Source organism: Protomyctophum bolini (genome assembly GCF_963924005.1).
Source record: "Protomyctophum bolini genome assembly, chromosome: 14".
NCBI lineage: Eukaryota > Metazoa > Chordata > Actinopteri > Myctophiformes > Myctophidae > Protomyctophum > Protomyctophum bolini.
In genome coordinates, this window is record NC_137875.1 from 38,274,021 (window position 1) to 38,334,968 (window position 60,948).

The following is a 60,948-nucleotide window of genomic DNA, read 5'->3' on the forward strand; positions in this document are numbered from 1 at the left end:
GAAGAGCCACTGCGCTGTTTTAACTAAGCGTTATGTAATAATAAGAAATAGCAGATGTACAAGCTTTTGAAAATCGTGAGAATGTGGTGCAAATCTTTGAATATGTATTCTTTCAGAGCGAATGTTTTTAAGTCAAATCTTTGCTTCTAGGGAGGTCCCTGGAACAACATATTTTGAGATGCAGGTCGGCGGCCAAATACATATCATTTACATATAATACACCAAATTTTGGTGTCCAAAATGCTCAAAGTTACAGCCCAGCTGCACAGAGTTTCCTCGTCATAACACCACGCGCTTCAACATTGGAGAGCCTCCCTGGGGCCTTGTGGAAACCCCGTTTGACTTAAAACGTATTAAAAACGTGGTTTAAATGTGAACATAACTCGTGAATGGGAGGGGAAGCTACAGTGAATTAACTCGTGTTCAGGAATCAAAGTGTTAAAGATTCTGCCATAAGCCAACCCAGAAGTGCATTCAAGAACACGGTTTGCCGCAATCGATTGCAAATAAACACTATTTTCTTTGTTGTTCAGCTGATATATATCATTCATAACCTACTCTGGACTCTGCAGTGGGGATTTGCATTTTCCACCACATTGCCTTACCACTTGCTACCGTTTGCAAATGTTTCATCTGCAAAACATAAACGGAGACATTTTCCAAAATGCTCGCGAGCATACAAGTATGCAAATGTTGCGCAGTAGCTTGTTGAACACACCTCACAACATATTTCACAATTTGCTGCTGTGTGGGGCGTGTTATGTACGTGTAAGTATGCATGCCTGGGCAGCTCCATGACACCCATCCCTATGAAGATGTAGAGTTAAACCAGTGACATTTCGATAGGACGGCAGCCCGCAGATAGGAAAACGGATAGCAAACAGGCTTGCTTCTAGGACATGGCTTAAAAAAAAAAAACACAGACTAAACCTTATAACAGAGATGCTTATTGACACCACAGGCTTTCAGAGTGGGGGGAAGTTTACCCCAGAGTGGCCACTAGGGGGCGTCATTGGAAAGGAGAGTAAATTGAAAAGGGGAGAGTAATCTTTGTTCATACGATTATTATAACACTTTCAACCTTTCATCTCTATTGCATCCCTATAGCATGTCACATTTGTCATTGAGGGGAGCCGCAGCTAAAGGCTATGGCTATTTGGGGGTCCTTGTCATGGAAAGGCTTGGAACGGCTTGGGTAACCCCTGCACAGCCTCTAGAGGCCAAATGCCATGTCTTGTGTCAGATGTGGTCAATCGTTAGCGATGGCAGGTTTCTTACTTCTTGCCTGCTTGCTCTTGTCTCTGCTGCTCCTGAACGCCATCGACCGCTTGGTGGAAGTCAAACACTGGAGGAGGCAGAGAGAGGACACTCACACTCACACACCGCAGAGAAGACAGCGCACAGCCGCACACTCACACACACACACACACACACACACACACATACAAGTGCCTACACTCTCAACAAACCGACACACACACAAAAAAGTCTTGAACCTTGTGGAACTTACCGATATGGGCTCTATCAGAGATGATTAACCTTTTCGCCCAGCCTTCAAGACCTACACACACACACACACACACACACACACACACACACACACACACACACACACGCGTCAAACTCTGTGACAGAAAACTGTCATGTTTTGTTTGATGTCATCTGGTTTTGTCGCAAAACATGTATGCCACCCACCTTTCCCTTTCTTTTCGTTCTTCGCTGCCTCTTCAAACAGGCCTGGGAGATGGATCACTACCCCGTTACCTGAAATCACAAAGTTTTGAGTCTCTGATTATTCAGAAGTATAGTGAAGACGGTTCTATGTTGTGTACAGTAGCTATCTACATTAGTTACCAGTATCGTTTAGAATAATAGATTTTAAAGCACTTTTATTTGTCTATAAGGCACTTCATAGCCTGACACCTTCGTATATTGAGGATTCCATACATTTTTATGTTCCCACTAGAACACTCAGGTCTTCAATCCACTCTTCTATTAAAATGACCCAAAGCTAAACATAAGAACACCGGTGAGGCCGCTTTCTGGGTCTATATGGCCCCAAGTTGTGGAACACCCTACCACTGCACCTTAAAAGGGCGACCTCTCTTTATGTTTTTAAGAGCGAGTTGAAAACAACTTGGCATTTGTTTAGATTTATCTTGTGTTCATATTCAATGTTCTGATTTTCCTTACCATTTTTTTCTTTTTGTATTGCTATTTTTATTTGCTAATTTGTACATATTTTGTCTTGTATTGACTCATACTCATCATAGACTGTAAAAAGAAATATGGACAAAGCGTTCTCCGGGTCCGATATAAACAAACCAGGTGTCTATTATAAACAAACCGGTGGGTGTGTGAGGCTGCTGCCTGCTACGCTACTTATGGCTTCTACAGGGAGAAAAATAAAGATAGCCGACGAAAAACAGAGGACTTAACAGTTCATGGACAGAGGCTTTTGCCTTCACAGCCAATGCAGATTGACAGCTATCAAACAACAACAAAAAAAGTAACGTTTAAAGACATTTCCAGTGAAAGCATGCTAATTTCTGCTAGTTTCGTTGCAACCCGGGAGATAATAAAGTTTGGCAAGCTGCATTATAATGCGTACATTTTCTTTGCGGCTCCAGATAGATTTTGAATTTATTTTTGGTCGGAAATGGCTCTTTCAACATCTTGGGTTGCCGACCCCTGGTCTAGGTGAAGTTGGGCCCAAATACACGGACCTCTATGGAGATATGGGGTTTTTTGGGCCCAATGACAGCACCACAACAGGCCATTATATGAACTTTCAGGAAGTCCTGATTTCCATAGTGGCCTCACAAAATATGTCTGACTGCCCCCCTGATTGACCTGCTTTTTTTTATATATAAAGTGTATTATTATTATTATTATCTACAATACAAGGATTAGATCAATTAGTGTGAACTGTTTTAACGACACCGTCTATTTGTCTGTTCATATGTATCTACGTCTCTGCCAACAAATTGGTCCTCCAGAAGTTGCTTGACTATAAACGTTTCTTTTTTTACATTTTATTTCCTCCACTAAGCAGTAATCAAGGACAACTGAATGAAGGAGAGACTAAAATACAGATGATCAAGGCTAAAGGAGGTGGGGAAAGTGAGTCATTCTCTGATGAATGGTATATTGTGTCAGTTTCCTTCAAAGGCCAAATCAGGTTCAGGGTCAGGTTCATTTATTTGTTTGTCCCCGAGGGGCGATTTGGTTTACAGCAAGGCATAACACAGGCAGGTAACATGAAACACAAAAACACAGTAAAAAGGCCCATAGTACACATGGAACAATAAAACAGGGTGGCAGTTTGAGGTATCGGTGTAACATTCATAACATTTTCAGGACAGTTGTATAAATAATTCATACAAGCGAGTCAGGTGACAAGTTACCTCCTCCTCCTATCGGCATTTAGAGCCTGGATAGCTACAGGCACGAAGGAGAACTTATACCTATTGCTTTTGGCCCCTGGAATATTTAGGCGAAGGCCAAGAGGGAAGCAGCTTGAACTCAGAGCTGAAGGGAGGGGAGTTGTCCGTACAAATGGACTTGGCTTTTCTTAACCCATTTTGACCTGAGATCAGATTCAAAAAATGTCTTCTACATCCTGACAGTTTTCTGAAAAAGCTATGTTTCTATGTCAGTCGTCAAAAATAGCAGACCTAAAAAAATAATAATAGCAGACCTAAGACCTATCCTCATAGAACGCCACCGAGTGGCGCGCTACGAGCTTGTGGGTCTGCTATTTTTGAAATATCGTGAAAATATTTATTTCAGAAAACTGGAGGATTTAGAAGGCCTAAATGGGTTAAAGGTTAAAAAGGAGGAAAACTTTATTCAACCGACATGATTCGACCTATATACGGTCTTCATCAGGTTTCAGTATAACAGCATGACGACAACAGGTGTGAAAGAGTTAACTGTAAAGAGCTTGCTGATTAGCAGCTGGACCCACGGTAATTATAGCCATCAATTAGCTGAGCTGTCATTTTCAGCTCAGCTAGAAGAAAAAAAAACTCCCCATTGGAACACATTGAAGCTCCCCATTGTTACTGATAGACAACAACACTTGGCTACGCTGGTTTTTGATTGGTGACAATCCTCCGGCAAGGGCGCAGCGAGCTGTGTTATGTAAGCTATAATATACGCAATGATATATATACGATGATATATTGTATTAGGCCCGTATCGCACAAGTTTCGGGCACTTTGCATTTAGCCAACAACACCCACAGCATAATATAATCACGATATACCGTGTATTATTAATTACTAGATCATCAAAATATGATCAACATCGCATATCGTTTCCTTTGCTTGATGTTCTGTGTAAAGCGCATTGAATTTAGCCTGGTGAAACCACTCCCCCTGCTGGACAACATTTGCATTCTGCCAGCAGGGAGAGTCTGGGAACTCTCACGCAGAGACGATGTACTAGTCCGGTCCAATTCTGGCCGGAGCGATATGCGGCTGTATGAGGCCCGCTAGAGGCGGCGGGATCAACGCGAGACTTATGACATATTGAAGCGCTGCCACAGCGCAAATGTAAACACAACCTAACAAGACTACAACTCGAAATTATTATGGAGATATCAAATGTTTGTCCCGCTGCTTCCGGGTTCGTCGTTTCCGCCTTGCCCTTAAGGTCTCACTACAAGTAGGAGCAGCGTATGCCCTTATGGTAATATAAATATAGGCATAGGTGTTACATGTTCTCTAAATGGCATGTGTTACAAATTACAATCAATCGTATATGTGCCAAGATAACGGAGAACCACCTGATAAAATGCTGACTCACTATTCAGCTACGCTGTGTTATGTAAGTATATTGGCAACTAAGCTATGCGTCTATAGTCTAATGTGCATGGTGAACTGCAGATGTGAGGATGGCTCGGGGCCAGCGAAAGAAAACAACTTTGACAGAAAGAAACCATTAGCTAATTAAGTTACTGCAGATGAGTGGACCTGTGTACGCTGCAGGCTGACTCCGTCGAGAGTGATGCTTACTCTTATTGTATGGTAGCAATGCCTAAAATGGAGCCTGCCACTTTAGCAACGCTGACATTTTGTCCCAAATCGATTCATCGGGAAGAATGCACGGCAGCATGCAGGTTGACTTCATGAGTACAACCGGCTGAAACCTGCACATACATACAGTACATGTGGCATGTATGTATGTATGAATGAATGCATAACTGGGTGTTGCCTGAGAGTCAATGCATGCACAGATATAATACTTCTGTGGGTGTGGTACACACCGATGAATCCAGTGACCTTGGGGTTGATGATTCCGCTGGGTAGGAGGTGGAAGTCATACTCCACCGAGTCAACCACCACTGTGTGCCCCGCATTGTTACCGCCCTGCACACAGAGAGACAAATAGAGGGACAGGGAGAGAAACAAAAAGAGGGAGTTAATGGGATTTATTTTTATTGGTAATAGGTTTCAACAGTTTGGTACAGTCTGAACATACCATTTATTTATTTTTCATTTTCTCCCTCGCTCCATCCCTCCCCCCACAGTTACCGTCAGAAACATTAAACATTAACATTAAAACAATATAAAAAATAACATTAATAATTGAGTACAGACATACAAAAACAACAACCATTGCATTATTTGACATATGATACAAACAGTAGGATACAAAAATGATAATTGAAGCACAGAGGACAAAAACAATACAAATAACAAAATAAAATAAAACAAAACAACATAAATACAATTATGAGTCGGGTTATTCGAGTTCAAAAGATAGTCACGAGTTATGTCGGAAAAGATTGTGTTGAATCAGGAACGTTGTCATACACCACCCTCTATACACAGTCCGGACAGTTTGTTTAGATTTAACTTGAAAGGCAGGCTTACTGTATGGTGTAGCGGTGCACTCCACCGTGGCCTGCAACGCAACGTCCTCATTTCTGAGCATTTTCTCAGCACAGGACAACCACGGTATCGTGCTCACGCTGTCAATCCTAGGCCTGATATTTGCATCCCACAAAACCATAGAGATTACACCTATATTATGTTTTTCTTTGTTCTATAAAAAAAGGCAATAGAAACATGTAGTGAGTAGTTTGTATGTCACTACCTGTGATTAGTCCAGGTTTACTATTAGCCATCATGGAGAGCATTCTTTTGCACTAAATCTATACCAGTCTGGTGTGGACGGACGGTAGCATGGTCAGTCACACGATGCAAACAACTGCAGTTTTCTGAAAAAGCTATGTTTCTATGTCAGTCGTTCTTAGATTTACAAGCTCGTAGCTTGGAATGTTTCAAGCTATGCGCTTGTAGATCTGCTATTTTTCAATAGCTAAAGCATAACATAATGCCAACACCAAAAGGGGTTCCCGCCCCAAAATGGGATAGTAGTCAGCAAGTCATCATCAGTTGAATCTCCGTGATCACAAAGGCATAATCATTAGGGCAGGTACAGTAATCTCTGACACCTCTCAGTCTCACCCTGCCCACTGTAACCAACTGACACCCACTGGTAGGCATTTACAGGTCTCTGTCCACCAAATAAACCCACTGCATTAAGGACTAAGAACAGTGAACACCACTACGGATGTACAATCTTGTCTTTGAACTTTGACTCGTGACAGTCTGTGTGTTGTTGTTGTGCTAGTTTAAAGTGATATTGATAATTGCCTACTGTAAACATATGGTTGATGTTGCGTTAACCAGTCCTCCTTCCCCCTCCACAAAGCCAGAGTAGGCAATATTCTTTTTTACTGCCTACTGCCCCCTCCCACACATTTGCCATTGCCACTGCTATAGAGCGTCGCAGTCCCTCCCCCTTTCAGAACAACGAGTGGCCCAGGAAATGAATCCCAATGCATTTGTCCCATAGGCATTTCGTGCTTTATTTATTTAAAGACCTTTTAAGCGTCGTACGAAGCCAACTCTTGTCGTAACAAATCATGACAACACACACAATGTTTTGGACCAAACAAATAATTACAAAGAAGAAAAACAACAAAACAAAGGGTTGTAACCTGTCGTTTTTCTCTACTTTCTGATTCTTTGTTTGGCCCGAAATATTGTGTGTGTTGTCATGATTTGTCACGACAAGAGTTGGCTTCGTACGACCGACGCTTAAAAGGTCTTTAAATAAATAAAGCACGAAATGCCTATATATGGGACAAATGCATTGCGATTCATTTCCTGGGCCACTCGTTGTTCTGAAAGGGGTAGGGACTGCGACGCTCTGTTGTACCCTATTGACTCACCTCCCAGTGGGGGGAGGCCCCCGCTGGGAGATGTAGTTATCTCCTGTTCGACACCCCCCCCCCGTCGACAGGTGCCGCCCAAGCCTGTAGGAGTCTCTAGTACAGCGACAAAACTCACGAGAAGGCTTAGCCTGGGCACCCACCATTTCATCTCTGTATATGATCCTGTCTGGAGCGGATGATATCGTTACGTCATGTTGTAGTATTGTTTTGTAGTCGACAGGCAGGAACAACAGGCGTCAACTTTATTGAGGGAAAAGGAAGGTTCCTTCCTTTTCCCTCAATAAAAGCTACAGGCTAGAGCTTTTATTGATAAAGTTGACGCCTGTTGTTCCTGGCCTGTCGACTACAAAACAATACTACAACATGACGTAACGATATCATCCGCTCCAGAGAGGATCATACGGACTTTTGAAACGGAGACCAGGCTATTCCTCCGAGGTGGTGGAAAGCCTGGTGAGGCGAGGTTACCAGAGGCTTAAATCCCTGGAAGTCTGTCAAGACAACTGGGCCAATAGGCAGGCACACACAATTATAGTTTCTGCCTCTCTCGTCTGTACAGGCCGTACAATCTGGAAGTGTAGCATTGATTGGGAAAACATCATGAACGGCTTCATGTTGCACAAGTGGCTCCGGAATCCAGATCAAAACAAGACTTGCAACAGTGGCACTGGGCGGTTGTGAAATAACAGTGTAACAGCGGAAACATTGAGTTGTATACGTAGGACAGGAATGCGTCAACAAGCCCGATGTCCACTGTTCGCTCTGTACTAAAAGTCAAGGATCATGACAATAACACTCTTTATTGTTCCCTTGGAACTTTGGCCCCTGCAATTGAACCCATCCTAAGGGACAGTATAAGGCAGTGAGAACCCATCCTCATCGTTGCCCACACGTATTCAAGCAAGAGCCAGTCAATCAGCTACGATGAATGCCTGGAACACTCTGCATAACTCTGGGCTGTAATTTAACGAATATTATACTGTAAAGTAAAACAAACATGCTGTACGCATAAAATGGAGTGTTATAAACCCATAAGGGATGGGGAAATAAAATAATCAATCAATCAAATGAATCAATAAATCAATAAATCTACTTTTGTTCATCAAATACCATCAAATAGACTTATTTACTCAAAGAGACATGGAGTTAATCATACATCAACATAGCCACCGCGGCAGCCATGTCTTGACATACTGTATCGTTCCTTCATCACAGTGACTTGTGTTAGCAGGCTTATAGGGCTGATAGTGATATTAGTTATATCGTACTTCTGCTTTGGGCCATGCACTGATGCACTCTGTGTACTTTGTGTGAACATTTACTGTATAATTAGCAATGTAAACGTTCACAAGACATTGACATTTGTTTTTGCCACCTCGCCCCGTATATATAAGTCAATACAAGCTATATCATTTGTCTCTGTGTTGTGCAGCCCTACCACCGCAGTAGTGCCTATTGCCTCGGTCACTCACTTTCACCACAATCACTTTGAGGTTCCATTCGGTTCGGATGGCCTGTTTTTTTACTGGAATATTGTTTGAGTGGAGCGACCACTCCAAGGAACAGCAATGCCCGTGTTAACCTATGTGTTAACCTATGTGTGTGGCTGTGAGTACCAGTAGGGGCAAAAGTGGCGCTGTTGTGCCAGAAACAGAGAGAGATAGATAGTGTTGCACTGTTGCCTAGTGCTAATTACAGAGAGAGAGAGAGAGAGGCAGGGGGAGAGGGGAGTTGCACCACTCAGTTCACACAGGTGTGATTTTTGTATTAACATTATGCCGACAACGCAGAATGACCTAATTTAAATCACACGTTAAGTGTTAAAGCACACCACAGGTGTTCTGATTGCTCCTTCAGAACAGAGCTGGTCTGGTGGGTTGTGTGTGCTTGTATTTCTGTCCATGTGCAATGTGAAATCATCCCGGGTTTATAGCCAGGTCAAGTCGACTTTCTCTGGCATGTTCTGAAATGTTCTGCCACAGTGGCTGCATCAGGTTTCCCCACTTCTATTTCATTTCAGTTGATGTCATTAATGTACAATTTGTGGTTCTTTACATTGTATTTCAGACTTTTATGTTTTATACATGAATGTTGAGTACTGGTGGTGTTGTTGTTGTTGTTTGTCCTGTATCTGTCATGTATCTGTTGTCTGTCCTGTCTCATGTACAAAGAGCTTCAATAAAAAATACTTGAATAATAAGGTTTCCCACTTCTGACAACAGGCGAGCGAGCTGTACTGTAGTGGAAGCATTCATTCAACTTGCTGCCCACCTGCTCTGCATCACCCCTCTATAGGTGTCCAGTCAGCCAGCCTGCCTGAGCCTGCCCCCAGTCTTGTGACCACCATGTGCTTCTTTCTTCCACTGTAACCCGTGGCTCGTAAATCAAGCCACGGTGGTGGGTGTCTGTGTCGGTCACTGTGTGTCCTGGCCCGGGGAGGGTTATTCCTGGCCACGACGGTGCTCTGAGGCGACACAAAACGTTGGAGGAGCGAGGGCAGATGCCTCTCCGTTTTAGATACTTTTACTGTGTGTCGATCAAAGAAGCACCACCAACCCCCAGAGGACCCCGTCCCCATGCCTAGTGACCATATACCCTGTCCCCAATGTGGGAGTGGGGACAGCTACACTTGTGTGGAAGCCCTGGATCACCTGCTGCTACAAGTGGCTTCATGAACTATTTAAACCAAAGCAAAACAAGATTCCTTTGCTCTACTACTCTTTGTATGCCATATGTTCTTGTGTAAGGTGTTTGCTTAGTATGTTCAATTTAGTATAGATGAATACACAAAATGTGTCACGACTTTTGGATGCAACAGTTAATCAAAGTAATCAATGTAATCAATTATTATTTAAATAAAACAAAAATATATAAATATAAATAATATTGAATATAATTTAATCAAGACAAAGAGAGAATCAACCAGGTGCTCGATGGAGGTGCGATACGGAAAGTGCTATGGGCTAAGATGGAGTCTGACTCTGATCACGGATCAACTACTCCAAAGAGAGAAATCCTGGCTGAGTTATTCCATTCCTCAGGATACACAACGCAAAGCTACACCATTTACGCTCGCGTGGCCCGGAATAGCAGAGTTACAGAGACAGAAGGCTAGGTATAAGTCAAGAGGCTATGTGCACTGTGTCTCTGAATGTCTATAATCTTCAGAGATGCCTTCATAAAGCTGATACACCGATGATTAAAAATCATGTCGAGTAAAATACCAGCATAGCATGGTCAGAAAGCAAACTCTCTGAGACCTCAATGCCGTCAATTAAATTATGTCCTAAATTTAGACGTCAAGTCCGGGGCAATATTATAAGAGCCATATTGATTTGTCAACAAATCATACAGGGCAAGGAAGTGGTGACATATTTATAGCAGGAGTACGGGGGGATAGCTTAAACGGGGGGATAACAGGGAGTGTATAAAGCCTTTTTAGCCACAAAGGTCACAGGGCACAGTGCAGAGCAGCTGGTTGTGACCCTCTCCAGGGATGGCTACGGGGCATGACCCAAGTTACACTGAAACAACAATGTCCCTCACTATTTGGGAGACTGTATGAAACTGTTACTGCAATGCATACAATGGAGGGCTGGAAACGGACTCGGAGCAATGGACACTATAGAGAGGGTATGCGCAGTGTATACCTGGAAGTTATGCGGGAACGCCCTATACTGAGTGGCAAAAAACTACTTTCTGGCCTTGACAGCCCCATTCGTCCAAACAGAAAAGTCCTGTCTGATTGCATTAAACAATGTTAAACTCGTCAACAGTGCAGCTGTACGAAAAGCTTGAATTAACCTCTTTCTATCAAAGCAAAGTTTTAGTTTCATGAAAATCCACCATAGAAACGTTATGAGCTATACTTTCTGTCAAGAAATGCCCTGCAATTTGTCAGAGTTTGGAAGTGCTTGTTTTCACATCTTGTTGCCTCCGGCATTATGTGACATTTAGAAACAGGTGGTACGGCAGGACGGTTGAGTGATTTCCAACAAGCGCTTCCAAACTCCAACACTCCATGCTGCTCAATGTTTTGCCACTCAGTCTAGATGTCCTGATGGGAAAATCATGCATGTGCATACTCTCCGTTGTGTTCGCGATCGCTCGTGGGAAGCCGGTTGGGGAGGGCGAACTCTTGTCACTGCACTCACTGTCTGGCAACTCCTACAGGTTGGTCTGTGCGCCTTGTTCATCAGGGAGCAGAACTAGGTCAGATAGCGTGTTCCTCCAAATGCACTACGACTACACCCCTCCCGGTGAAACTCCTCAGTGTCAGGTGAAGTGGCGACTGTGGGGTTTATCGTGACAGACAGGGACTGTACACATGGGATGGTAGTGGTGGGAGGGGGGTGGCATAACAACTAAAGTGGGAGTGGAGAAAAAAAGAAGAAAGAAAGCTGTTTCGACTACACTCTTAACACACATGTGTGGTCACTGTGGTGTAGCAGGTACACCACTGACTAAGAGTGTATCTTTCCAAACATGTATTGCCTTGGGCACATTGGGTAACATGTTATGCATTATTGAATTCATGCATGCCGTATAATAGCACACACTCCCTCCATTTATCTCATTAAAGAAGCACGGAACCAAATGCAGTTTAGCCAACGCCCACTGACTAACCAACTCCCAAAGTGCAAGACGAGTGCTATCTCAATAATGCTACTGCCAGCTAGCCTTCACTGCCCCCCCCCCCCCCCCCCCCCTCACTTCGACCTAAAACCTCCACGTGCACTCACGAGTTCTTCGAGAGGTGTTTTCTGTAAGGAACACCCAGTTGGAAGTGCTGGCGAGGCTTGTTTTATAAAAAGATGAACACAATCTCATCCAACGTGCAAGCTATTGCTCCCTCACCCCGTCAAGCCCACCGACTTCCTGCAACACATTATACCCCACCCACCACACACACACACACACACACACACATACCATGACAGAGAAGGGGTGTGTGAGCTGTGCAGCAATGCTGCCAGTAAGTGGTTTATTTTTACATGCCTCCATCCTTGGCGAGGGCCCAGCAGCAGTGACAGCTCCTTGGCCGTAGAGAATCTTTGCTATGTCAACCTGTTGTCAATGCCATGCATAGTGTCAAAGCAAGAGGGAAGACTGCTGAGACTTGTTAAGCTGCAAGAGGTTAAAATCGAAACCAGTAGAGTAAGTAAACTAGCACGGTCTCTCTGGAGCGGGTTTCTCATTCCCCGTTGCCGGGCCTGAACCCATAGAGTTATAGAGACCTGCTATTCATTTCAGTGGAAGTTTGCTCAGTGGAGTCCACTTCCACTTCTTTTTTTTTCCGAATGCGGAAGTGCAAACGGGCGCTCAATGTTAAACTCCAGCGGCACTGCAGGGCTTCCTCGTCGTAGCTCCACAGGTCCGCCCGCAGTCCCCACCTCTGACCAGTAGGGCCGAGTGCTTCAACGTTGGAGAGCCTCACTGAGTCACTGGGGGCTTGCCTGAACCCAAGCAAACCTCAAACGATTTCTAAGATAAGGTTTCATTCATTCATTAGGCAAACTGATATAGCATTTATAAGGCCTTTTCCGTTATTATAGGGCTTGACTATTAATCTCTCAAGATGTTCAATTTGCAATGACGAATGGATTGGGGATCGACTAGCACAGGCGTTTGGCATCGACTGACTGCAATGCCTCCACACTGACACCTACAGTACTCTATAGAAACCAAATGTGGGCAAAGGTGTGTTTGGGGGGGTGTTATGTAGGGAAAGCCAGTCTGAAAAGATGGGTTTTGTTTGAGTGTGCTTTTGAACGAATCGAAGGTGGGTGCAGCTCACTGATGTGAGTTGGGAGTGAGTTCCACAGTGAAGGGCCGGCCCCTGCAAAGGCCCTGTAATGTAAGAAGAGACCTTCCAATCCAGGTTTCAAACACAGGAATGTAAGCAGATATAAAACATCAACATAACTTCTTCCTCGGGCGCTACTTCCAGTAGTTCCGGTTAGACACTCTCAGTAGCAGGTCTCCCAGCGTGGAATTATTTACCATCACCTGTGTGAAGTGAGGGGTGCTCTTATCGTGAACTAGACCGAATGACTATTTGCTCAGACACTATGACGTAATATTCTCCATTTATTGTCAATGGGAATTTAATGTTTCTGTAGGACAAGAATCACACCCGTGTGAAGTGAGGGGTGCTAATATATTAAAGTCTAACTCATGTTGATTAGGTGAGATTAAAATAGGGTGCATTTTGCATCCCAAAACGCAGTTTATAGTTAAGGGACGCAATAAAACAACGACCTCTGCATCCACGGGATAATAATAATAATAATAATATATGTAATATAATATATATTACATACATGTATACATGGGAGCATTACCTTTAATCCTCCCGACACTAAAACACTAAAGATGTGGATTAAAGGACCCAATGCCAGAGTGCAATTGGTTTTCGATGGTGACGTAATGACGATATGTTTTAGTGTCGGGAGGATTAGAGGTAATGCTCCTATGTATACATGTATGTAATCTGGCACCACTGCCGTATCAGGCACAATTAGTCATTACGTAATTTGCTGGGACGGTGCATACGCATCGAAAATGCTGGGACGGTGCATACGGCGCAAAGTAACCACAGTATACCGCTAATCAACTTACAAATTACATATACATATAGATAGAGGCATTTTACGTAATGACGATATGTTTTAGTGTCGGGGGGATTAAAGGTAATGCTCCTATGTATACATGTATGTAATCTGGCACCACTGCCGTATCAGCCAGGCACAAGTAGTAATTACGTCATTTGCTGGGGAATAGTTCTAAATCGATAAATACTGTATTCCTTTTATAGATAGAAACTTGTACCATACTTAATAATACTACTTTTTTACATGCATAAAGTAGGTAGGTAGCAAATAGTTAAACCTAATAATTAAACATTTCAAACATTCCTTCCCAGAGAAACTGAGATTTGACAGTTTGTAGCAGTCGAAAGTACTTGCGCGCTCTGCTTGCGCCCTAGTAGGCGGCCATTTATGGCCTACTAGTGTGCAACAAGCAAGTATGCACTCGACAGAGTGCAGTTCTAGTTTAAAATATATCCATCGACTAGTAAATACGCAAGCTATTTCTTTTTTACGAGGAATGAGGATCATGTCGATCATAGCGGCAGGGCATTCAGCCATTATTAGAAGAGATCTTGCTCTGGAAAATCCGTAGGGACACAGCCAGGGGAAGCATGGCTGTGGGGCTGAGCAGAGCAAGAGGACGTGCCAAGGTATTTCATCAACCCGGTCCCTGGCATGGGCTCAAAGAGGGGGGGGGGACCGATATCTTAGAAGATGTTTAACCCATTTCGACCGAGACCAGATTCTACAAGTATCTTCTAAATCATGTTTCTATATCAGCGTTTCTCAAACTATTTCATGTCAAGGACCCCCAGAATTATCTGTATTTGGCTGCGGAACCCCATCTGAAAATATGTTGTTCCAGGGACCCTCCCAGAAGTAGCAAAGATTTGAGTTAAAAACTCGCTCTGTAACAATATATATTCAAAGATTTCAGGCACATTTTCACGGTTTTTCAAAAATAGCAGACCTATACAAGCTACAAGCACGCCACTCTGTGGCGCGCTATGAGCTTGTAGATCTGCTATTTTTCAATAGCTAAAGCATAACGTAATGCTAACACCAAAAGGGGTTCCCGCCCAAAATGGGTTAAGCTGGGCTGGAAAACATATACGGTACACAAATACACTGTGCATGTTATTTTCAGGCCTCATGACTCTCAATACTATCACTCATGAGTCACTGTCACTGTGTACAGCTTGATGCCAATGAGAGATTAAATATACACAGCTCCATCTCAAATCATTAGCATATTGTGTAAGAGTACATTTTCTTCCGGAATATAATTCAAAAAGGGAAACTTTCATATATTCTCAATTCATTGTGCATAAAGTATTTAAAACCTTTTTTTGTTTTAATGTTGATGATTATGGCATATACTAATAGCTCATGAAAATAAAATAAAAACAGTGAAAACTTGGTTTCAACACAGCCATCTCTCAACTCCATCAGAGTATATTGTGCTTCAGTATGTTGACAAGCTTCACGGAGATGCTAATTTTCCTTTCCAGCTCGATTTGGCACCTTCCCACAGTGCCAAAACTACTAGTAACTTACTACTGACCATGGTATAACTGACCAGCCAAATGGCCTGACCTGAACCCCACAGAGAATCTATAGGTTGTATTGTCAAGAGGAAGGTGTGAGACACAAGACTCAACAATACAAATGCATACACAGCTGTCATCAAAGCAAACCTGGGCTTCCATAACACCTTTTACTTTTAAAGCTGTAAATGGTCAGGCTCCCCAGTATGTCTCTGACATGCTGGCTCCCTATAAGCCTAACACGTTCACTCAGGTCCTCAGACAAAGCCCTCCTTGAGACCCCCACAGCCCATCTTAACACAAAAGGTGGCAGGGCATTTGCAAATCCGGGCTTCCAAATTATGGAACACCCTACCTATTAATTTAAGACTTGCGAAATCTGTGTCATGTTTTAAATCCCTTCTAAAAAAAACCACCTTTACGTTAAGGCTTTTTCTTAATTACCTTTGGCATACCTTGTTCTATTTTGTGTGTATGCTTTCATGTTGTCCTTGCTGTCATTCAATGATATCTTGTTGTAGCTGTGACTACTACTACTACTGACTACTACTAATATTTTGAGATATAGGATTTTTTTTTTCATGAGCTGTATGCTAAGATTAAAACAAAAAAACGTGTTCACAATGAATTGAGAATATATGAAAGTTTCACTTTTTGAATTATATTAGGGGAAGAAATGAACTTTTACACAATATTCTAATTCATTGAGATGGAGCTGTATATAACAGAGTTACCCCAGCAGCACTGACCAGATAACATTTTAATAACCATAAAGCTATTGCAATTCCTAACTTGTGACTCGTGTGTCACATTATAACAATCCTGACCACACAAACTGCTTTGTGTGTTGCTTTTCACTGTTCTCTGAAACAAACCCAAACTTAACATCTCTTTTGGTCACAGATTAAGTCTTTTTATTTTCTAGTTTGTTGGTGTGTGAGAAAACGTACACATAGCTTGTCTTTCGAGGTGCTGTGCAGTGCTGGTAGTGAATGAAAGACATTGTTGGCTTAGTTGTGTGTAACGACCGTTGACAAGGCACACATCGGATTCAGAATGAGTTTTGGGTTACAGTGTGCTGCCAATCATGTAAATTAACATTAGGTAATGTCAACTTATCACATGTTTTACATTACGTCAGCCCCTCCCAACCAGGCTCTGTCTGCAATGATATGATAAGCATGATTATTTATAATGCTTCGTACGATGATGTGCCACAAATAGTAGATGTACAAGCTCATGTAGGGCTCCCACAGTTCACTGGAAGCCTGGGCAAAACCAGTGCACGCAAACCAGCAAAATGTGTTTAACTGGCGAGGCTGTCAAGTTCAACACACAAGGATAAACTCAAGATAAACAACTTGCTTCTGCAACATTTCTCGGATTTTGGCTTCATTGCTTCCTCTGAGCATGTTACACCAAAATTGGTAACATATAACAAATTATGTGCGGGGTCCAAATTCATGCTTTACTGTGTGTGAGCAGAGCACAAAGGTGGGAACTTCTGGGAAGGTGGAGTTTGACTCAGTTTAGTTCAGGTCAAATCATATTACATCATGATTGTATTTTTGCTTTCCTTTTGTCAGGTTACAAAAAGGCTGAAAATTACCATTTGACTAGCCTTGGATCATAGATGTGATCTATGGACTATCATAGATGTAGTTGAAGTTTCAACAAGTCTGACTATTGCTTTCTGACTGGGTTTCGCTTTTACTTGGGTTTCGTAAGTTTGCCTCATTCGTCATTAGTCATTACCACCAGTGCCAACATTGGACTTTTCTAACAGAGTAGATGTAAAATGTCCTGTGTTCTAGTGAATTCGGGGAGTATGATACTTTTATCAGGCTTTACTAACATTGGAAAATGATGGGTAGTGTAAGACCCATCTTTGATAAACCATTAATTATTTAAGTGACATATATGATTGCATGCACTGCCCAGACGCAGCCAAGCCAGGGTCTGGGGGTCCTCCGAAACCTTTTTAACAAAGACGTAAGGACTGTGTTCTGGTGAATTTGGGGTTCTTTGATACCAAATCCAGGAGAAATCCAGGCGAAATGACAATGCCGGTGTCCTGCACTGCAGGATATGTGGTCGAAATGCAGGAGACTCCTGCATTATTCCAGGGGTGTTGACAGCCCTGCTGCTGACTATCGGATGAATTACAATAAGATAAACACAGAGTCGAGATACTATACACTACTGCACATTAACTGTATGTTAATGCCATCCTCGCTAACGCTCACTCGCGTCCCGACAGCGAGCAGGTCAGTAGCAAAGCTCTGTACAGACTGTTACTTGTCACAGTTTTAGACAGGTCGCCAATTTCGGTGTAACTCAACTGCCATCAACAAAACATGTCTTATCTGATTCACCTCCTGGACCACTTCAGTTGCATGGCTGACGTTTTACCTTGAGAACCACACACAGCACGGCAGCAGATTATTATGTTTAAGGACGTGTAAAAGACACAACACAATATATCACGACCTAATGACAGCAGTCTGTGGAGCAAAATGAAGCTAGCAAAGGATTCAAGGTGACATTAGCAAAAGATACATGGCAACATAAATGCGGGATAGGAGCGAATTCACCTCCAGCTCCAGCCTTGCGGCTGGGAGTTGAGCTCAGAATCAGTCCAGTAAAACGGATACCTGCCGGATGTAAAACACGAACAGTAAAACCCGGGACAGCGCGTACTGTAGCCTACTAAGAACCTTACCTGACATCTGCACACCATGTCCGCGTCCTGTGCCAGGAGATCCACGACTTTCCCTTTCCCCTCGTCGCCCCACTGAGCCCCCAGCACCACGGTCACTTTGTTGCCGACGCTCGGCCTGCGGGGTCCGTCATTCTCCGTGGTGCTGCCGTTCTGGGCCCCCGCGGCTCCCTCACACCCACTTTCCGACATGTCTTTACTCTTTACGGTGTCCGTGACTGACTGACTGGCTGCTGCTGCTGCCGCTTGCTGTTCTCTCTCTCTCTCTCTCTCTCTCTCTCTCTCTCTCTCTAGAGCTGTCGGTCTGAGGCTGTGCTCACTGTACACGACTGACACGCCCACTACCGGTATGCGTTCAGTGTGCTGCTACACTGTAAAATTCGACAAGGCCCTGCCTGACTGCAGTCAGTGACAGTGTGCACGAACAGTCGAACTGCATACTGCATAATGCAATAATGTAATGTAACCAAGAGTTACATTATTGTTAAACATCATGAGCATTACTTACCAATTTACAAGAAGTCGTCCACTATTACACTTATTAAGTTATTACACTATTACACTAGTACACTTATTAACCTATTACACTACTACACGGTTGAGGGAACATAGGGCTGAGGGAACATAAGGCTGAGGGAGTAAGGGACACAATTAGAGAGATTAGAAGAATGTAGAAGAATTGTTGTTTTTGAATGATTAACGTTTGCCTGTTCTCTCTCCTATGCTATGGTTATACCACGCTCCTGAATCTCCAAGAGAGAACTTTAAGGTCTGGTCCAGGTTTCAGGTTTGGTCCAGGAGGCACTGAGGCAGACACCCTAAGTTTAAGAGCAGGCTTAAAACTTGCCAGACTGCCAGTGTGCCAAATGCTAATTTTCATTTTATGCTAGATTTAATGGACAATAAAGGTTTCTTTATCTATAACAACAGCACCCTCATCATCCATATGTAAATCCCTGGAACATGTGACGCAGTTTAAACCTAAACACCATGTGTGTAATAATAAAATGCCAAGTGTTTATTAATATTCATACAATACAGTAGAACACGAGTTCACTCAAACACCTCACGAGAACACCTAGTGTTCAAATTCTAAACACCTATATGACTGACTTTGATTGTAAAAACTAAACATGTTTATGTGTTTAAAAAGTGTTACAGGGATTAAACATGTTCTTCTGTTTATAATGTAAACACTGTGACACGTTTAAAAAGTGTTACAAATGATGTGTTTAAAACAGTTTATAACCTAAACGCTTGGGTTTAGTGTGGATCATCATAGCCAGTGTATAGTGCCACGTTTTATTACCTCATTAACAAATTACATAACCTGCCTGGCATTACCCCAGGTGAAGGAGTTCAAGTATCTCGGGGTCTTGTTCACGAGTGAGGGGAGGACGGAGAAGGAGATCAGCCAGAGAATCGGAGCGGCAGGGGCGGTATTGCAGTCGCTGTACCGCACTGTTGTGACGAAAAGAGAGTTGAGCCAGAAGGCAAAGCTCTCCGTCTACCGAGCAATCTTCGTTCCTACTCTCACCGATGGTCATGAAGTGTTCCTACTCTCACCTATGGTCATGAAGTGTTCCTACTCTCACCTATGGTCATGAAGTGTTCCTACTCTCACCGATGGTCATGAAGTGTGGGTCATGACCGAAAGAATAAGGTCGCGAATACAAGCGGCCGAAATGAGTTTTCTTCGACGGGTGGCTGGCATCTCCCTTAGAGATAGGGTGAGAAGTTCAGTCACACGAGAGAGATTCGGAGTAGAACCGCTGCTCCTTCGCCTGGAAAGGAGCCAGCTGAGGTGGTTTCGGCCATCTGGTTAGGATGCCTCTCGGGCGCTTCCCTATAGGGAGGTCCTCGACGCACGTCCCACTGGGAGGAGACCCCGGGGCAGACCAAGGCACAGTTGGAGGAAATACATCGACTCACTGCATGGCCTTGTAACGTCTCGGAATCCCCCAGGAGGAAGTCACTAATGTTGCTCTGGAGAGGGAAGTCTGGAGCACTCTGGTGGAACTGTTGCCCCCACTACCCGACTACAGATAAGCGGTTGAAGATGGATGGATGGATGGATGGATGACCTGCCTGCATGGTGAGACATGTTCAACAACTCTGTTGAAGTAATTAGACTATACATTTTCACTAGTTGGAGATAACACACCATTGGGGAGGTAGGTTGGCGTGGAGGGCAGAGAGTGGCGTGAAGGGCAGGGTCAATGTGTGTTCCTTCGCCTCCTGAACATGTCTTGTTCCAACTCCATTTATTATAACACTTCTCCCAGAGAGAACTCACAAAGTGCATAAAAACAAAAACATAGCATTCAAATTATTAAAAACAACAAAAACACAAAAAGCAAACAAATCAACTATAGACATTCCACATGCTTGTTTAAACAGTAGTGTTGAACCTGAACAGGTTCTTAAACATTGTCCACGGAGGCTGCAGCTCTCAAGACCTGTGGGATGGCATTCCATGACCTCTTTTCGTCCTGCGGGGAACTTCAAACTGTTTTCAGCCCACAGAGGATCGCAAAGGAGGGAGCGGTTATAGGGTTAAATGTCTTCATGCTCAGGGGGGAAAAATGAGCCCGAGCGTGTTTTCAGGCGAATCGATCATTCCGGATATACCGTCTACAGAAATGTGGAAAAGGTGATAACACATTTTTATGTTAAGATGAGTCATCTTTCAGTTTTCACCATATTCTCTATACAATTGAAGTGGGTGAGTGCATCATGTGTCAGTGTGGCATATACACATTTTGGTTGACCACCCATGGTGTGGCCCCTTAAGAGTTTCCATCTAACTGGTGGTGAGTGATGTTTCAGTTGAGTCACATGCACGCAGAGCAAAAGGACACCAGACAGTATCACATGGGCTAGTTCTAATGTTTATTACACACAGAATTGGACATACCGGTATATGACGTGACCAAAGATATGGCAAGAACAGAATGAATTTCAGGGGTATCAATAGATGAAGGTCAAATTTCTTAACACCAAGAGAACAGTGTGTTCTTGCAGGCTTGTGTGTCCAAGCCTGCAGGACAGCAGCTGTAACAGTCTATATACTGAGGAGAAGGCGACGATGAGCTCCACATTCCCCACTTGCCTGAAGGTCTGCCTTAACCAGCAGGTTGCTAGTAACCTTCTGGAGACCACAGTAATCCTCTGCCTGCCTCCCCCAACGCTCTCTCTCTCGCTCTGTCTGTTTGGTGCAGGAAATGCGCAAAATACGTCAGTTTTGTGGGAGCCTGCCCTGCCTGCATTCAGCTTGAAGTTGTGTTGTGTTGTGTCAAACCCAGGACCTTTGGCTTGCCATGCCAGGCAGCCATTTTTTCTGACACTGACGAAGGCCTGCGCTCCGAAACTGAGAGTGCAGATTTTATTCTCTTTCTGCAGATTTAACCGTTTTTGAAGGGAAGACCTCTGCACACTCGACTTACTAATAACAACAGGTGCGTTGGCGACAAAGCAGCAGACTGCAGACACGTAGAGAAGGAGGGAGACCCGCACACTGTCACTTGCTGGTTCAAGAGCTTATTTTATTGTCAAAATGCAACGTTTCGGTCCTTTGACCTTCACATTGAATGTGTTTTAGCATAAATAACCTGATATACATATGCCCATGCAGGTTATTTATGCTATCAGCACAGTAGGAAATGTATGATTGGCATGTTTTAGAAAACATTAATTCCAGGACAGGTCGTAAAATTCCTTTTCCCCTGGATTCCTTGGGTCATGACGCATCTCCCCATATAGGCCACACCCATTTGCGTCATGATAGATTTTCCGCCATTTTGAATTTTCTCCAAAAAACACTTTTTGCTCCTCCTACAGATTGTGTCCAAATCTCACAAAAATCGGTACAGATCTCTGGACCTATCCGATTAAAACACCACAGGCGTAATGTTGTTAGTCCGTATCGTTCGTCCGTAATCCTCGTCCCAAATTAGTGGGAGGGGCCTATTTCACAAATACAGTAAATGCCACAAATCACGTCCAATCCATCCCAAATTTGAATCACATTTTGCGGGTGCGTTACTCAACCCAGAGTCAAAAGCAATTCCATTTTCATTCATAGGGGGCGCCGCAAATGCGAAAAATATAACAATTTGTTGCAAAAGCATGATCTTTGGGGGATAAATCCCCTCCTAATTACTTACACATGATCACAGGTGTGACTTGACATTGGAATTGGCTAGCACAATTACTGGGAGGCTTTTTTTCATCCATAGGGGGCGCCGCAAATGCGAAAAACGTAACCATTTGTAGCCAAAACATGATTATTTGGGGAGAAATCCCTTCCGAAATACATATGATCACAGGGGTGACTGACGGGACATTGTAATTGACTAGCAACATTTGTGGGAGGGGCCTATATAAGTGATTGCGGCAACCACACTTCTAGTTTTATGTTAGTAACAGTATAAATACTACATTACGGTTGTTTATAGTGGAACAAGTGAACGCAACACAATATTTGACTATTTTGTGGTCGGTGGCACTACAATAGGTTTTGTGTTCTGCCCGTGTTTGGATGGATCAGACAGCATGCGTGAACATGTGGTTTGGGCGTGTTGCGTGTGTGCAGTGTGTGTGTGTGTGTGTGTGTGTGTGTGTGTGTGTGTGTGTGTGTGCGTGTGCGTGTCTGTGCATGTGTGTGTGTGTGTGTGTGTGTGTGTGTGTGTGTGTGTGTGTGTGTGTGTGTGTGTGTGTGTGTGTGTGTGTGTGTGTGTGTGTGTGTGCGTGCGTGCGTGTGTGTGTGTGGCTGCGTGCGTCCATTATTCCAGAGTGGATGGCTAAGTATATTATTAATTCAGCGCGAGAGAGAGAGGCAAAGCCTGCAGGGTACTAGACTCATCTGGTCTACCCTCCTGGATGCTAGGCCGTGACAGGTCAGTAAGTCAGTTTGTTTCTCTGGGCTGACATGCTGCTTGTGACTGTTGCTAATGAAGTGGCTTACCATACGTCCTCTTTTGCCCGGACAAGTCCTCTTTTGGGGGGCTGTCCGGGCAGTCCGGGGGGGTTTTATATGAATTCCTTCAAATGTCCGGGGTTAAATAAATAATAATTAAATAAGTAAATAAAAGGGTCCATTTGGTTCCATTTGTACTAGTACACTCTCAGAGTTACAGACCTGCAAGGGTCCATGATTTGGTTCCATTTGTACACTCTCAGATTTACAGACCTGTAAGGGTCCATTTGGGTCCATGTGTTACACTCTCAGAGTTACAGACCTATAATGGGTCCATTTGGAACCCCCTCAAGGAACCATGAGGGTCCCTGTATCACACCTTTGAGAGCCACTGCTTTAAATAAATACATAACTAACTAACTAATCTTGGCAGCTTGTTTACAAATGTTTGTAAACAAATCCCAAATATTTGTAAACAAACCACACGTTTGTAAACAAATCCCAAAATATTTGTAAACAAACAACAAATGTTTGTAAACAAATCACAAATGGCTGTAAACAAATCCCGAATGTTTGTAAACAAGCCTCAATATGTTTGTAAACCAATCCCAAATGTATATAAACAAATCACAAATGTTTGTAAACAAATCTCAAATATTTGTAAACAAACCACACATGTTTGTAAACAAATCCCAAAACGTTTGTAAACAAATCCCAGAATATTTGTAAACAAACAACATATGTTTGTAAACAAATCTCAAAATGTTTGTAAACAAATTACAAATTGTTTGTAAACAAACACCAACATGTATGTAAACAAACCCCAATATGTTTGTAAACAATCCCAAATGTTTGTAAACAAATCCACAATGTAGGTAAACAAATCACACATGTTTGTAGACAAACCCTAAAATGTTTGTAAACAAACCCTGCAATGTTTTGTAAACACATCCTTGAACGTTGGTGGTAATAACGCGTCCAGGACATGCCTCAGACTTCTCCTCAGGAGACTTAGGTCAGATCTGAAGCCATTTTATTTGGCCCGTTGTGAACCCGTTGTGACAGCATGCCTTGCTGACGTCCACGATACCCCATCTGAAGATATTTAAGGCCCTATTTTGAAACAAAAACATTTTTGAATAGTTCAACTAGCCGATTTACAAGCTCACGTGTGGATGTAGATCAGCCCGCTGCCCCCTCAAGCAACCACGAGGGTCCCTGGATCACACCTTTGAGAGCCACTGCTTTAAATAAATACATAACTAATATAGAGCATATTTCATAAAATTTAGGAGCCAAACTTTTTTGACAAATGAATTTAATTCAAACAGAACCGCGCACGCAATACACATGCACATCCACGACATGCATGCGCACGTGCACGCGCATGTGTCCTCTTTTTGGTAATTCGGAATATGGTATGCCCTGAGCAGCTTTGTATACGGTAGCTGTCTGCTGGTTGGTCTGGGGCAGAGGAACCTGGTTCCAGGACTGAACTCGGAAGATTAAAAATCTGACGGGGAGAAAATAGGACGATCAGTCAGATAATTCTATCCATCCATTCCATTCAACGGGTTATTTGGTAGCCTACTTTCTCTTCATTACAAGGAAAGATGATTAAAACTCTGCTCCCATCTTGCACTATAGGACCAAACAATAAAATCCCCAGCTGAGCATTGCTTAAAAATATTTGTTTTTTCAGAATGTCCTTTTCTTATATTGTATTTATTATACAACACTTATTTTCTTTAGTATTTCTAAGGGCTTGTCAATGTGTACATTTCTATATCATATTATAGGCCTATACCGTATTTTATGATCATGCAAATACCATTATCGCTAAACCTCCTGACAGCTGACAGGACAATAAAAACACACCCCATTGTTTAAAAATGCATTGAGAGACCACACACACACTAGTATGAAGAAAATCTTTGAAAATGTGTTTAGTGAAAGCAGACCTGTTCCAGAGGTACAATGTGGTAGGGGAAGCCGGTGGCTTTGAAAACAGCCTGCAAGTGCAAATCAGCTGCGGTCCTCTGTCTCTCCTCTGCAGACAGCCCAAGAGCACCACCCTCTGGAAGTATAATTCATGGTCAGGTGATTATTTGAGGTTGCGCAACATCAGATTTCCAATGGATTGTTTACAGTAGCATTTTAGATTATTTAACAGCATAAACCCTACTACCCTAGCATCCCTAATCCCTATTCTGGAGTAAACATTCACAAAATAGTGAATGTGAATTGTACACAGAAAGTATAACAAGCCCTTTACCTCGTGTAAGCGCCATTTTTAGTCTCCTAATTGTGGCCAATGATGTCCACTGAGGGGTGTGGTCAAGTTCAGGTTGCCATAGTTACAGGGAGGGTATTTAACCCTGTCCCTAATGAATTGCAGGTGTTGTTGATAGGAGGCAAACTGTTTTCTGACTGTGCAGACAGGGACTGTTGCATTCACCACGTTTGACTGTTTGTTACTCATGTTATTTGCCTTCAAAGTATAGGATTTTGTAAGGAAAATAAATATAATTTAATTTCCACTCTACGAACATTCTGCACCTCAGTTCTTTCAGCACACGTCTAAACTTCCTCATCCGCCCCAGCAGCCAGTAGCACCTAATACAGGGATTTAGGCGCTACACCTCGCTTCAGAGGAAACTCAGCATGTCAAAAATGCTGAGTTTACACAAGAAATAATTAACTTCTTATCTTATTTTTCCACAAAATAAGTAATTTTATGAAAAGGTTTCTGAGACTCCTGTTCATTCTGTTCAGTTTTGACTGCATGTTATACCGTCTCTGGTTTTGTGCTCTCGGTTGTCATCTGCTTGTAAAACAAAGTAATCAATGTGGTATATCTTTCCATATTCACGATCTTTGGTAGCTCCCTTTGGAACCTCTATATCTATGCTGCTACGCTTTAGCTCCAAGATGAGGTTCCGAGTCAGGATATCCCGGCACTGGTCCCTGCACAGGTCGAGCTGGGTCGAGCCCGTCCACAAACAGTGGCAAGACAGTATCAAACGGTACTCTTTTCAAAAAGTAAAAGGTATCAGAACCGAGAAACTGTACAGTTGATAAACTTAAGTCAAACAATCGCTTACACAGCGGTTGTTTTTCAGCCAGTACCAGTGCATTTCCCAATGCAATCTTACGGAAGCAGTAGGCTACTGCACATGCGGACGGTGGTTGACTCCACTACATTTTTGAGTGGTGCAACCACTCCAAGGAACAGCGATGTCCGTGTTCACCTGTGCGCCTATGTGTGCGACTATTAGTACCAGTAGGGGCGCTGTCGTGCCAGAAACAGAGAGAGAGAGATAGTGCTGCACTGTTGCCTGCTAATGAGAGAGAGAGAGAGAGAGGAGGGGGGGGGTGGCTGATTTAAGCAGTTGTTTGACGCCGGACTAAAACTGTTAAGTGCCAGACCTAAGTTTATCAACTGTATCTCGGTTCTGACACCTTTCGTTTTCGAAAAGAGTACTGTTTGATACTGTTTCGCCGCTGTTTGTGGACAGGCTAGACCCAGCTAGACCCCATTTGGACCTGTGCAGGGATATCCTGACACGAATCCTCATCTCGGAGCTAAAGCGTAGCTGCGTAGATATAGAGGTTCCAAACAGAGCTATATCTTTGGTATAAGTTCCCACAGCGACATTCCAGGTTAGCTAAATACCCGAACCATGAACACACAATCGCCACCTATCAAACCTCCTAAAGTAAATATAATATCTAAATATAAAGTGGGTGACTTCAGTCAGAGCTATACAGTAAATGTATACTATGTAATGTCAAATTACCATCAATAAAGACAATCCCAGGTATGAACTTCTTGAGCTTCTATGAGCTTCTTTAATGTGTATTGTGTGTATTCCTGAAGCAAGGTGGAACAATAATCTGGAACAAGTGAACACGTCAGGGTATTAAGAGAGCAAAGTTCTGACAACAATCTTCACCATCATAACATTGCCGTGGCTGTTAAACGAGGCCAAGGCCACCTGACGAAGACCCATAAGGGGTCGAAACGTTGTCATCCTTATACCTAATACAATTCCTGTGGGAGCTACAAACAGTGTGCGGACTACTTCTCCTTCTCCTGTAGCCTACATGTCCTTATGGAACCATGAGGGAGAGGGGGAAAAACACCACGAGAGTGACGAGTGATCAGTCAAACATGTGTTCTCTCCGCAGTAAATAAAAAATCTGTCTGTATGCGATCTGACCATTATTATTTTGATTACACTGTCATGCTCGTTTGAGGACAGGTAGAGAGCAGAGCATAGTAGTTCGAGGTAAGGTAACACACCAGTGAATCACTGATATCTGATATGTTTGATGTATGTAATTTCCAGCAGAGCCCCGCCCACGCTTCAACATCACCACGTGTTAAAATACCTGGCTTCTACCGCTGGTGAATAGTGAAGAAAAGTGGGGGGGGAAAGCAGAGCATGGTCTTAAGTGCAGCAGGTAGATATATTTAATTATGAGTGAATAAATAGATGTGCAGCAGAAGCTGTCCCTCAGTCTAGTCTGTTTAGCATGCATGTGATACTCAGAGTAATCTAGTAAGAGTGGCGACACGCTTTGATCTTGCCGCAAAGCCCGGGTGCCATATAGTTCCAAACATTGCTCCTATGGCTGGAACTATCCCATTGAGATAGGATGAGCACTTCCGCATTCCATTGTTACACTTACAATGGGAGTCAACAGAGTGTCATTACTCTCCTACTAGATTACTCTGGTGATACCAGATTGCGCCTCATGTTCATATTCTTCCTATTACTTATGTAAGGATGAGGATGTCTCTTGTTGCTTTGTCTGTTCACAGTTCATTATGCATTATATACTGCATGTCATGCTGTTTACAAGTTTGTCCACCAGGGGATGGTCATGTAACACACTTCTAGGTTTAGCTCATGATCAGTTTAGCTGTCATGTTAGCACTAGCAGTAGTCTCTCAACAGACTGTTGACTGGCAAAGAGGGCGCTGTTTTTCCTTTATTGTTTGACGATGGGTTCTCAGATTGTGTTAGCAGAGACAGTGGTGACCCTGCTGATGTTTAACTTCTACATAAAATAGAACCAGAATCTACTGTACATGCCAGTGCATGCATAGGCTACTAACATTATAACATAGACACAAATAGCCCTGTCTATAGTCCAGAAGACTATATATCTCATTTGGCCAGGGGGACTGAGAACAAAATGCATTTATTATCAGATAGAATGAACACATGTTTTGCATATATTTTCCAGTGGCCCCGGCCTCAGTGCCAGGAACCCCCTTGAAGATGATGGAGAGGTATTATGATTATTTATGATTCTTCGTTGTTATTTGCTCTGGTGTAACGTGTGCGCTATTGTGATGTCTTCACTCTGCATTCATTGTTTCCGTGTTGCTTTGAATGAAAATGTGTTTGACGAGGCTCTTTCATGGCCAAATCCCTCTTGAAAAGGGTTCGTTTTTTTGCCAATAAAGTAAAATGTTGTTAAAATGTCAGTTTAGTTACCATAGCAGCTTGTCTTCTGCTGCTGCTGTTGGATATGCGTTTGTGTTCATGGTAACCGATGGGAGCTTCCTCTACTACACACAACACATTGTGGAGAGAACATTCTTCATTTTCAGGACTTTTGTCTTTATTTCAAAAGGCACAAAGAAAAAAACATTACATTATCTCATCAATTCAACTGTTTAAAACTGTATGAATAGTTATAGTTAAGTGACAGCCGTCGACTTTACAGTAATGAAGGTGCATTCAGTTCCAATGCGCTTTGAATGGGTTTCATGCCTTCATAATGGACTATATGTACAGTATACCAACTTCAATGAGGTGTTCATCCAACAATAGAGATAAGTAACACAAAGAAAAGGATACAATACAAAGTAAAGTTGCTTAACTGTGATTTAAAAAAAATCTTTAAATCTTAAAAAAAAGAACAAAAACATGGTAATATATCACATACATAATTTTTTTTGGAACAATAACCTCCTATTTACACTATGGCTTACTGCTCATAACAAACACTGTTCTGTAAAAAATATATATAAACAAAACACAAAGCAAAAAATGGAGGGATTACACATTAGCTTGAATGACAAAGCAAGATTATTCATATTAATACCCTAATCGCATAAAATATGTAAAAGTAACAATTGTATAGCAACCACTGACTATAGCCCTTCATCAAGTTGACTATTTTAATTATCCTACACGACTATTTACGTGTTCCTGTTGCCTGCTTGGGATATTAATTCTCGGGGCATGGTTCCATAGAGGAACCACAGAGAGCATCCTGACTGGATAGGCGGCGGTTGGGCCTGACGTTTGGGACGGCTAATATTTGTAGTATTATACAGCGCCAGCATGGATGACTGACCGTGACACTAAATACATTGATTTAACCATGCCCCCATAAAAAGCTAAATAAAAACGCAACAAGGCTTCCGTTTCAAAATCACATCTTCTGTCTGTCCTCGTTTAGCTATGGTCTGTGTGGACTGGGAGGAATTATTTCTATTTACAACCACAAACACCAGGTAAAATACAGTACTTGTTTTTCTGTCTGTCTGTTCCTGTCAATCATTTATTTATTTATTTTTTTGCCCCTTTTTATCCCAAATTTCTATTTACAACCACAAACATCAGGTAAAGTACAGTACTTCTGTCTGTCTGTTCCTGTCAATCTTGTTTTCTTTTCTTTTTTTGCCCTTTTTTTGCCCCCCACACACACATATCTGTACATTGTCACCTCACCTGGAGAATGGAGATCATACCGGGAGGATGTAGAGCCTTCATCTTACTACTACTTAGGATTATGTGCAGTGACTATATACAGTATATATCACCCTCCCCGCCCGGCTTCTCTACCCCGAACATGGGCCAAATGTGTTCGTGTAGATGCTCGACAAAGCCAGATGAGGTGGATTCGAACCCCCCTAGACTCCGCAATGGCGGGCACAGCTACTTTACTGTGCCACCGAGCGTCTCAAGTGTCTATGGGGCCTGGACTCCTGTCTCAGCACTGGGTCCAGCTTCAACAACTCCTTGTTGATCTATCTCTTCATACTGGTGGTATTCTGTCTCCTCACTGGGTCCAGCAGCTTCAACAACTACTTGTTGATCTATCTCTTCATAGTCTGAGTCGTCTGCCTCTTCAATGGAGCCAGATTCAACAACTACTTGTTCATCTATCACTTCATACTCGATGCCAGCTTCAGAATCAGAACCAACAACATTATAATACTCGATATCAATGTTCTCATTTCCGACATTATAATGAACCGTCGCAGTGTCCCACACTCCTGCATTATGTCTTCTGCTGGCCTGGAGAAACACAGAAACACCCAACGTTAAGTCACTGAATCACATCTGGCTGAAAACCCTCCTATCTCTCTCCTAACTCTGGTTTAACTGTGATTTATACACATTCCAGTCTTGTGTTGTGTAAAGATGTATTACCTGCCAGAGACAATAGAGGGCATGGATGGGTACCAGCAGCACCAACAGCAGCACCAACAGCAGCACCACCACAGTGACTGTAACTCTGCTGCTGTCCTCAGGTGTCAGAGGGACTGTAGGAGGGACTGTAGGAGGGACTGTAGGAGGGACTGTGAAAAATAAAACATCATCAAATCATGTAAGAACATTTGATAAACCTTCATGTTTGATTGAATCATGCCTGACGGAGATTCATATTGTGAGTTTAACACATTTAGACCTGAGGCCGATTCTAAATCAGTTTTCTGAAAAACCTGTGTTTCTATGTCAGTGGTGCTCAGCCTTTTTCATGTCAAGGACCCCCCTCCCCCTGCCACCAGAAGCAAAGATTTGAGTTAAAAACATTCACTCTGAAAGAATATATATTCAAAGAATTGAGCCACATTTTCAAGATTCATCAAAAATAGCAGACCTGCAAGCTCGTAGCGTGGCACTCGGTGACGCGCTACAAGCTTGTAGGTCTGCTATTTTTCAACACCCAAAAGGGGTTCCCGCCCAGAATGGTTTAAAGGTAATTTCATTCAGGTTACCTGTGACGGTGAGAGAGAGGATGTCGCTCTCAGAGGAGACATTGTAAGAAAACACGTTGGTGTGATTTATAACAACGTCGACGTGATAAGCACAGCTGTAATTCCCTTGGTGGCCGGGGCCTGCTTCGAAGAACAGGAAGTTGGCAGAGTGATTGACAGCTGGCTGGGTGTGGCTGTGTGTGCTGTTGGCTCCAGTGAAGGTGAGGTGGAAGGAGCCGTCTGGGTACTGTGGCAGGATGGAGCAGCTGATGCTGAAGTTGGAACCTTCCAACACCTGCTGCCCCTGCTGCTGGCCCTCAGAAACCCCGTTTAGAGACACCTGATGCCCCTGCAGCTGGCCCTCAGAAACCCCGTTTAGAGTGGGGAAGACGCTGATGTTTGGCTTAAACAGAAGATCTGTAACAAGACACGAGTGATTGAATTATAGTACAGCAGATATTTACAGTATAGAGTAGCCAATGAGATGGAACCAAGATTAGAGATCCAACATATTGTATGGCTTTTGCTGAAATTAGACGATGCAAAAAAGTTATTTTAAATTCATTCAGAAAAAGAAACATCCTGTTTCTATGCTGTAGATAGGTATAGGTTAAGTGAGTAGGCAAGTAGACGGACGTCACTGTTTGTGTTACCTGAACAGATCACCTCCAATGTGACAGTGGAATTCTCAGACAGTGTCATTCCACACTCCCTCAGTGAAGCCTCGGTTCCAACACAGTCAGCTGTGATCCACCACACAGGTTGAACCGTTGAAGCAGGACTCCTTTGTGTTGAAACGTCAGAGCCACAGTCCATCTGCCTACACACGACAGAGGATGACTTCAGGTTCCAGTCGGACTGACCATCCACGGCTCTCCAGTCTCCCTGGTGTTGCATCTCCAGTACACCACTACAGATACTGCTTCCTCCAACCAGCCTGACGTCATCAGGCTCTGTACAGAGACAAGACCGTTACATACCATTTAGAGCAGACATGACTTGTGAGCCGAAAGTGTTCAGTTCTCCCACTCCATGTTAATGGATGGTGGTGTTCTGTTGGGACGCATACTTTGTTTAGACATAGCATTGGTTAAGGTTGGTGAGGGGTGCGTTAAGACGACCGGATTAAAGTTGGTGAGGGGGGCGTTGAGGGTTGGGAGAGGGTTAAGGTTAGGTTTAAGTGTGCTGCACCAGCTCAGTGGCCTTGTGGTTAGAGTGTCCGCCCTGAAACTGGGAGGTCGGGGGTTCAATCCCCGGCCGGGTCATACCAAAGACTGTAAAAATGGGACCCAATGCCTCCCTGCTTGACACTCAGCATCAAGGGTTGGATTAGAGGGTAAGTCCCTGCGACATACTAGCGTCATGTCCAGGGGGTGTACATCAAGCTGCCTCACGCTACAGAAACAGGAGTTAAGCTCCTGCCCTATGGGCCTCATGGCTCGGCAAGGCTACTTACTATAGGTGTGCTGCCCCGTGGGAGGTTAGGGTGAGGGTGAGGGTTTGAGATATCAGACCAATGGTATGTCTAACCAAAAGCATGCACCCGTTCTGTTAACAGATGGTGGGGATCTATTCAGATTTCAGATTTCAGATTTTTATTGAAGGGACAGCCTCTTCAGATGCAGCATCTCATTTTCAAGAGGGACCCATAAAACCAAATACAGAAAAGCATACTTTCCTAACACTGTCTAACACTAACACATGGTGAGCTGTCACTCCCAAGACGGCAAACGGGTGACTTCTTGTAACGGAAATGACCAAACGTCAAACTCAAAACTCAAAGTTTGAGCACGGAATATCACACCCATTATGCCATGCTCAGCCAATCACAGCACATAATGGGAATAACGGCACAGCTTCCAGCCAATCACAACGGCCAACCACATCGCCAATGTCGGCGCCATACATGGTTAATTTTGCTGCAATTCCGTCCTCAAATTTTGGCGGCATAGATGGTCATTTTCCCTCCTCATATTTTGAGGACATTACTAAAATTATTAGATCATACCTGAGCAGGTGAGTCCAACAGTCTTGTCAGGTGAGCAGGTGGTGTTTCTAGTTGAGTCTGAGGTTCTACAGTCCAGGAGAGCAGACTCGTTGCCTTCACACTGGAACTCTTTGGTCCACATCGAAGCGTTCAGGCCTCCATAGAGCGCCCCCTGGAGGACTGAAGGAGCCCCGCAGCCAAGATCCCTACAGACCACCTCTGCATCCTGCTGGTCAAAGTCATCTTCACACACTGAGACCCACGACTGGTTAGATTTCACCACCACTCTGCCTGAACACACACCGGTCCCGTTCACCAACCTCACAGAATCTGGAGAGAGAGAGAGAGAGAGAGAGAGAGAGAGAGAGAGAGAGAGAGAGAGAGAGAGAAAGAGAGGGGGGGGGGGGGAGGAGGGAGAGAAGGGGGGTGTCAATGTACATGTATCTTATTAAACACGCATGTGCATGCACGCACACACGAAGAGTTGTGGAGGTGAAGTGGAGGTCACTGTTTATGTGTTTTACCCGAACAGAACACCTCCAGTCTCTCAGTGGAATTATGAGACTCCTTTGCTCCACACTCCCTCAGTGAAGATTGAGATCCAACACATGGAATCTTCCACACAGGTTCAACGGTTGCATCAGACCTCCTTTGTGTTGAAACAGCAGAGCCGCAGTTCAGCTGTCTACACACTACAGATGATGACTTCAGGTTCCAGTCATAAATAGAACCCGCTGGTCTCCACTCTTCCTGGTTTTTCACCTTCAGGATACCAGAACAGTTACTGGTTGTTCCTCCCTCCAACATGACGTCACCAGGCTCTGTACAGTGGCAAAAAAGAAAATAAACTACTATTACTTTCATTGTTAAATAGGAATGCGAATTACAAGTATAGTTGGTATTTTACTGTTTTATCTCAGGCTAGCAATGTCATTTTCATGTTCTAAACTAGAAATATGTGCTCCTCTGAGCACAGGGCAATATAGTAGAGGTCAATCTTATCCAATCATGATGACATGTGAAATATTGGACAAGTCTCCCTTGATGACATTACTATAGAGGTAATCAGGGCCGCTGCTGGCCATTTGGGTGCCCTAAGCATAACATATTTGCGGTGCCTTGTGCTTTGTGGTGCGGTGCTGGATTACTTCTTCAATTCGACCAATTCCACAATTCAATTGGACTACGGTGGCAGCAGGAAGTACAAGGTAATAGCCTAAATAGCTCCAGTTTTTCCACCTCGGTGATTCACAACCATGTGCTTATATTGGATGTGATTTCTCATCCCATCAGAATCAAAGTAATCACAGACATGACAGTGTCTGCAGCTAGAGTACATTCCACTCACTGCACAGGAAAGTGAATGATGCCAGGCTGCAGGTGACCACAAACCAGTCACATTATGTGAAATGTTCTTTTCTAGTTTTATGATTATTATTACCTGAGCAGGTGAGTCCAACAGTCTTGTCAGGTGAGCAGGTGGTGTTTCTAGTTGAGTCTGAGGTTCTACAGTCCAGGAGAGCAGATTCGTTGCCTTCACACTGGAACTCTTTGGTCCACATCGAAGCGTTCACCTCTCCATAGAGCGCCCCCTGGCGGACTGAAGGAGCCCCGCAGCCAAGATCCCTACAGACCACCTCTGCATCCTGCTGGTCAAAGTCATCTTCACACACTGAGACCCACGACTGGTTAGATTTCACCTCAACTCTGCCTGAACACACACTGGTCCCATTCACCAACCTCACAGACTCTGGAGAGAGAGAGAGAGAGAGAGAGAGAGAGAGAGAGAGAGAGAGAGAGAGAGAGAGAGAGAGAGAGAGAGAGAGAGATCATTTTAATCATAGAACATTACACTTTTCCAGGACTGCTCCGCTCATCTCTGAAATGCCATTTTTTTAAGAGTGGGGATCTTAGTTGAGATCATTCAAGAATACATTTTCCAACATCACTGCGCACAAATAAGGAGTTGTCGAAATGTAATAACTAACTTTTGTGTATTCATAATTCCTAACATGTCTCTGTAATGGACAGTCAGGACTTGGTAACCTATTAATATGTGAGCATTTTGTTGGTGGTACTTTATTTTGTACTTTAGGTTAATACAACTAAAGAACGTGTAGCCCTCAGTGGCAAGGGAGGTGTGTGTTCTGTGTGACAGACAGACAGACAGACAGACAGACAGACAGACAGACAGACAGACAGACAGACAGACAGACAGACAGACAGACAGACAGACAGACAGACAGACACCTGAACAGGTGTTACCTGAACAGATCACCTCCAGTCTGTGGGCTGAAGTATAAGACGCATTTGTTCCACAGTCCTTCAGTGAAGACTCAGAGCCAACACAGGGAGATGTTATCCACCATACAGGTTGATTTGTAGAACCAACCAGTCTTAGTGATGAAACAGCAGAACCACAGGCTATCTGTCTACACACTACAGATGATGACTGCAGGGTCCAGTCAGAATCATCCACTGGTCTCCACCCATCATGGAGTTTCATCTCAAGTTTTCCAGCACAGTTACTGGTTCCTTCCACCAACCTGACATCTGTACAGAGACGAAAGTAAGCAGTAAAAACAAAAGCTAAATTAGAAAATGCATTACTTTCATTTTAAGTAATCGACACAAAAGATGCTACACATACTCGTAGTCGGATCATATAGGATAAGTTTGTGAAAACTGTGGCCGAGTCTTACACACAGTCTGTCCTGCAGGGGACACAGAAAGCACCACCGGTACGTTCCAAAAATATCTGTCAACCTAAATCAGAGTAAGTAAAGGGGCAGTGGGTCAGGGGTAGAGTGGCCGGTAGAGTAGCCGGTTCGATGCCGGGTTCCCCCAGAGTTAGTGTAGGTTCTAAGTAGGTTAGACACTAAAGGTGGTTGCACACCGGCCGCGTTTTTCGGAAAATCGATAGAAACGCAGCTAAAAATCCGAAAAACACGCTCGGTGTGTGGGGACCTTAACTCTGCCATCGGTGTGTGAATGTGTGTGTGAATGGGTGAATGTAATGCACAATCTATGTAAAGCACTCTGGATAAAAGCACCATTTACCATTTAAAGCAAATCACACGCATGTTGAAAAGAATGCTAATTAAAGTGATTGGAATGATGCTTCATGTCTCTGCGGCCCATCGTGGTCATGCCAATGAAATGATAGTTTTTGTACTTTCAGTGTGGGGAAAGCATTTGCAATCGTGATGAGATTCAGCTGATATAGGAAAGTGACCTGGTATCTGTTCTATTCTATTTGATGTTGTTCGTTTCATTAATGTATTTAAGTATTCTTTTTGTTAGAGTATATATTGGCTTTACTGCATCATTGCACTGGTTACAATTTGTTCTAGATCCTAGTGTTCATTTAAAATGATATATTCCTCTAAATCTGGGTAGTAAAAAAGAAAAGAATCAGGCCACAGCCCTGGCTCTCCTGGTCCCTCTGCACGTCCCTGATTACCTGAGCAGGTGAGTCCAACAGTCTTGTCGGGTGAGCAGGTGGTGTTTCTAGTTGAGTCTGAGGTTCTACAGTCCAGGAGAACAGACTCGTTGCCTTCACACTGGAACTCTTTGGTCCACATCGAAGCGTTCACTTCCCCATAGAGCGCCCCCTGGAGGACTGAAGGAGGCCCATAGTCAAGCTCCCTACAGACCACCTCTGCATCCTGCTGGTCAAAGTCATCTTCACACACTGAGACCCACGACTGGTTAGATTTCACCTCCACTCTGCCTGAATACAGACTGGTCCCATTCACCAACCTCACTGACTCTGGAGAGAGAGAGACAAAGTGTGTTCAACATTTTTATTCATTATTCACAACAGATGAAAACATGAGGACACACACACACACACACACACACACACACACACACACACACACACACACACACACACAATTTATAATGTAGGCATTTAGCAGACGCTCTTAACCCATTCAGGACGGGAACCCTTTTGGTGTTTTAAGCATTGTGTTATACTTTAGTTATTGAAAAGCGCAGCACTAGCTTGTAGATCTGTTTTTTTTTTATCGTGAAAACATGTGCAAATCTTTGGATTAAAATTATTTCAGAGCAAACGTTTTCATTTCATATGTTCGCTTCTGGGGGGGTCCCTGGAACAACATATTTTCAGATATGCCAGCCACATACATATAATTCTGGGGGTCCTTGACATGAAATAGTTTGAGAACCACTGACATACTAGAAACGTAGGTTTTTCATTTATAAAATAGTCATCAGGTCTAATTGGGTTAAATTAATCCAGAGCGATTTACAGTAAGCAAGAACAACACGGTGATACAGCAAATACATAACACACACACACACACACACACACACACACACACACACACACACACACACACACACACACACGCGCACGCACGGATGCACACAGATAGACATGAATCAACGGATGGACAGACGTATGGGGACAGACAGACAGACAGACAAGCCAGATCAATTTAATAGCAGACTGTACAGATTACTGTTATTGTTGAAGTATTGTTTGTGTTACCTGAACAGATCACCTCCAGACTGTCAGAGGACCTGCCAGAGCGCATTGCTCCACACTCCCTCAGTGAAGACTCAGCACCATCACAGGAAGATATAATCGACCATACATAAGTACGACCAGCAGAACTCCTTTGTGTCGACAGAGCAGATCCACAGTCTATCTGCCGACACACTACAGATGCTGCCTTCAGGTTCCAGACAGTCGACTCATCAACCCCTCGTCTCCATTCTCTCTGGTGTTTGATCTCCAGTTCACCAGTACATTTACTGCTTCCTCCCACCAACCTAACATCATCAGGCCCTGTACAGAGACAAGTGAGAATACCGTAAGTACAGTTACACAAAGTACTATTACTTTTCCTTACAAAAAGATCCTAACAAAGAGTGTAGAACTGTAGATGTCAGGCTATCGAAACCATATCCTTGTGTTTGTTTTCTGTTTTAACTGATTCTAGCCCCTCCCTGTGTCTGTGTCCATAGTCGTGTCATAGTGTCTGAGCAAATAGACAATGTGTCAAATTTTACGTCATGCTGATGTGCCCCTCACTTCACATGGGTGTGATTTTTCAAATAAGATTTTGGTTTGTAAAGCTGTCCTATTTTTGTCCAGCTATGTCCAGCTTTCAGTGTTTACACAAACATTGGATACAAAAGTGTGTAAACCAAAACATTGAGGACAAAAGTGTGTAAACACAAACATTGAGGACAAATGTGAGGACGCAAATTGTAATTGGCCGGAATGTGATGATGTATGATGATGAGAGCGCCCCTCACTTACACACGGGTGTGATTTTTTATTATTACCTGAGCAGGTGAGTCCAACAGTCTTGTCAGGTGAACAGGTGGTGTTTCTAGTTGAGTCTGAGGTTCTACAGTCCAGGAGAACAGACTCGTTGCCTTGACACAGGAACTCTGTGGTCCACATTGAAGCGTTCACTTCTCCATAGAGCGCCCCCTGGAGGACTGAAGGAGGCCCACAGTCAAGCTCCCTACAGACCACCTCTGCATCCTGCTGGTCAAAGTCATCTTCACACACTGAGACCCACGACTGGTTAGACTGCACCTCCACTCTGCCTGAACACACACTGGTCCCATTCACCAACCTCACAGACTCTGGAGAGAGAGAGAGAGAGAGAGAGAGAGAGAGAGAGAGAGAGAGAGAGAGAGAGAGATCATTTTAATCAAGAACATTATTGAGAATCATTTGAATAGAATGAAGGCGTGAACGAAGTATGCCATTGTTACAGGAGGCTATTGATCTGTTATCAGCTAGGCAAAGCAGTAACCATGCAGTGGGAAATCAGCTTTTGATGGGCACAGTCTAAGATGAAATAAATATCACTTTTGTGAGGCAGGTTGTCGCAGACCCCTGCAGTGAATGGGCTCCAATTTTGACAACCCGTGCCCTGCACGGTCCATAGACCGTCCATGCAGTCACCAGCGATTATATCAGAATACAAACCAGACACGCCCCACCCGTCAAATTAGGGACCCGTTGTAAGCCCTGTTACCCGTGATTACATAAATAGCCTACAGCCAGTCACTCAATTTAAAACTGTGTTAAAATGCTTTTGACACAAGACAGCAGCCGTCAACAATAGCGGTACATTCAGTGGTCAAGTTCGTTCATAAATCTACACGTCAACGTTCATAAATCTACACGTCAAGTGAAGAACGGAGGAGTGAGCTTTCCATATAGCCACGCGCCAGAACGTGCATACATGCAGTACGAACGTGTCGTTGTTTGCATTGTCAGATGATTTTTATTTGAAGGTTAAACAGGATGATAAATGTGTTTTTGTGAGTTAAGTCAACTGACCGGCGTGCTCTGTAAGTTACGTGCTAGTGCTATGAGGAATCAGGATATCCCAAAGCGCCCTCCCGCTCATAAAACATATGTTGGACTCGGGCCGTAAATTAAAGCCCTTTATAAGTTTGCAGCATGTGTGTGTGTGTGTGTGTGTGTGTGTGTGTGTGTGTGTGTGTGTGTGTGTGTGTGTGTGTGTGTGTGTGTGTGTGTGTTGTGGTGTTCACTGTGTGCCAGTGTCTGGCCAGCAGCTACGATCCGAATCTCTGGTGTTTACACAGAAACGCTAATAAACAACTTAAATGTTAAAAACAGGCGTTGTGGTTGTGTGTATATGCTAATGGTCAATGCCCGTGTGCAGAGCAATTGCTCAAGCCACTGAGGAGAACCATCCAGAACAGACAGGAGTGACTGACTCACTGACCGGTTTCCTTATTATAGTAGGATAGGATAGTGAAGGTAGCAGATCTACAAGCTCAATGTGTCACATCGGAACATGTTGTGAACTTGTAGATCTGCTATTTTCACTGTATTTGAAAGTGCATTTAAGTGGTTAAACTTGTCCCTTCCTAGAGATGTCTTTGAAATGTAGTGGAGTAAAAGTATACAAAAATAGAAGTACTTAAGTAATAGTACTCAATAGTAAACATACTTTGCTACTGTCCACCACTGTGCATAACAGACACGAACATGAGTTTCAACAAAGACAAAGACAAAGACAAAGACAAAGAAAGAAAGAAAGACAGACAGACAGACAGACAGACAGACAGACAGACAGACAGACAGACAGACAGACAGACAGACAGACAGACAGACAGACAGACAGACAGACAGACAGACAGACAGACAGACAGACAGACAGACAGACAGACAGACAGACAGACAGACAGACAGACAGACAGACAGACAGACAGACAGACAGACAGACAGACAGACAGACAGACAGACAGACAGACAGACAGACAGACAGACAGACAGACAGACAGACAGACAGACAGACAGACAGACAGACAGACAGACAGACAGACAGACAGACAGACAGACAGACAGACAGACAGACAGACAGACAGACAGACAGACAGACAGACAGACAGACAGACAGACAGACAGACAGACAGACAGACAGACAGACAGACAGACAGACAGACAGACAGACAGACAGACAGACAGACAGACAGACAGACAGACAGACAGACAGACAGACAGACAGACAGACAGACAGACAGACAGACAGACAGACAGACAGACAGACAGACAGACAGACAGACAGACAGACAGACAGACAGACAGACAGACAGACAGACAGACAGACAGACAGACAGACAGACAGACAGACAGACAGACAGACAGACAGACAGACAGACAGACAGACAGACAGACAGACAGACAGACAGACAGACAGACAGACAGACAGACAGACCGACCGACCGACCGACCGACCGACCGACCGACCAATTAAATGAACTGTACAGATTACAGTCATTGCTGAAGTGATTGTTAGTGTTACCTGAACAGAATACCTCCAGGACCATTTTGGAAGTATCAGACGTCTTTGTTCCACACTCCCTCAGTGAAGATTCAGATCCATCACAGGACACTGTCATCTTCCATACCGGTTGTGTTGAAGCAGACCATCGTGTTGAAACAGCAGAGCCACACTCCATCTGCCTACACACTACAGAGGACGACTGCAGGTTCCAGTCAGACCGACCATCCACAGGTTTCCAGTCTCCCTGGTGTTGCGTCTCAAGTCTACCAGTACACTTACTGCTTCCTCCCACCAGCCTGACAGGCTCTGTACAGAGACAAGGGAGTAAGTAGTACAACAACGTTTTATTTCATCAAAAACTAAAGGTGTCGTTATCTCAGAGAGTTCAGTGTCTTTTTGAATATCTTCAATATATTTAAGTTGATACTTTTTGAGTGGTGCAACCACTCCTACAACCAGCAATGACATTAATGAGCACGAGAATGAGTACCAGTAGGGGCGCTGTTGTGCCAGAAACAGAGAGAGAGTGCTGCAGTTGCCTGCTAATGAGATAGAGAGGGGGGGGGGGGGGGGGGAGTTGCACCACTCAGTTCACACGGGTGTGATTTATTTCTCATGTATCTCGTTTGTGTTATATTATAGTAAAATATGTATCTTGTTTTGTCAAGCCCAATATGTCATGACATGAAATAAATTTTAACCATAAACAGTCACAAAAAGGCCAATATAACTGCATGAGGAACGCTTTAAACGATTTATTTATGAACGTGGAAAACTCTCCCTCTCTCTCATCTGTGCATAAACCCTTGTTTCTCATCTGTCTGTGCGTAGGCTGTGGGCCTGTGGGCTGTGTGTTATTTGCAGAGCCCTCCATACCTATAGCGTAATGAACTGTGATGACAGTTGCAACCATTTTCTTTTTAACAGCAAATTATGAAGTGGTCATTGTGGCAATTTATGAACTTAACTAAGGTTTATTTCATGCATGGTCCTTTTTCCATTATAGATTACGAGAAGGGATGAGGGGAGAATATTAAAGCTGAATATATACTGTATATATATATATATATATATAAATTTACCTGAGCAGGTGAGTCCAACAGTCTTGTCAGGTGAGCAGGTGGTGTTTCTAGTCGAGTCTGAGGTTCTACAGTCCAGGAGAACAGACTCACTGCCATCACACTGGAACTCTTTGGTCCACATTGAAGCGTTGACTTCTCCATAGAGCGCCCCCTGGAGGACTGAAGGAGCCCCGCAGTCAAGCTCCCTACAGAGCACCTTTGCGTCCTTCTGGTCAAAGTCATCTTCACACACTGAGACCCACGACTGGTTAGACTGCACCTCCACTCTGCCTGAACACACACTGGTCCCGTTCACCAACCTCACTGACTCTGGAGAGAGAGAGAGAGAGAGAGAGAGAGAGAGAGAGAGAGAGAGAGAGAGAGAGAGAGAGAGAGAGAGAGAGAGAGAGAGAGAGATTTAATTAAAAGAAGCTCTTGGTCTATCTATAATCTATGATGATTTGTAATCTTTGTTTACCTGTTGTTGTTGTTACTGTGTTGTGTGTTTGTTCAGCCTGGAGAGCTGAAGGGAAACAAATAACACAATCAATTAGCTTCACAACAGAGAACGTGGATTGTCTCTATTACTACATTGTCTCCACCAGGTCGGGCGTTACATTTCGACCCGTAACTCTTGAATCAAAGGTCGTACAATCACTGACATTCCCTGGATTCCTTGGATCATGACAACTACCCACACAGTCAATGCCCACCTCAGAATGAGTATCAGAATCAGATGGAAACACCCAGTTCTCTTTTCTCATTGGACAATATTTTCCCCCAGCGATGGGCTCCACGCAAGACGTTAACGTCACCAAAGGCCAGCTAGCTGGCCCTGGCACTTGAAAGAACACGCCCAGCAGGGAAAACTTGAAATCTGATTGGCGAAGGAAATCTGCATCAGGAAAGTGCAAGGCCAGCAGAGAAGGCCTTGCTGGCCCTGACGGCCCACCACTAAAATACATGTGTTTCAATGCAGCGACGTTGTCCCACTCCCCAAACTATGTGTATATTTGTATTGGTGGATATCTGCTTTGTGCCTGTTCCTGGAATATAGCTATGGACGGACGACACATTTTGTTTCACGAAGTTCCTGCCACACTTCATATTTGAGGATTGTTCACGGTACATTACGGTATAGTATTACTTCATAGCATGTATAGCCTATAGTTCAAAACCTCAAACGGCCACCATCAAACAGTATAGGCTACAGTGAGTAAGAAAAATCTCTGCTGTGTGTCGTTAAAGGACATTTATTATCACCTGGCTTTCAGACAGAAGTATCCTACATAAACTGATGTCTTACCAGATAAACCGTGATGGCATGAGGCCAGCTGCTGTGCTAGGTCACCACTGTTGTTGGACCAATCATCAATAAACTCAGTCGAAGCATGTCGGTTTAATAAAATTAAGTGTTCCCGGATCTCTGCTTTTTTTCTACAAATGCACTGACTATAATGAATTGTTTAGTCCAAACATTACAAGTCACAGGACATTTCATAACACTGTGTGTAAAGTTATTTTGTAATTGCCCAACAGTAATTGCCCATCAGTTCTAAATGTGTGTGTGCACTGTGCATGGACTTGACCGAAATGTGGCCTTAAACCTAGGCTTACCATACGTCCTCTTTTGGGGGGCTGTCCGGGCAGTCCGGGGGGGTTTTATAAATTCCTTCAAATGTCCGGGGTTTTACACCACGTATCGCCTGTATATGTATCGCTACGCTCACAGACCATTCAGACCAATGTGTATTAAAATGCACGTTCAATGGTTCGTAGTGTAAAAACACTGTGAGAGGTGGACTTTCAGCTCGAACCCCGGAATGTGTATTATTCATAACTCTGCATGCGCTGTGCGCTGAGTCTGACAGCACTGGTCCCGACCGCAGAGCAGAGCAGAGAAAGGCTCGCTGGCTGCAGATAGACTGTTGTGCTCTCCGTGAGGAAAGCTTGACATGCCAAAGAACTATCTCATCATCATTGACATGCAGAAAAAGTAGGCTACTGTTTTCTTAGCTTTGTGACTGACCAATGAGAAGCAGATTGTATTGTCTGCAAAGGAACTATGTGTCTGTCACAAATAAAAGTTCTGTCCTGCAAGCCCATGTCATGTCAACAACACAGACAAGGCAGCTGTGCGCGAGGTGAGTCCTGCAAATTAAATTGACCCAATATTATTTTGTACAACCTACAGTAGCAAAGCATAAGATAATGGTTTGGAGAATAGGCTGGTCTCTCTTTTTACAAGAGATAAGCCATTGCATACAGGTTCTTAAACTTTTTAATTTCAAGGACCCCCATAACTCTGAGAGTAAAACCAGATGGACCCATAAGAGTCCCATTTGATTCCATTTGTACAGTATCAGAGTTAAAAGTTATAAAAGGGTCCATTTGGTTCCTTTTCTAGGCCTACTAGTACACTCTCAGAGTTACAGACCTGTAAGGGTCCATGATTTGGTTCCATTCGTACACTCTCAGAGTTACAGACCTGTAAGGGTCCATTTGGGTCCATATGTTACACTCTCAGAGTTACAGACCTATAATGGGTCCATTTGGAACCCCCTCAAGGTACCATGAGGGTCCCTGGATCACACCTTTGAGAGCCACTGCTTTAAATAAATACATAACTAACTAACTCATCTTGACAGCTTGTTTACAAATGTTTGTAAACAAATTACAAATAGTTTATAAACAAATTACAAATAGTTTATAAACAAATACCAAAATATTTGTAAACAAATCCCAAATGTTTATAAACAAATCCCAAATGTTTATAAACAAATACCAATTAAATGCCTATATATATGGTATGCCTATTAAATAGGCCTATTAATTCAGGACGAGGGAACCCCTTTTGGTATTTCAAGCATTATGTTGTACTTTAGCTATTGAAAAATAGCATATCTACAAGCTCATAGCGCGGCACCGAATGCTGGGCTACGAGCTTGTAAATCTGCTAATTTTGAAAAATCGTGAAAATGTGGCGCAAATCTTTGAATATATATTCTTTCAGACCGTTTTTAACTCAAATCTTTGCTTCTGGGGGGTCCCTGGAAAGACATATTTTCAGATGGGGGTACATGGCGAAATACAGATAATTCTGGGGGTCCTTGACCTGAAAAATGTTGAGCACCATGACTGACATAGAAACACAGGTTTTACAGAAAACTTTTAGGATTTAGAAGCCATTTGTTTTTAATTGTTTACATTAGTAGGCTATTTTATTAATTCGTTTTTTGTTTTTTTTACATTGTTTGTATGGTCTGTTGGATGTTGGTTGTTTTAAAATGGACCTCCATTTCATTTTTACCAATATATTGTACTCAAAAAGGACTCATAGCACGACACAGAGTGCCGCGCGCTATGAGCTTGTAGATCTGCTATTTTTGAAAAATCGTGAAAATGTGGTGCAAATCTTTAACTATAATTATATTCTTTCAAAGTGAACATTTTTAATTCAAATATTTGGAACAACATATTTTCAGATGGGGGTCCACGGCCAAATGCATATTATTCTGGGGTCCTTGACATGAAAAGGTTTGAGCACTACTGACATACAGAAACAGGATTTTAAGAAACTGTCATGAATTAGAAGACATTTGTAGTTATATATTTAATGCAGGTGTCAGAAACAGTTAAAGGACATTGGAGTACAAAGTAATAAGTGTAATCAGTGTAAACACATGTATAAGATGTGTTTTAGTCTCTGAGTCTCTACTCACAGCAGTCTGCAGGTTCGTCTGAGCCGTCCCCACAGTCATCTGCCGTGTCACACTTCCACCACAACGGAATGCACTTGTAGTTCTTACAAGCAAACTGACGGGAGAGACGACACACATCTTTAGAATGACTATCGACAGCAGACACGAGACCTATAAAGACATAAACGCGTATAACACAAGTGAACTGGAGGTGAATCACCTGGCTGGCAGTGCAGCTGGACATGCACTGCTTGTTGTCCGCTGCCAAGTAGAAGTAGGTTGGACAGGAACACTTGTAGCCTCCTCCAGGTGAGAGCAGACACAGGTTACTGCATCCTCCATTGTTGGTCTGGCACGGATGAGCAGACACTGCAGGAAAACATGTACACATGTAATGAATATGAGAGCCCTGAATAGTATACTACTACTGTACTACTATGATACAATACTACTACTACTACTACTATTATGTTACAATACTGTTTAGGTGTGCACAGTTATGAAATTATAATGACCGATATCCGATCTCCCATTATTTGCAGGGTCATATCTGCCGATACCAAATCTGACCAATTCCGATATTATACAGAGGGCCACAATGGAAACAAGCCTATAGGTCCTCTAGGGGCTTGGCCCCAGTGTTGTTTTTGGCAGCAAATTTCTATTTTAGTCTAGTCATAGTCTTTGGACTGAAACTTCATTTAGTTTTAGTCACATTTTAGTCACCTGGAATGTCTTAGTGTTAGTCTAGTTTTGACTAAATGACTGACTAAAATGTATTTTGGCGGGTCTTGATGCCGTCTTAATGAGTGTTTTTACACTTGCTGAAAATAGCCGATCTACAAGCTCACAACGCGTCGCAACGCACAACCACAAGTGTAAAATGACTTATACTGGATCTCTTGTCCACTAGTCCCTTCCTAACATTTTAGTCTAGTTTTTATTTGTCAACGAAATTGTCAGTATATTTAGTCTTAGTTTTAGTCATCATAGCTTAGTTTTCATTTAGTTTCCATTTGTTTTTGTCAGTGAAAATAGGTAGTCGACGAACATTCTTCGTCTTAGTTTTAGTCGACGAAAACAACACTGCTTGGCCCAAAGCCAATCAATACATAGCCTATACTCTTTTTCCAAGTGTGAATGAATTCAATGTAGAATTTTTAATTTCTTTTGCTGGTGTAAACCGATGAAATAATCTGGATTATTTTGAGACCGATCCGATACCAATATGGCATTTTTATGGCCGATGTGGCCAATTCCGATTATACTATACTAATACTATTAATACTACTGTCACAATATGACTATTATTGTTGTTGCTGTTGTTGTTGTTGTTATTATTATAGGGTGTATTTATACTGTATACGTAATGCTTTTCAAAACAGATCAGATAATAATACAATGATAGACAGTTAATAGAAGTCATAAAACATTATGCAGAGTCATAATGAGAGTGTTGTGTACAGTAGGTGGTACAGACCCTCAGGTTGTTGATATGGGTGGTAGATCTTGATGTCCCTTGGAGGACTGTTCAGGTTGATGAGTATGGTGGGGTTGGTTCCCTGAGTCTTGTGAGCTCTGGAGATGGAGCCGTCGGTGGAGCTCCAGTAGATGTACTCCTCAAACAGGGTAATACCTGCATAGATACTGTTGTCCTGACGCAGAACTACAGACACACAAAACCAAAAGTGTCAGAATATTATGAAATAGCAATAAGACTATTTATAATAAGATATACAATGTTTTAGTAAAGTGTACTCTGAAGTAAATCATGTTCTTACTGCTTTAATTACTTTTTCTTCCACTATACTCATGGACAACATTTACAAAAGCTGTTCTTGAACACAGTCAAATCTGGAGCATTCCTTTAACACAGAGTGTAAAATGGACCTGGAATCGTGTAATTACAGTGTCGTATCAAAATGTTGCCCACAATAAATATGTATCAGTATGTGAGTATGATGTGTGTGTGTGTGTGTGTGTGTGTGTGTGTGTGTGTGTGTGTGTGTGTGTGTGTGTGTGCGTGTGTGCGTCTGTGTCTGTGTGTGTGTGTGTGTGTGTGTGTGTGTGTGTGTGTGTGTGTGTGCGCGTGCATGTGAGCGTATGTGCGTGCTTGCTTGTGTGGCTGCGTGCTTACATACGTGGCTGCATGCATGCATGCGTGAGTGTGTGGCTGCGTGTGTGTGTGTGTGTGTGTGCATGTGTGTGCGTTTGTGTGCATGTGTGTGTACGTGTGTGTACGTGTGTGTACGTGTGTGTGTGTGTGTGTGTGCGCATGCATGCGTGAATTATGCCTTACATACATAACTGCACACCGGTGTCACTCACCAAGAATAGCAGATCTACAAGCTCACAACGCGTCGCATTGTGAGCCTGTATAGATCAGCTATATTTGGCTCTCTATGATTTGTGTTGACCAAAATATTTGTAAAAATGGCATCCATGAATCCCCATACTAAAATCTGTCTGTGTGTGTGTGTGTGTGTGTGTGTGTGTGTGTGTGTGTGTGTGCGTGCGTGCGTGCGTGCGTGCGTGCGTGCGTGCGTGTAACCTGTGTGTCTGTTGGTTCCATCCAGGTTGGCAAACTCAATGCTCATCCCCATTATGGTGCTCCAGTATATGTGATCATTGATGTAGTCTAACGTCAGGCCCCCCCAGGGCCAGGTGATCCCATCCTTCATTATGATGCTCCTGTTGGTGCCGTCCATCCCTATCCTCCCTATGTGGCGGTTGTCTCTGCCCGCGTCTGTCCAGTACAAGTAGCTGTCAGAGGAGACACTGTGTCAGGTCACTATTCACAACAAATCACACATTCAGTACTGTCTGTACAGCAGTGGTTCTCAAACATTTTTGTCTCAGTGCACCTCGATCGGCAAAATAACGTTTTCGTCAACCGCACCCCTGAATTGCATTGTTACTTTATAGAACCTTTATGTCATTTCACGGTACGTAAACTAGTCATTTCCATGCAAATAACTTCATACTTGACGTTTACTTTAAACACTTCAGCATCCCTATTCTGGGGGGAACATACACCAAAAATAGCTGATCTACAAGCTCACACAACACGTCTCTGTGAGACGCGTTGTGTGAGCTTGTAGATCGGATATATATATACTCATACTCATGTGATACATCCTAGTCTTATACAAAAAAAGAACTAATGTGATTTTTATTTAACTAGATCTGCAAGACTGTTAATTATGTTGTGTAGTAAACTAAAATAGGACTCAGATGACTGAAATAGGACTAAAACAAAATGCTGTGTTGTTCAAAAGACTAAGACTAAATCTTTAAAAATGTACACTGCATTAAGAGTAAGACTAATAATAAAAGACCACAATATTTTGATATTTAGTCGACTAAGACTAAACAATTTCAGAAGACTAAAATAGGACTAAAACTAAATGGTGTTATTCAAAAGACTAAGACTAAATCAGCTGTCAATTGCTGTCAATTGCTGTCAAAATTAACAGTGCTGCAAGAGGTACAACAAATAAATATGATGCAATGTCATCCGTTTAGCTCTTAGATGTAAATTCAGTCTTCTTGTATCTGTGGTGTTTCACAGGACGGTTGATAAAGTCAGTGTAAGGTTCATGATCACCACACCACAGTACACTTACCCGTAGCGTACATCCACAGCCATGGAGAATGGCCAATCCAGGCCGGTGTTGACCAGGACTGTTCGGTACGCCCCGTTTAGTTTGGACACCTCTATGGTGTGCTGCACAGTTTCACTCCAGTAGAGGTTTCCTCCCACCCAATCAACAGCCAGACCGCGTGGTGAACTGAGTGACGTGTGGAGGACCTGTCAATGAGACATACATTCACTCTGGATATACTCCACTGCGCAAAAAAACCCATAAACTCCCGTATTGTACCATCACACCTGTATATTACCGTACATTACATGTATATGCCCGCTAAACTTGAGGTCTACGGGCAAAATACAGTTCCCGTAATTGCCCGTTAACTCCTCTTTTCACGCAGTGCTCACCACGTTTTATTGTTCTATTTGTAAGTCATTTGTTCAACATATTAATATCACAGGGTATTGTAAAAAAGTGTTCTAACTGCCACTACTCAACCTTTCTGCTTGTTTGCACAACTCTCAGCACTTAAGCCTTATTTCATAATTTGGCTTTTTGAAAATAGCAGGTCTACACATGCTATAAAGCTCACAATGCATTGTGACATGATGCGTTGTGAGCTTGTAGATCTGCTATTTTCTAACTATGTTGAATATTTTCAATAATGAATGTTATTATTTATAACATCATAACAATCTAAATCTACAAAGTAACTAGTAAGCAGTGGTGGACAAAGTACTCAAGCCCAGTATACTTGAGTCAAAGTATAGATACTCAACTACGTATACTATAGATACGTAGTTGAGTATATATTACTCAACTAAGTATAGCAAGTATACATTTCTCTATAAATGTGTACTTGAGCTAAAGTACTGGCGTACTTGTAGCCTATACTGTATAATTTGTACATAAATAATTTGTATCAATGTATTGCAGTATTTAGACCCCCCCCCCACACACACACACACACACACACACACAAACACACACACACACACACACACACTCCCCCATCCGGCCCAATCCACAACCACCTTCAAGACAATATCAATGGTAGTGAAAATAGCTGATCTACAACTATCACAACGTGTCCTGATGCGACGCGGTGTGAGCTTATAGATCGTTAATTCAGAATGTACCTTTTACCTTCCTAGAAATGTAGTGGAGTCAAAAGTACAATATTACGTCTTTGGAATGCAGTGGATTGAAATACTAAAGTAAACCACACATACTCATAAATGTACTTAAGAACACTACTAAAACAAAGTACCTCATTCATTACTGTCCACCACTGCAAGTAACTAAAGTAAAACGTACAAATATGCCTCTGAGATATAGTGGAGTACCAGGCCAGTATGTATTAGGAAATATAAATACTTGGGAAATTACACGTACCTACAGTGTTTAATATGTACAGTACTTGAGTAAAAATACTTAGTTACCACCACACTGTCTAACAACAGTGATATTACAAAGCATTTTGAATACAATAACCATTTTCTGACATTATTTCACTTCCCATCTGTGTATTTGTCACACTGACCTGGACGTCACTGCCATTGATGTGCATACGACTGATCGTCTTGGTGTCAGTGTCTGTCCAATAGACCATCTGCTGCTTGTAGTCAAAGTCCAGAGAAAACGCTCCTTTCAAGTCCTGTCACAGCACAGCAGTTAGTTAGTTAGCAGTTAGTCTCTGACAGGTCGAATACATTCCGACATGTCAAAAGCAGTGTGTGAATTGTATCAAATCAAATCATCCTTTATTTATAGCACATTTAACACAACTGAAATTGACCAAAGTGCTTCACAGGAAAGAAAAAACATTTAGAGCAAATAACATTTAAAGCAATTTACATCAAGTAGAACCAGATACATGGCAAATGAGGCATACATGGACAATATAGGAATATATGAGCACATTAAAATCAGATTACATTAAAATCCAGGTACGTTTTAAGTAAGGATTTAATAATCTCGATGGATTGGGCGGCTCTAATAAAGGGGGGGGGGGTTGTTCCACAGCTCTGGGGCCGCCACCGCTAAAGCGCGGTCACCTCTTGTTCTGAGGGTTCAGGTGGTTGGCACGGTCAGCAGTGATTGGTCAGCAGACCTCAGAGCTCAGGGAGGGTTGTAGCGCTGTATCAGTCAGCCATATAGGGCAAGAGATTGAACCCATTTAGACCTTATAGACCTCTCAGTGTCTCTCAGTGGTGCTCAACCTTTTTCATGGCAAGGACCCCCATCTGAAAATATGTAGTTCCAGGGTCCTCCCAGAAGCAAAGGTATGAGTTAAAAACATTCACTGTGAAAGAATATATTGTGGGATGTCACATGACAGCGGGCCGTCAGAGCGCCACCCCAACGAGAGTCAGTGGAGCGTCAGAGGCGGAGCCCAGCTCAGAAGACAGCGACCCGCCCTGGGTCACGTGATTGACCACACGTATCTACCCGTCTTCCTCCTCAATCAGAGCAATTACGCAACAGCCGCGCTGCGCGCGTAATGTTTGAAAGGTAGGAAACAGATGAACGCTCCGCCTCATTCTCCACTGACTCACGGAGGGAGAACTGACGTGGCAATCTGGCGGTAGGTCTCCACAAACACACATCCCCTCACTGTTGCCACTTGTTCAGACTCTGTGCTAATAGTGTTTCTCATTACACAGGCAACCCCGGGATGGAGGAATCCTGAAGAGGAACCCAGATGGAAATAACACTCCTGAATGAATAGGAGTGAGAGGAATTATAGACTGTTTTGCCCTGGAAATAGGAAGAACCTAAGTTAACCAAGTGTGTGTGCTGGATCTGATTTGAACTTTAACATAATCCTCTCAATAAATGCCCGAGTAGGCAAACCTTGCTGTGTCTCCTGCCTATCGTTGTTCAGTGGTGCCCACAATATATTCAAGATTTGTGCCACATTTTCACAATAAAAAAAATATAGCAGATCTACAAGCTTGTAGCGCGGCACTCGGTGCCGCGCTATGAGCTTGTAGATCTGCTATTCAATAGCTAGTATAACATGATAATCCTTAGAAACACCAAAAGGGGTTCCTGTCCTGAATGGGTTAAAAGTAAAAAAGTAGGATCTAAAAGATAAATTATTTGTTTTATCGGGAGCCAATGGCGTGATATCAGGACTGGTGTGATGTGGTCAAACTTTTTAGGTCCGGTGAGAAGGCGGACAGCAGCATTTTGGACTAATTGGAGTCTTCGGAGTGAGGATTGGTTGATGCCATAGTATTAGTACAATAGTCCAGCCTTGAGGAGATGAAGGAGTGAATGACCATTTCAAATTGTTTGTGGGGGAGGCAGGGTTTAACCTTGGTGAGGAGGCGTAGGTGATAAAAGCTTGTTTTGACAACAGAGCTTATCAAATTTAAAAAATATTATCGAAAATAACAGCAAGATTCTTTTGCGCCTGTGTTGATATTGGAAGTGAGGGGGCCGAGGTTGTTGACAGGAGGGGTGGAGCCACTGGAGCGTTGTCCAAAGATGATGATTTCCCTTTTATTGTCATTGAGATATAAGAGGTTTTCATCCATCCAGGTTTTAATATCGTCAATGCAGTTCATTAGGGGCTCAAATGTGTTATTGTTGGTGGATGTAAGCGTGTATAGGATGTGTTGTTACAGTATGTTCAATGGTTTTCACCTGTTTGAGCACAGTGTGGTTGGAGCCGTTCAAGTTCATCTTATTCAGTCCGTTCTCGGTGGTGAAGATGAGGAAGGGCTCCACATCTAGAGAAAATTTGACATCACATTTATTTAGCGTAAAATGCAATGCTTAATTTGTTTGTTTGGGAGAGACAGAACATATTCATGAACACAGCATCATTTATAAAACTACATACAGTAGAGATGAGAAAGCAATGTAAATATTAGAGTTACCAAGAATGATAATTTACAACCGTAGATTGTATTAGACCAATAACACACAATATTAGTACAGAAAGAAACAGATACCTGTTCCTGCCATGTGACATCAGACAAACAAACAATAAGCCAATACAACAATAGAAAATGCAAATAAAACCAAACTCTGTATCTATGTATGTTAACCCATTTAGGACTGAGACCAGATTCTTTTAAATCATGACAGTTTTCTGGAAAAAAAAGGTTTCTATGTCAGTGGTTTTCAAATTACTTCATGTCAAGGACCCCAACAATTATATGTTATTGGCCACCGAACCACATCTGAAAATATGTTGTTCCAGGGACACCCCCCCCCCCCCCCCCCCCCAGAAGCAAAGACATTACTTCAAAATGTTCGCTCTCAAATAATACATATTCAAAGATGTGCGCCAGATTTTCATGATTTTTCAAAAATAGCAGATCTACAATGTCTTAGCGTGGCACTCGGTGCCGCGCTATGAGCTTATAGATCTGCTATTCTTTCAATAGAAGTTCAAAATTATGCTTAAAACACCAAAAGGGGTTCTCGTGCTGAATGAGTTAAAATAGACAAAAATAACAGTTACAAAGAGATTGACAAAAAGAGACAACAAAAAGATTCATGAATTAATTAAAATAACCAACTCAGAGAGATGTCAGACTCAGGCCTCCTAAGGTACTAGCAGCAAACCCGTTTCCCCAAAAGGTTTTGAGTTTATGCAGTATCTTCAGTAGTATAGCAGCTGGTTCTCAAGTGCACAGCATTACGTGCTACCTATAACTGCTTTCAGGAAGCACTACTTAAGTTGGTTCTCAAGAGCACATTACGAGTCTTCTTATCTGGCTTCGGGAAAACACCTCCTGGATGAATGAACTTAGAAGCAAAACAATTTCCTGAAAGCCTTCTTAGCTTCAGTCTACTGTCGTACGCAGCAGTTTGTAAGAGGGATCTGGGACGATCTGGGACGCTACCCTTCGTAGCGAAGGGTGTTACCCACTGATACTGATGTCGACAGGTTATTGATCTGACAGAGACAGCAGCGCAACATGAAACCAATGCTTATAGTACCCAGGCCCCTAAAAAGAGAGGCAGGTACACATTTCACTTGAATTGGATTTCAATACTTTACAATTTTATAATAAAAACTTTTTAATATTTTTCGGGAGCCACCCTAGTCGGGGGCCCCGGGCTGCAACCCACCCTAGCCCAAGGGTAAGTCCGCCTCTGGCTATACGATCTCATAGCTCGGCACATACAGTAGTGCCGCGCTGTGAGCTTGTATAATGTACGTACTGTATATCTGCTATTCTTGGAATAGACAACCAATGTGCTTTCAGTGCTTTGAGCTCCACTGTTTCCTACCAGATGTGGACGTGCAGATGGTGGGGTCTTCAGGGCTGAGCTGGTAACCCTCCACACAGAGACAGTGGAAGCTGCCCTGTGTGTTGTTGCAGTGCTGGGCGCAGGGATTAGGATAGCTGCTACACTCATCTACGTCCACACACGTCTTCCCATGGAAGCCGCTGGGACAAGTGCACTGTAAGGAGACAGGAACAGAGCATGATGCTGACCAGGTGTTTCATCAGTGTCTTGGTGGAATCTGTGTCAAATGGCGCTGTTGATTCCATACCTTGAAGCCTATCTTGAGGTCTTTACAGCTGAGCTGGGAGGAGCAGCCACTCAGCTCGCTGTTCAGACACTCGTTAACAGAGCAGCTGCTGAGCTCATCAGAGCCGTCGCCACAGTCGTCCTTGCCGTCACACAGCACTGTCTCCTGGACACAGTTCCCGTTGTGACAGACATAGGCTGGGTGATGATCACATTTCTTCTCTGTTGGAGTGGAAGAGCAATGGAAGCAGAGGAGGTTTAGATGAATGTGATTCTGATCGTGTAAAAGTTTACACCATTTCTATAGTTATGTCTATGGATGATGTCTTATTAATGTATCTGTTTATTAATTTAATGTGTGACTGATATCTTCAATATCCTACCTTGTAATATAGAATAGTGTATTCTCTATTGTTTACATAAGACCTTGACCTTGATCACTCAACCAATCAATCAATATTGATATATCTCTCCACAACGTATAATATGTATAGGGAATGACCCCATGCACCTCACATGAGAGTATTTCTTTAAGACACACCAGTAGTTCTGACATGCACAGGTACAGTATGTACAGTATATACTGTAAGAGACAGGAGTTTGACAGCCATCTATTCCACTACACTGAGCAGCAAAGAGAGCGCGTGTGTGTGTGTGTGTGTGTGTGTGTGTGTGTGTGTGTGTGTGTGCGCGTGCGTGCGTGCGTGCGTGCGTGCGTGCGTGCGTGCGTGCGTGCGTGTGTGCGTCTTACCTGGGTTATTACAGTGAGCCTCATCTGAGTTGTCGCGACAGTCATCCCTTCCGTCACACTCCCAACTCTTGTCGATGCAGAGTTTATTTTGACACATGAACTGGAAGCTGCGGCACCGGTTTGCTGAGACACAGGAAGTAGTTGTTTAGGTCAATCCATTATTATAGAATAAGAGCAAAAAGCCAGTTCTATAGTTATGTCTATGGATGATGTTTGACGTTCTCTTATTAATGTATCTGTTTATTAATTGTAAATTAAATGTGTGACTGATATCTTCAATATCCTAGTAATATAGAATAGTGTATTCTCTATTGTTTACATAAGACCTTGATGGAAACAATCCATCCAGTCCACATCACTTTTTGTGTTTGACTGTACTCGTGCTGTTTGCATTTCTGTCTAATATTATATTCAATCAATCAATCAATCAATCAATCAATCAATCAATCAATCAATATTGATATATCTCTCCACAACGTATAATATGTATAGGGAATGACCCCATGCACCTCACATGAGAGTATTTCTTTAAGACACACCAGTAGTTCTGACATGCACAGGTACAGTATGTACAGTATATACTGTAAGAGACAGGAGTTTGACAGCCATCTATTCCACTACACTGAGCAGCAAAGAGAGCGTGTGTGTGTGTGTGTGTGTGTGTGTGTGTGTGTGTGTGTGTGTGTGTGTGTGTGTGCGTGTACGTGCGTGTGCATTTTTTTTATTGGGTTTTTTACATTTTTTTCCCCTCCCATGTGGGGTCCTTGTTCATGATCAGCATATACATTTCATGGTACAGTACATATGTCTTAAGGTACCCCTCATTTACCTCCCGTCCACCCATTATGCCCACCCACTCTTCCCCGATGCAGAGACAATACAGCTGGAAAAGGGGAAGATTACAAAGGGAAAAAAGAAAAGAGAAAAAAAAACGCAGAAAAGGGAAAGGGAAAGATGCGTGTGCATTTCTTACTTGGGTCTTTGCAGCGAGTATTCTTGGGAGCTTCATCTGAGTGGTCGTGACAGTCGAGCTCTCCGTCACACTCCCACGCTCTCTGGATGAGACAGCGGCCGTTGGCACAGCGGAACTGGTTGGAGCCACATGGTGGATACTCTGGAACAGGAAGTATAGAGCTTGACATTGTGAATATGTTTGAAACGTTTGAACAAGATCTCGCATTAGGCACAACATATTTTCCTATCCGTCTGAGACCAAATTAATTCATATCCATATTCATTCAGTATGAGAAGCGTCCACTCACCACACTCCTTGGGCTCATCTGAGCCGTCACCACAGTCGTCGTCATGGTCGCACACAAAGCTCTTGGGGACACATATTTTGTTTTGACACAGGAACTCTTCGCTGTCACACGTGCTGTTGAACACTGAGGCACAGGAAGTATAGTTGTTGGGATATCATTACACAATAAGAGGAAAAAGCAACAGTTCTATCGACAGTTATGCGTGAAGTTCATTTATGAATGTCTGTGTTTATTATTGTCAATACCACACCTGGGATATAATATCGTTAACCTCTTATTTCCATATTTCAACTTTTTTCCCTGCTTGTTCCTATATATCCGATCTACAAGCACACAACGCAATAAAGTAAGACAGTGAAAATAGCAGATCTACAAGCCCACAACGTGAGCTTGTGGATCTACTATTTTCCTATCTATTAGGGCTTGTAAGTTTTGGTCTCTGTAACGCATCGCAACATCGCATCGCATGTAGATCGGCTATTTTAGCTATTTAAAAATAAATCAAAATAAACATATATGAGTGAAAGTTTTATGAATATCTAACCAACCAATGCAAATGTATTAACAATATATTGTGAATGAATAATAACTACAGTGGATCCATTGGACAACAACAACAACAACAACAACAACAATAATAATAATAATGTGTTCTTTGTTTACCTGTTGTGTTGTGTGATTCAGTCTGGAGAGCTGAGGAGACAAATATCAGAATAAATGAGTTCCACTGTAACAGAGAACATGGATCGTCTCTACTAATACATTCTGCTTGGGTCTAGTTGTGGTTTATCTGTTGCACCAAATGCACTGGAGAAAAGTAGTTCATTTGGCAGCCATGCATTATGCCTACTTGCCTACATTATGACCTACTTTTGAACCTATATTTCAGGTAAGATTTCACAATTTGAATATTATATTAAGTATTGCAATTGATTTTTGTATACTGTATACTGTAAGGTTTGCCCTTACAGATCAAAATGTCCTCATTTAAGTCTGTTTTCTGTGTTTCCTAAAATTTAGAACTTTAGAGGGTCGGGACCCATTTGTGGGTCATGGACACATTGTTATGGGTCCCTTTATGTTTTGTTTCCTACATTTTGTTTTTAATTATTACTAGTTCAGGACATAAAAAAAAGAAAATCCCCAAAAAGCAAAAAGTTTCATGAATTAAAAACATTTTTTTTTAAAAGTAATGTCATGAAGAAATCAAAGAAAGAAAATCAAAGAAATTCCATAAATTAGAAAACAAGTGTTTAGGTAGTAGTGAAAATAGCCAATCTACAAGCTCACAATGCGGCGCGAAGCCACATGTTGTGAGCTTGTAGATCGGCTATTTTAACTAGGCTATAGTTTGGGTGTCGGGGAGGGGAGACATCATATTTTTATTTTTGGGTCACAGGCTAAAAAGGTTTGGGAAACACTGGTTTAGAAGAAAACCTCTTTATTGCATACGGACGGTAACTATTAATTAATTTCAGTAAGTGGACCCTGGCCATTTTAACCCATTTAGATTCTACAAAATATCTTCTAAATCATGACAGTTTTCTGAAAATCTATGTTTCTATGTCAGTGGTGCAACCTTTTTCATGTCAAGGACCCCCAGAATTATCTGTATTTGGCTGCGGAGCGGACACCTATCTGAAAATATGTTGTTCCAGCGAAAGCAAAGATTTGAGTTAAAGAACATTCGCTCTGAAAGAATATATTCAGCGAGCTTGTAGATCTGCTATTTTTCAACAGCTAAATAATAACATAATGCTTAACGCATTTAGACCTGAGGACGATTCTACAAATGCCTTCTAAATCCTGACATTTTTCTGTCAGTCGTTCTCAAACATTTTCATGTCAAGGACGAAGGACCCCCAAAAAACGTTCGTTCTGAAAGAATATATATATTCAAAAATTTGCGCCACATTTTCACGATTAAAAGAAAATAGCAGATCTACAAGCTCGTGGGTGGTGGGGGGGATCTATAGTCTGGGGATAAAGTTTGCGCGCTTCTGTTACTTCTCTGCCACAACAGCCACATTGCAGTAACTGCAGTTTAACATCAGCCATTCAGCCAGTCAATATGGACTTTAAGCAACCACTGTTTTCAGGACGAACACAGCATAAGAGAGGTGATGGAGCAATCGGCGTAAATGTATGACAGCTATAATTTCAATAAACATGGTTATGACATGGCGTTGTAGTGTAGGTTCTCCCGTAGTAAAAAGGGCTGCGACGGAGAGCAGGTTTATGTATCGAGCACTGATCCATTTCCGGTCGTATCCGTCGTTGCTTAAAGTCGCTAATAGTGGGACACCGCTGAGAGCCACACACAGATGCAGTTAGGTTCTTAATTAAGGGCGCGTTCTGAGTGCGCTCCGGTATGCTATGCAAAGGGAATTAGGAATGACTTCTGTCCGTCACAATAACCAATCCTACAGTTTGAATTATGTAGGCTACACACGCACACAGAGCAAAAAATATGATATGGGGAAATGGGGATATTATTTTTCATTCTAATTCTAATTTGAATCGACTTGTGTTAATGAAATCGATGCAACAATGCATCGATTTTTAAATGAATGAGACGTTTTATTTGTATTTTACAAATGCGTGCGCTCGTGCATGCGTGCACAATTCAATTCAATTCAATTCAATTCAATTCAATTCAATTCAATTCAATTCAATTCAATTCAATTCAATTCAATTCAATTCAATTCAATTCAATTCAATTCAATTCAATTCAATTCAATGCATTGGCATGAGAGAAAAGTGAACACTGCAGGATGTTTAAAGGGATATTTCACTTTCAAACATAGGTCTACCCCAGACAGTATTTAACCTGTTAATGATTCATTCAATATTTTGATATTTGATGTGTATTTTATCCTTATTACTTCAAACAAGATAAAAACAACGATTAATTGTCCCTCTAATTCTAGTTCATGAGGGGCTGTGTTTTTTCAATTATACCTTTTTATTTATTTATAGAAAGAAAATGCATAGCCCCTGACGTATTACAGTATTCAGTCACCTCAACCAAGGACGGATGTTTTAGATGAATCCATCATGGTATTCAATTAGTGTTTGTAATCTGATAAAATCAAATTATGAATCGAGCATCTCACAGTTTGAAATGCTAATGACTGTTAATGATTTGTGGCCATATTATTGTAAAGTGTCACCAAATAATGTATCTATCGTCAATGTCGGGAATACAATATATAAAGTCACAATATCTTTTTGATCTATTTTGATGAGGCAGTGTGCATTATTTAAAATTGTTTTTTTAATGAACCTTTTGGAGTTGGTTTCTCCCCCACAGCAGAGATATCATAATAAATGTCCTATAGATCTAATATCTAGACGTCATGAACATGCGTCCTGCATACCCCAGGGACATGCAGAGAGTGTTAGAGGGGCAGGGGCTGCAATCCCGTAAGAGGGCACTTTTGGACAAAAATAGCGAAAATAGCAGATCTACAAGCTCACAACGCGTCGCACCGCGACACGTTGAGAGCTTGTAGATCAGATCTTTTTGGGGGGCGCAACCCAGCACTCTTTAGCTAGTGGATTTCAAAACAAATATGTTCAAGTTCAGGAGACTTCGTAAAAGAAAAGCAATTCTCCTGAATGCGCTGCCTTCCAATTCCAGCATGTTGGAAAGGAAAGTAGTTGCATTCGCATTTCTTTCACCACAGAAAGGGCAGTTATTTTACAGACGGGCAAAAGGGCAGGGGCTGAAGCCCCCTTTGATGTCTATGTGTGCACGTTCCATGCCAGACCCACCTGTGGTGTCCACCTGGCTGCTGAGTCCTGCCTCTTCAGTGGCTAAGGCTGGGTTAGTGGTCACAGCATCCTCCTTGGCCCTTCCACCTTAGGATATTGTCAATAGTATTGTCACTTTTCACACATCTAACATGATCTCGCACCGGCATTTTTCTCTTCTTGACTCTTATCTTTTCTGATGTGTTTCCCACATGTGTTCTTTGTAGATTAAACTACGGTCAAAATGAACATAAGAGGACGTCGGCTGGTACTAGAATGCTTGCATTTTATATAGGCATAAAATGGTACAGAATAATGCAATAAATTAGTTTGGTTAGTCAATTTGGCACATACGGCCATACTAGGCTGAGCCTTTCTTTTTCTCAATGTAAATACAACAACAACAAAGCCCGCCTTGGTTCCCCGGATATCCGGTGCTAAACACAAATGCATCATGGGATATGCAGGTCAACTTATAATTCGT

The 60,948-nt window shown here is 42.7% G+C and overlaps 2 protein-coding genes and 1 long non-coding RNA gene across 3 annotated transcripts in view; all 3 read right to left on the minus strand.

The window, feature by feature from the left end:
• Window positions 1–18,366, minus strand: part of adss2 (adenylosuccinate synthase 2) — a 35,574-nt gene extending 17,208 nt beyond the window's left edge. Inside the window, exons 1-5 of the mRNA XM_080782498.1 lie at window positions 18,115–18,366; window positions 5,273–5,375; window positions 1,696–1,764; window positions 1,511–1,561; window positions 1,279–1,345 (exon numbers count right to left, since the gene is read on the minus strand). Of these exons, the coding sequence (XP_080638624.1) occupies window positions 1,279–1,345; window positions 1,511–1,561; window positions 1,696–1,764; window positions 5,273–5,375; window positions 18,115–18,303 (479 nt within the window). The 5' untranslated portion in view covers window positions 18,304–18,366. The remainder of the gene's footprint in view (window positions 1–1,278; window positions 1,346–1,510; window positions 1,562–1,695; window positions 1,765–5,272; window positions 5,376–18,114) is intronic.
• Window positions 18,367–30,013: 11,647 nt separating this feature from the next.
• Window positions 30,014–31,954, minus strand: LOC308327799 (uncharacterized protein). The gene is made up of 4 exons (XM_080781353.1): window positions 31,691–31,954; window positions 31,059–31,454; window positions 30,490–30,638; window positions 30,014–30,354 (listed from the first exon to the last, which is right to left on the minus strand). Exons 1-4 carry the CDS (start codon window positions 31,932–31,934, stop codon window positions 30,025–30,027), a joined length of 1,119 nt encoding a protein of 372 aa, XP_080637479.1. The 5' UTR covers window positions 31,935–31,954; the 3' UTR covers window positions 30,014–30,024.
• A 24,542-nt stretch (window positions 31,955–56,496) lies between these two features.
• Window positions 56,497–60,559, minus strand: LOC308328182. Its single transcript, XR_013965267.1, has 4 exons — window positions 60,486–60,559; window positions 57,372–57,401; window positions 56,709–56,831; window positions 56,497–56,560 (listed from the first exon to the last, which is right to left on the minus strand). It is a non-coding gene; the product is annotated as an uncharacterized lncRNA (long non-coding RNA).
• Window positions 60,560–60,948: the final 389 nt, after the last annotated feature.

What these genes read in the sequence shown, in the direction of transcription:
- LOC308327799 (XM_080781353.1), bottom strand. Translation starts at nt 31,934, where the DNA reads ATGCAACACCAGGGAGACTGGAGAGCCGTGGATGGTCAGTCCGACTGG. An exon ending in ATTGGAGGTGATCTGTTCAG is followed by an intron (nt 31,455 to 31,690) that starts GTAACACAAACA and finishes GTCTTGTTACAG; the next exon opens with ATCTTCTGTTTAAGCCAAAC. An exon ending in CCCTCTATTGTCTCTGGCAG is followed by an intron (nt 30,355 to 30,489) that starts GTAATACATCTT and finishes GTGTTTCTCCAG; the next exon opens with GCCAGCAGAAGACATAATGC.